The sequence below is a fragment of the Cinclus cinclus genome, chromosome 1, assembly GCF_963662255.1.
Source record: "Cinclus cinclus chromosome 1, bCinCin1.1, whole genome shotgun sequence".
Lineage (NCBI taxonomy): Eukaryota > Metazoa > Chordata > Aves > Passeriformes > Cinclidae > Cinclus > Cinclus cinclus.
The window spans coordinates 2,061,575-2,129,035 of NC_085046.1; the positions used below are offsets into that span (position 1 = coordinate 2,061,575).

Sequence of the window (67,461 nt, forward strand, 5' to 3'; positions counted from 1 at the left end):
GAGCCGTGACTCAGGCCTCAGGTATTCGAGAATTTGGTCACTCCTGAGCTAAGTCACCTTCCCAGCACTGGGAGGGACTTTGGAAACACTCAGTGGAGCACCCGAGTTCCCACCACCCCTGGTTATGGCATGGTTTCCCCTGTCCCAGGCATCCTGGAGTGATGGAGAATCCTGCAAGGGATGACCCCAGTATGTGCCTTGACACCAAGAAGGAGTTTTTTGGTGCTGGGGCCAGGATAGAGAAACCAGACCCACATCTTTCAGGTCCAGCCTGAAAAAGCAGCAGCAACAGCATCTCCTCTAGGGCCAGTCAGATGCTTCTTGGCTGGGGGTGGAAGGCATGAGGTCTTGGGGCTCAGTGTTCATTTCTTCTGGCATGGGGATGGTGTGGGACATGGACACAAGGTCCTGCAGTGAACTCACTGCTCCTCGACGTGCTCCAAAGTTACCCCTTGTGAAAATAATTCAAACCTACATCAATGCCCAGATGCACCCAGCAAAGAGCAGGAGTTTGGCTGAGCTGCCTCAGTTGGGAATTAGATATTTTCTGGAACCCAGGCACCTCTAGACTCCAAACAGTCCAGCTGAGCTGCAGAATCCCATGGAATTCTGTCTCAAACAGGAGCTGGATACAGGCACAGCTACCAAGAGCCTGAAATCTGGGAAGGAGGATCTAAAACTGAGCCTGATGTGAAGGCTCTCCTCTAATTGACAGCAGGTACCACCCAGGTGAGGGACAGCCCACACAGTGAGAGACACTGCCATGGATTCCCAGAGAAGCTGAAGCTGCTCCTGGATCCCTGGAAGTGCCCAAGACCAGGTAGGACAGGGCTTGGAGCAGCCTGGGACATTGGAATATGTCCCTGCCCATGGCAGGGGTGGAACGAGAAGAGCCTTAAGGTCCTTTCCAACCCAAACCATTCTATTCTGAGGTAAACTGAGGCACCAGCTTGTGGGAACGTCCATGCTGGAGGCTCTGCTCACCTGCCACAGAAGGTGTTTCCTACAGACACAACCAGGGCTGGGGGACCACAGCATAAATGTCCCCTTGAATCACTGGGAATAAGAACTTCGATGCCTACATCTATCCCATGAGGTCCAAACACAGATATCCCACGTGGCTGAGGGGATGGGGAATCTGTCAGGGAAGGAGGAGCACACAAAGGTGTTTTCTGCTTTGCTTTGCACCTCTAGCAGGTGAGGACAAGCCAGAAGAGCCACCACAGTGGGCTTGGATGAGAGACCCAAGGATGCCCCTCATCCCTGGAGAAACCCCGACACGTCCATGAAGCGGGAGAGCAGGCTCGGGACAGCAGCAGGGACTGCCCGCTCTGTGTCCATCCATCACCTCCTAATCCCCAACCTCTGACCTCCTGCCTTTGTGCAGCCCGGGGGAAAACGCCCGTGTTAAGGCAACAAGGAAATGACCCCGAGTCTGATCCCCCTGATCCCTGCTCCGGCTCCCGGGATGGGTGATGTCCCCCCGGCAGCCAGACCCTAATCCCCCTGGGCCGGCCAGCTCAGCCAGGGACGGTGCCCTGAGCATCCACCCAGGGCTGGACACCTGGCTGAGTGCTGGAAAAGAGCTGCTCTGCCCCAGACTCCCTTCTGGAAGGCAAGGACGGAGAAAGACGATGAAATAGGAGCAGGGTATTTTTTTGTTCCTTCATGTCTAGGGTCACTGCTCCATCTAGTGTTGGAAATGTCCCTCCAGCAGCCGGGAGGGACAGACGGACAGCCTGGAAAACGCGACACTGAAAACTTTTTGGAGGAGCAAAAAGTCCTGGTAACTTCATTCTGCTTGGTTTCCTTTATTTTTTTTTTCTTTCCCTGTTTTTTTGTTTGTTTGTTTGTTTGTTTTTGTTTAGGTTTTTTGTTTGTACTATTACTATTACTATTACTATTACTATTACTATTACTATTACTATTACTATTACTATTATTATTACTATTACTACGTTTGTTTGTTTGTTTGGTTTGTTTTTGTTGCAGGGGAAGATCGGTCTCTCTTCTTTTACACATCCCAAAATCTTTGCTGGTGAACTCCAAAGATGCCATGGAAGGTGCTGGAGAGTCAGATCAAACCCGAGCACTCGAGTGTGGGCAGTCAGTTCATTGCCAGATCTCAAATGTGACACCTCAACCCCCAAAGGAAGCTTTGGGTTCAGGGGAAATCAGGAAAACCCTCTGGCAAAGGCTGCCAGCACAAAGGGGAAGAACTCATGGTGACACAAAGAAATGCCATCAGCAGGGGTCAGAGTAAACTCTTTCTTGTATTGGGAAGGTAACTGTGCCTCTCTCCAAGGAATTTGAGCAGGAAAGATGATTTGAAACCTCTCTGTAAACCTTGCAGCTATTTTAGTCTGGCCTGAGATCAAAACATTCTCAAGTTTTGGGGGTGAAACAGAGGAAATTGGATCCTTTTTCAGAAACAGCCCAAAATGACCATTTGTGACTCAGCTGGATCTGCCATCCCTGGGTCACCATCCCTGCAAAAAACCCCAGGCTGTGGGAAAGGGAGGAAAGGAGGCCCTTACCCAGCATTTTCAGAGAGCTGGAGGGTTCTGGTCCTGCTCCAGGGGAAGCAGGAGCAGGTCATACCCCTGGGGGAACCCAAACTGCAGAGCTGATGTTGGGAACCACAAGTGCCTTCCCAAATCAGCAGAGTGAGATGGGATCTGTTGGGGCAGCTCTGGGCACAGCTCTGGTTTGAAATCCCTGGAGAAACATGATGCTGTTGGAGCATTTCTAAAAAATAAAGAAAAAAAAAATCCCCAATCTTCCCCACCCCAAATAATTATCTGAAACAGTCATGGTCCCAAAACGAAATGAATATTTTTTTCTTTTTCTAGCATGCAAATAACACTCATTGTTTCCAAATTGTTTTGCTGAAATGTCTGTGACAGCAAAGTGAAATTTTAAAAATGCTGTAGTGGGAGAGAAGTTTGAACTATTTAGGAAGCACCACACATGGATCTGGGTCGATGCCAGAGTAGGACCTTTGGGACATTAACAGAACCTTCTGGTACTGAAAGGAGGCTTATAAAAGAGAGGGACAGAGACTTTTTAAACAGGCAGGTGGTGACAGTGCAAGGGGGAATAGTTTTAAACTAAAAGAGATGAGATTTAGATGGGATATTGGGAAGGAATTGTTCCCTGGGAGGGTGGGAGGCCCTGGCACAGGGTGCCCAGAGCAGCTGTGGCTGTCCCTGGATCCCTGGAAGTGTCCAAGGCCAGGCTGGACAGGGCTTGGAGCAGCCTGGGCCAGTGGAAGGTGTCCCTGCCATGGCAGGAGTGGCACTGGGTGATCTTTGATGTCCTTTCCAATCCAACCCTTTGTGGGATTCTCCTTCAGAGCCTCCAGTGGTGTCCCAGCTGCCAGGACAGACCCAGGAGTGACAGCTCTTGGCTCTGATGAACCCCTCCAGCTATAACAGGACCAAGAAGAGCCTCCAAACTCATGGACAGACGGGATAGGAGCAGGGTTCCCTCATGTCATGTCTGAGGGCTGTAGGATAACTCAGGATAACTCAGGAGGTCTCCAGTGCAACCTCTTGCCCAAAACATGAGGGGCTGGGCCAGACCAAGAGGTGCAGGACATGACCCAGATGTGCCTTGAAGACTCACTGTGCCCTTTGCTTTATTCCTGATGCCGGTGAAGGGAATGTGGATGGAGGAATCGCTCTCACTCGGCAGGTGGTGACCACCCACATCCCGGGGTCAGGAGCGGGGCAGGGATTTTGGGGTCCAGGTGTTTGGCAGTGTTGCATCAGCACTTCTCGCTCCAGAAATGGGGAGAAAGGGAGGAAAGCTGCAGGATCGGGAGCTGGCAGGGAGCGCAAACCCCTCTGTACATCCCGTGTCCCCGTCCAGCCCCGCAAACCTCCTGTCACAGCTGCCCCAGCGCCACCAAGGAGTTTAATCAGATCACACCTTGAAGCCAGGGACGGTCAGGAGGAGCTGAATGCGCTTTTGGCTTTCCCCGCCCCGAATACAATTTCCCAGCAAATGGTTATTTTGAATGGGAGGTTTGCCCAGGACATGAGCTCGCCCAGCCATCGGGTATTTCTCTCGGCATTACACACTCTGAATGCTCCGAGACAAGAAGTTACCCGGAGAACGCCTTTTGTCCGCCAACACAATCTGCTTTTTTGTTCCAAGGAGGCCGAGATAATTGGAGCTGCGAAGCGCTACCTTAACGCTCTTCCACCAGTCATGGACTTAATTCTGGGGAGAATAACTCCCCGCAGTTATTGCCATAAAGCAACGCAGCGATTCAGAGAGCCCTTTTCACTCGCCGGTGCCGGGGGGGGACCACCCAGGCTCGGGCAGGACAAAGCCACCCCGGAGCCAGCTGCGAGGGGCACAGCCGACCTGGGGCCGTGGGGAGGGATGCTCCTGCTCTGGTCCCCACCCGGGCTGGGGTAGGGATGCAGGTCGGAGCCCCGGAGCATCCCGCACGGATGAGGCACGTGCAGAAAGGGATGTCGGGCTCGCTCGCCACGGGGCTTGGCTGGCCCCAGGGCGTGAGCAAACCCCGGGGGCAGAGGGGCAGAGGGATTCGTTTTTTAGGGGTGCACAGAGGCAGCCGCCCCCTCTTTGCCACCTCTTCCCCACCGCTGGGCTCGTGCGTCAGCTGCAGAGGTGGCTGCCAGCTCAGACATGCAAATCGATGCATATAAATACATAGAAATATATGTTAAGGGGGGGAAATAAACCCTTCTTTTACTGCCATTTTCTGGGTTCTGCTTGCATGGAATGGGGCTGGACAGTCTCCCCTTCTCCCATCTTCTTGTACCCTGGAGGGAATCATGCTCAGACATCACCTCCCTGACCCCACAGAGAGCACCTGTCCAGAAATCTAAATTAATTCTGGCAGAAATGAACCTGGAGAAGGGCTGATCCACATCCCTGATCCCATCCCTGATCCCCATCCCTGATCCCATCCCTGATCCCCATCCCTGATCCCCATCCCTGATCCCCATCCCTGATCCCATCCCTGATCCCATCCCTGATCCAAATCCCTGATCCCATCCCTGATCCCATCCCTGATCCCCATCCCTGATCCAAATCCCTGATCCCATCCCTGATCCCCATCCCCAGGGAATGTTCAGCAGGAACACACCAGCATTCCCACCTCTTTATGGAGAGAAAAAGCATCTTCATTTTCTCCATTCTGGGGACCAGAGGCACCTCTGCCACTGCTGCGTGTGGCCTTGGGCACATCACTTGTCCCTGTCACCCTCCCATGTTTACTCCTGGCATGGTCTGGTGGATCCAAGCACGGGCTGCTCCCACTGGGATTTCACTCAGTATTTGGGAAGAGCATTCTCCTTAACTGGGCTGAATTAAATGAGCATATAGGACAGGAATCCTGTGGAGAGGAAACACCAGTGGCATCAGATTCCTCCTTAATTGCAGAAAGTTAGCTAAAAAAAGAATCTGGAAAAGGGGGGAAGTTTCATTAGGAAGCAGGGATTATGAAGAGACTGGCTGAGATTCCCAGAGAAATAAGGATAAAGTGATCAGGTTCTGTCTGTGTTCTTGTCCACTGCAGCTCCAAACCATTCGAGGAGGAGATTTGGCCTCAATATCCAACACCTGGAGGCTGCAGGCATCATTGGAATGAAAATTCAGTGTCTGGGGGAATATCTGCCCAGCAGCCCCCACATCCAACCCCAGCACCAGGAATTTCGGGAGAGGAGGAGCTGCTCAACCCCTCTGTTGGACGCTGGAGAATCCACCCGGGGTGACACACACGAGCAGCTGGGGTTGGATGTTTTGCTGTGGGATGCAGTGGTTGTTGGACCACGGATGTGGAATTCCTCTCCTGAAATCCCTGGTGGAATGCCGGGCTTGGATGCGGTGGCTTCTCCAACTCGCTGCTGCCATCTGCTGCAAGAGACCTCTCTGGGAGCCAAAAATGGGGCTGGAAAACCTTCCCCGAGCCAACCTTGCTGCTGTCACAGCTGGGCAGGTGTCAGTGCCTCAGTTTACCTGCGGGGAGGGTCTATCCTGATAAAAACATGGATCCACAGAGCTGATTGCAGCATCAGCCCCGGCGAGAATGGGCAAACACAGCCAAAATACTGTGTCTTCATTCTTTTTGATACATTCAAATATCATCCACTCCCCCTCCAGGAGGGAATACTGAGATTTTCCAATGGGACAAATCCTTCCCTGCGAGGTTGTAACTCATGGAAAGCAAAAAAAAAGAGAAGAAAAAGGCCACCTTTGATGCTGTTTCTCCCTGGAGAAAAGTGCTCAAAACTTTCCAACTTGGCTTTTTTTTTTTTTAACTGCCCATTTGTTTTACTTCCTCCCCCTCCTTTTTTCCCCCCAATTTTCCACGTTTTCTATTTGATCTCAAGCCAGCTGGGACCAGAATGTGCCCTCTGGCATTGCAAAGAGCTGCCAGTCATTATTATTCGGCCCCAAATTTAAATTTTATCCAGGGTTTTGTTTTTATTTCGGAAGGGAAGGGAAGGGAAGGGAAGGGAAGGGAAGGGAAGGGAAGGGAAGGGAAGGGAAGGGAAGGGAAGGGAAGGGAAGGGAAGGGAAGGGAAGGGAAGGGAAGGGAAGGGAAGGGAAGGGAAGGGAAGGGAAGGGAAGGGAAGGGAAGGGAAGGGAAGGGAAGGGAAGGGAAGGGAAGGAAAGGAAAGGAAAGGAAAGGAAAGGAAAGGAAAGGAAAGGAAAGGAAAGGAAAGGAAAGGAAAGGAAAGGAAAGGAAAGGAAAGGAAAGGAAAGGAAAGGAAAGGAAAGGAAAGGAAAGGAAAGGAAAGGAAAGGAAAGGAAAGGAAAGGAAAGGAAAGGAAAGGAAAGGAAAGGAAAGGAAAGGAAAGGAAAAACAAAAAAAGTAAAAAGAAAACATGAAATCACAAAAAGCTTCTCAGAGAAGGGCAAGTCCTGCTCTGGTTCTCTCTAATGTGAAGAGCAGCTGGGGCTGGACCAAGAACTTAAAAAAACATTCTTGATCTCCTTAAAATGAGGGGAGCAGCCAAAATCATCCCAGCACAGCTTTCAGCTCTCTGCAAACAGGATAGGACCTGATGGGAGCTCAGAATTGCATTTTGGGATCTTTTTGTGGGGTACCAGCAGCAAAATCAGGATGAGGGTTCCTGGTTTAGGAGATGTTCTGGAATTCTGCTTGGACTTCTTGGAGCAGCTGCTGGAGGGATTTCAAGCCAAGGAAAGTCACAGCTGGAGTTTGTTCCCTGGAAAATGAGGATTTGGGCCCAGAGTCCTCCCGGGAGGTGCTGAACTGGAGTCAGTGTGAGCTGGAGCAGGAGCCAGAGGGGTGGAGGAGCTTCCAGGGTGACTCAGACTCCGGAGTTCAGGGATCAGCAGCTGCTCCTGTGATGGCCAGAGGGTTCTTTCCCTCACCAAAAGTCTGCACCCAAGGAGAAAGATCTTTCAGGGAAATAGAGGCTGGGATTGAGCATTTTACAGCTAAAGAAATTCCAGGTGGCACATCCCAAAACTACACTTCCCCTCTGCTGAAGCCACCAAACCAGGAGGAAAACACCCCCACAAGAAAACCTGTCCCCAGCTGAGCTTCTCCTCCATGCAGCTGCCAAGGCAGCCATCCCAAAGCCCCGGCCCCACCACGCTCATGCCATGCCCAGGATACCCAGGATCCACCTGGAATTTGTGTTTTCTTTAACCTGGTTGTAACTGCAGGTTTCACACCTCCAGAAATCCATGGCTTCAGGTTCTGGATGCTGGCTGGCAGTGGTTTAGGAGAGCTGCTGTCCAATTCAGGGCATCAAATCTCCATTTTCCCCCTGTTTTCCCATGCTTGCCTCTCACATATGGATGGGAAGAGGTTTTTGGTCCCCTCCAAGCCTCTCCATCCTACTTCACCAGCACCTAACCCCTGTGGTGAGCTCACATCCATCTCTGCAGAATAAAACTGGGAACCAACCTCTATTTTGGCTCCAGAGACAAGTTTATTGTCACATCCATTTTAATTAGTGACCAGCACGTGCTCCTCAGAGCCTGGTCAGTGGATCAGGGAAAGGTGAAGCTGTTTTGGCAGCTCTGGAATCAGTGACAGCATTTTCTGCTGTGTGCCCAGCTCCCACCAGGGCGAGTTCATTCTTAAAAACCTGATTCATTATATTGCCTTTGTAGCTGCATCGTGGGCTCAGGCTCAAATGTTAATTGCAATGTGTTTCTCAAGGATAAATCCCAGCTGTTTCCCTAGGGATGAGCGTGGCATGAGCCCTGAAAATGTAAAGAAAATTGGTGTTTTTTCAAGGGATGGCAGAAACCCAGGGGACAGATTTTAGGTTTTACCCTGTTTATCTGAAGTGGGAGGAAAAAAGATACCACAACAACAAGGTTGTGCCTTGGCCAGTCCATGCTGACAAATCAAGTCCTTCCACTTTTCCCTGTGGTTTGGGGCAACGAGATGTCCTGGCAGGTGATTCCTGAGCTACAGAGACCTCTCAAGGTCCTCATTTGTGATGTTTGTATGTGCCACATGGAGCTACTGATAAATGTTATGGCCAGCCCATGGCAGATCTCTCATTTTCCCAGGGTTCGAGGGCTTTTTCCTCCTGGGAATTCAGCTGGATCTCTGTGAACTTTCAGCACTGGCAGATTCCACCCTCACCTGCAGTAAATGGGAGGATGCTCAAGCACTGCTGCACCATACAAGCCGTGAGCCTTGGTTATTTCACACCTGAATTTGTATTTGACTTCAGCAGATCTACCAGTGGCCAGAGAAAAAAATTCCTGATCCAACCCATGGGAGCCCAGGAGCAAAATCTGCTGAGCTCCAAGGAGGTGCTGGAGGCTGCTGAGTGAGCCCACCACACCCCTGCCAGCCAGGCAGGTCCTTGGCCTCATGCCCAGGGAAAGAAGGGAAAAATGTCCTCAGCTTCAGGTTTGTGGGAAGGTGCGAGAACTCTGGAACAGAGAGAGGGGTCTCTGCTCCTGAGGGCAGCTCTGAGGCCCCTCAGGTCTCTCCTGAGCTCTGCATCATGGCAAGGAGAGGGCCAGCCCAGGGCCTCTCTCGTCCCTCTGGTCATTCTCTTCCTCCTCCTGGCACAGGGATCTGTAAAAGGAGGATGGAGATGCCCCAGCCCTGGAAACATTCAGGATCATGTTGGCTCTGAGCAGCCTCATCTGGTTGAAGGTGCCCCTGCTCACTGCAGAGCTGGATTAAATGTTCTTTAAAGGCCCCTTCCAACCCAAACTATTCCATTTTTTTACAATAGGGAATGAACTTGTGAGGGGATTGCTCGTAGAGACACAAATTGAGATTGAATGACCCTGTCCCGCTGTGAGCTAGACATTCACCAGGTTTGACCTCCTCTCAGCACCACACCTTTCTCCTACCCTCAAACCCTTCTCCATGACCCTTCCTCCAGCAGCTTCCCCAGCCCAACTCCTTCTGCCTTCCAAACCACCCCTTCCACGCTGGCATTCCTCCCTCCTGCAATGTGCATCCTCAGACTTCCAGAAAATCTACGCTGGCTGAACAAAGCCCTTCAAGGTGACATTTTTCCACCCTGGAAACAGAAGCTGGACCCCAGTCACCACTGTCTGGGTTTGTTTTGTTTTTTTTTTTCTTTTTCTTTCCATCAGGCAGGTGTCCAGGGTGGGGGGCTGTGACCTGACATTGATGTTATAATTAGGCTGGTCTCCATCTCTCCCCCCCAAACAGAACAAACAATTGCTGTCATTCTTGCTGGTGGTCAGAGTTCACCCAGGGCCTGGCATGGCTGTGACATTGATTGGCAGGTCCCAGGGCACCCACCGTCTCCTCCTTGTCAGGTCTGGGCTTATCAATTAGTGGCTGCACAGCTTAATGAGGTTTTGATGACGGAGGGCAGGCGAGATTTCGTTCCCACCCAGGCAAACACCGTGGCAATAACTTCGCTCCCTCTGGTGTGGTTTTCTTCCAGAGCTTTATAGCCGAGCGACTTCTTAGGGAAAGGAGGAGCTTTTGTCTTTTTTTTTACAAGGAATCCTGGCTGGAAAAGTGTCCTGAGTGACAGGATGCAACATTAAGAGTTTCTGAGGTGGCAGCTTTGCTGGGGTTTCAGAGCACTCTGCTGATGGAGGGGAAATATTTCAGCTGAGCTTTAAAAATCCAGGTTTTCTGCCAGTGGCCATTAAAAGCAGGAGGATTAATGCCACAGGAAATCCTATACAGCAGTGTGGTGCCCTGGTGATGGTCAGACAGGAGCTCTGTGAAACTGCTCCCCAAATTGGATTTTCCAATGCTCCCACCTTTTGTTTTAATCCTCCCACCTTTTGTCTTTACACAGAATCTCCCCTCCAGAAAACAACTCCAGCAGTGTCTGATGGGCTGGGGGTAGGACTAGACCAGGGATTTCACTCTGGAATTGCTGCTCTGCCCACCCCAGAGACCAGACTGGTCCCAGAGGCCGGACAAACTCAGCACACCCTACAGGATCATAAATCAAGCACCAAATGGGAGAGGCTGTGGGACATTTGGGTGAATCCCCAGTCGAGGGCATTTCCAACCCCACAGCAGCTCAAGGATTCCAGAGTACAGGAGCAAACATCCTTGTGCATGAGCTTTGGGAATCCCAGGATATCCCTAAGGTCCTGATCCCATCAAACACTTCCACGGGTAATGCCATGGCTCTGCCAGGAAGACCTTGAGGAGTGGCTGGTGTCCTTTGGGGATGGCCAGAGGCAGGGGACAGTGGTGGTTGTCCATCCCCCCACCCCACGTGGATCAGGACAGCTGATGGGGCTGCACTGCCATGTTACCAACAATATTAAAACACAAAAAACCCAAAACTGGAGGAAGTGGGAGGTACCAACCATCAGCCTTGGGCTGCTCAGCAGCCCCCACCCTGGGCTCAAACTCTGACATTATTCCTCACTCCTAAAACATGAGCTCAGGACGTTCAGGACTTACTGCAATTTGCCTCAGCATCTTCCAATACTAGTGAATTCAGCTCATCATCCCCTTGGAGGTGAGGTCTGGCCGTCCAAAAAGGACATGGGTGCTCAGGGCTGTGTTTCTACAGCTGCAGATGGCCCAGATGCTGCCAGCTGTGGTTCTGGCTGATGGTGACCCTTCTGCATCTGAAGTGCTCTGGAAGGAGATGCAGCCAGAGAGTGCTCCTTGACCACAGATGTTTGAGTTACAGGGCAGGCTGAGCAGGTCACAGAGCACATTTCAGGCAAAACATCCAGCCAGAGTATATTTTCCAACCAAAATACTGAGTAAATTAAGCACTTGGGGTCAAAATGACGTGGGAGACACGGCCGATCCATGCCTGTCCCCCCCAGGGGGAACCCCACCAGCTGAGTGTGATCATTTCCCTGGTGATGGAGCCTGCTGGAGGTGATGCCTGGGTGAATCCCTCCTCTTTATCTCCATTGACACCTGAGGGTGGGGAGGACCTGGAAGAGATTTCCCAGAGAAGCTGTGGCTGCCCCTGGAAGTGTCCAGGTTGGACAGGGCTTGGAGCAACCTGGGACAGTGGGAGGTGTCCCCACCCATGGCAGGGGTAGAATGGGGATTATTTAAAGTCCCTTCCAACCCAACCCATTCTGCGATCCTATGACAACAGCACACAAATCAACTTTTCCTGCCCAAGCCACCTTCCCTGGGTACCAAAAGGCATCACCAAGGCTGCCCAAGCAGGGCATCACCCCACTGCTGCTGCAGCTTCCTCCCGAGCTGTCAGCAATCAGCAGTGCTCAACATCTCCTGGCTGCCAGCTTACCCTGCACACCACTGAGTCATGAAGTGCAGCTGCTTCCAAATGAAGGAGGAACAAAAAACGAGGCAGAGAGAGCTGAGGCAGTTTTTCCCAACATCCCTGGGGAGCCGGTGTTGGGAGCACAGAGCTGATCTGCTCCCTTTGCTCTCCAGCCCTCACAGCTGAGGGGCTCTCCAAGGTGCTCCAGATGAGTGGATCCTTCTGCCACCTAAAGCGGCTCTGAGAGGAGAAACCATGGCAAAATAAAAGCTCTGAATGCAAATATTCTGATTTTTCTGCCTCTCCAGGCAGCCGTGTTGAGCTTTTCTTGCTTTTCTCCTCTTTCCACCTTCCCTTCTCTTCCAGGATGGTGAAACATGAGCAGCAACATTAGATCTGTCATCTTTTCAACAGCCCAAACCCATCTGGAGGTGACCCCAGGACTGCAAATTCCAGGAACCATCGCTATTTTTGGTAGGTAACATAGAAAATTGCTGGAGGGGTGGAGGGTGGTGTAATTTCTCAGCTCCTGTGAGTAATTGCAATTCTCACCTCAAGGTGAGAGACTCAGAGGTGAGAAATCCTCAACCTGGCAGGAACCAGGAGCTCCAGGGCAGCGGAAAACGGAGCAGTGATGGGCCCGGGTGTCCTTCAACCCCTTCCACCCTTTTGGAGTGGGTGTCCATCCCAAAATACCCCAAAATTACTTTTCCATCACCACCAGGAGGGATTTAATGGTTGGACATTGCTGACACCTGCTCAGGGGTCTCCCACCACCCCATTTCACCAAACGTTCTCATCAAGATCCTTCTCAATAAAGACAGCTTGAGAAAAGATTATTTTGGGGGACCCTGAAGCCAGAGCAAATCCAACCTCTGGTCTTTTTCTCTCGGGGCAGATGCAGAAGGAAAAGCACAGCTTAGGAAGTGCTTGGTTATTTTGGGTGATATTTTGTTAACCTCAGAAATTGCCTTGCACAAGCACTTTTTTTTTTTTTTTTTTCTCCAAAAGGGCAGTGAGAACAGGGTGTAGTTCAGCTGCAGATTTGTCATCAGAGGCTCCCAGCGGGGAGGAAAACTCTCCAGCTCCAAAGGGGCCATCCAGGAAAAGCCAAGGGGTTTTCTGGGAGCACCCACAAAATGAGCTGAGCTGCCCTGAGGGATCCCTTCTTGTTTTGTCCTTTTCCCACATGGGTTTTTCTTAGGATGGAGAAAGCACGGGGTGCTTCTGCTGCCTCAGCTGAAAAAGAAATCGAGGCCTCTCTCTTCTTTCCACGAATGCCATGCAGTGAGTCACCGGGCAAAGGGCTGCATTTGCATCACAGCAGCCTCAGGAATGAATCAGATGGACACCAGCTCAGCGTCCACTCAGTCTGCACAGGGTGATAATAACGAAATCAGATCTCAGTGGTGATGTGTCATGGGTGATGAGAATGAAATAACCTCCTCCGGCTTGCTCTGCACCTCCAGCAGCTGGATTTTCATCCCGATGGGGTGGTGGGGTTGAGCATCTTCTTCCCTGAGTGAGCGAAAAGGAGGAGATGCTCTGGGTTAAAAATAAAGGGGAAAAAAAAAAAAAAAAGAAAGGGAAAAGGAGAGAAGGGTTATTTTTAACTCAGAGCAGCCCTGATCTGGTTCACCACCCGGGCATGGAGACAGGGCTGTGAAACAAGGGCTGCACAGCTCAGCTGTGGCTAGGAGGGGATGTGGGGATGGGGAGAAATTTGTTTAAGGTTTTGCTGTTGACTTGGAAGCAGCTTCCTGCTATCACGGACACTCAGAGCCTCCCAGCTCAGCTCCTGGCCCAGGGCTCACCCAAAATATCCAGCAAGGACAGAGGCAGATTCTCCCCAGAAGCCCTGAGCAAGTGCAAAGTTTCCTTATTCTCCTTAAATCCCACTTGGTATTTTTGGTTCAAACCAGGTCCTGGAGGCTGCTGTGTCCCAAACAGGTCACAAAGCCAGGGCTGCACCGAAGGGACAGGGACATCTGTGATCCCAGTGGTAGCTCTCCATGCCTGGACATCGAGGTGGGCAACAATCTGTCCCCTGGAACAGTTTTCCTCTTCCTGAAACCCCCCATTTCAGCCAGGTCATCTTCCACAACCCAGGAAAACAGGATTAATTTGATTTCTCAGTGTGTCTTTCCTGTCACTTCCTCAGCCCATCAGTGCTGCTGCTGCTGAGTGACTGTCTGGGGAGATTTAATGCAATTTAGGCACTTTCTAAGCAAAATAATAATAATAATACTAACTTATACCTGCTCCGCATGGGGGTGGTGCCTCCCTGGAAGAAGCACAGGGATGATCTTGCCTCCTGTCCAGGCTCCCTCCTGGCACTTCCCAGCCCTGTTGCTGCCATCTCTCTTGCGTGTGACCCAATTTTTTTTAGGAAAAGAAGCTTTTGGGCTCACGCCCATCTGCCTATCTGCGCTCTCTCTGTAGTGCTGGGTGATTTCAACCCTGTTTGACAGGGGATGGAGGTTTTCGAGGTATTAATTTCCTATGAGCATCAGGGGGAAATCCAGAAATAAGCAGTTTTGCTGGCTTCCTGCTGTGTTTCAAAACTTCTCGTCCTGTCTTTAACAAAGGAAGTATTTAGTATTTAGCCTAGGACAGCACATGACCTCGATTTATCTCAAAGCTAACCCAAAACAGAAAGGAGATAAGCCTAAATTTATTGTGCACAGCTGTTTCTACACCCACCTCTTGAGCTTAGGAACCATGTGAATTATTCTCCTTCTATGTGGAGTTAAGATACAGCTGTGCTGACCTGTTCCTTCTATCCTGTGTGAGGTGAAATGAATTAATATGAGTTTGAATGATGAAAACTAATTGCTTAAATAAAAAAAAAAAAAGTAATTTTTCCTGTATGGGGAAGCTGAAGCACAGAGAGGCTGGAGCAGCACCCAGTTTGTGAGATTGCTGGTTGCTTTGGGAATGGGGAATGGTTCAGGGAAAGGGGGAATGGTGCAGGGAAAGCAGAATGATGTAGAGAAAGGGGAATGATGCAGGGAAAGCAAGGGAGCAGGAGAGAGGGGTAGGGAAGGGGGAAAGAACGATGAAGGGAAGCGGGAACAGAACTGGGACGGGGGAACGATGAAGGGAAGGGAGCTACAGTGCAAGGAGGAGGGAAAGAATGGTGCAGAGAAGGCGAAGGAACGGGGCAGGGAAAAGGGAATGGTGCAGGGAAGTGAGAAGAGCGCAGGAAAAGGAGAATGGTGCAGGGAAAGGGGGAGGGATGCTGCAAGGAAAAGGAAGGAATTGTGGAGAGGAAATGATGGAAGGGGGCAGGGAAGGGGGAAAGGGGCAGGGAAAGGGGGAAGGGGCAGGGGAAGGGGGAATGATACAGGGAAAGGAGAACGGGACAAGGAAGAGGGAATGGCGCAGGGAAAGGGGAACGGGGCAGGGAAGAAGGAATGGTGCAGGGAAGTGAGAAGAGCGCAGGAAAAGGGAAGGACACGGTGCAGCGAAGGGGAGGGCGGGTTGCAGGGAAAGGGAAGCCGTGCCGGAAGGGCAGGCACGGTCCCCACGAGCCCCATTCCATTCCGTTCCGTTCCATGCCATTCCCGCAATCCCGGCGGATCCCGGCCCCGCGCTCGTCGCGCTCCGCCCCCGCCGATGGGCGTGGTCAAGCCGCCGGCCACGCCCCCGCTCCTTCCCGGCGCTGCTGCTCCCACCGTGGTCACGCCCACTCGTGACAGGCCACGCCCCATCCCCGCGGAGCCGCCACTCTTACTTTAGCCACGCCCACTGCGTCTCTACTCCACGCCCCCCGCACATCCCGGCCCTGCTGCAGTCCGCCGTGGCCACGCCCCCTCGCTCAGGCCACGCCCCCCGCTCCCTCCTCGCTTGCCCGTGGTGCCTCGCGCGGGGCGGGCACTGACGTGGCCGCATCGCGCCGCCATCTTGTGCTCCAGGGCGGATCGCGGCCGGGGCGAGCGGGCTCCGAGCGGGACCCTCCGAGCGCAGCCAGACCCACGGCCCGCGCCTCCCGACGACGCCGGTGGGTTTGCCGACATCTTCTTCGTCTCTCCTTTCGAATCTTTTTTGGCCCTCCTCACTCCCGCCGCGCCGCGCCCCCGCCCGCATCCCGCGGCCTTGGCGCTAAGGGGAGGCGGTGGCGGGCGCTGAGGAAGCGGGGCTGGGCTGTTCTTTCCTCCTCATTCCTTTTCATTCCTTCTCACTCTGTCTTATCCCTACTCATTCCTTTTCCTCCACAGAGCCAGAGGCCTCCGTGAGCGGCGCTGCCTCATCCGTCCCCGCTCTCCACGGCTTTGGGGCGGTGGGGGGGTGGGATTCGGGCCTTTCGCTTCCCTGCCTGTGGGTGGGATGGGGTGGGATAGGCAGGGCTGGGAAAGGGAAATCGCTCCAGCTCGCCAGCAGCTGCACAAGGCCCCGCTCCGCTCCCTCTAGCGATGGCATCAGACGGGATGGGCTTGTCCTCCCTTCCCTAAACTCGCTCATTCCGGCCTCTGCCCCGCCCGTGGACGGCTCCGAGGAAGGACAGGCATTTCCTCCTCCTCCTCCTCCTCCTCTCCCCCAGAAAACCCTCGTCTGGCTGGGGAAACGAGGCTCGGATGAAGCTCGTGGGACAGAGGTTGTTTCTGCGTAAGCCCTTGGCTGCTGAGTTGGTGTTTTTTTGCTGGGCTGAGGAGTTGAGCTTTATCCTGGAGCAAACAACTCTTGTTTGCAATCCATCGGCTGGACTTTGGTGGTGTGGGAGATCAGCTTTCCTTGGCGGGGCAGCTCCCGGTGGGAGGATATTGTATTCTGTCTGAAAATACTCCGTCCTGCCTCTGTGAGAGGTGAACGTGATACCTCGGGGCTGATAAACCTCGGTGTGATGAAGTGATAGCCCGGCTGTGCCCCTGCAGAGCGAGACCAAAAACTCTGCGGGGCCATAAAATTGCCCCAAATGTCGTGTTTGACATTGACCTTGTGGCTTTGCCGCTCTGCTCCTGCCAAAACAAATTCCACAGGTTGATTAGAGTCGTGACCAGAGGTCTGGTGTTGAAATTGTAGCTTTGTCAATAACTAAAATTCCAGGTATTTATTTAATACTTCGAGCTTTGCCTCGCGAGGCTTGCAGCACCGCTTTGCAGGGTATTCCATTAACCTTATTTTCCAGGCGGAGAAACCGAAGCAAAGTGGATTTTTCCAAGGTCATTCAGCAATATCTTTATTGCTATTTTTGCTGCTGATTTGGAGCACTTGGGGGGGGGGGGGGATTGAAGGAAGTGTAGCTGAAGTGGAGGATTGCTATTTTGCTTTTATTCCTAAGGTTTTATATTGGAATAAAATTGGAGTATAGCCTTATGGATAAAAGGATTCTCTGAAAGGAAAGTTTTTTTGGTCTTGGTTTGATGCCACTGCTTTTCTGTGCTACAAACGTGTCTGCAGTGCTGGAGAGCCCTGTTGGGCTGCTTTCCCTGTTGGAATAATTGCATTGGGTGAAAGGGTGAGGAAACTCACCTCGATTGAACCTCCACCACGCAAACTCCACGACTTTGCCGATTTTATTGGTGCTTCCTGTGGTGGAGCATCAGGAATGAAAATGGCTCAAGCAGAGCCGCCCTCCCCTCAGAGCAGCTTTGTGTTTGTGATGTAAATCCTGTTACAAGTCAAACCCCTCGGTGTAAATGGTCCGAGGATCTCAGATTGGTTTCTCCGAACATTTCCCAGGTTGTGAAATAGTTGGAATGAGGAAGGGCCTGGCAGGAGCTGTGCTGGTGCAGACTTCCCTGTGAGTGTTAGTCATGCTGACCAAGTGGGGGGAGGACCCGGCACAGCTTTTCAAGGCAAACCAAGCGTGTGTGGGAGTAGGGGCTGGATTCTGCTCCTGGGAATTCACCAAACTGTGCTGCGCTCCAGCTGCTTTAAGCAGGAGCATTTATACAGATAATTATCAGGTGAGCCATTGATGACATGAATTGATGGAAGGAGGAAAAGCTCACAGCCCAGGATCCCAGCTGAAATGGCAGTGGTGAAATTTAAAGAACCACCTTTATATTTATACATCCCAGAGGCTTTAATTTCTAAAACAACCTCTTGTTTTTAAAGATGGGCTTTGAAGCAAGAATTCTTGCGGATTTCAACAGCCTTCCCAAGCATCCAGCTTGCTTTTCAGTGGATAAGTTTGGTGAACGTGAGCTAACTTTATCTGAAAAGGAACAGTTCAGATTCTTTTTTTAGAAATCTCTTGGAAGTTCTGCTCCTGGAATGCTGCAGAGCTTGTGTTAGAGCTGGCACCATCCTCAGCCATTCCCTTTCTTTCACTGATGAGTAAAGAAGCTCAGAATCAGCTTCCTACTACAGCAGCTGTTTTTTTCCTGTGTAATTTCAGCATTTTTTTCTTTCTGCTTGCTAGTATCCGATTTTATTCCTTATTTTATATAACACACACAAACATCAGAGGGGCTGTGGTGGAGCTTCTGCTGATGTTTCAGTTTTAGTAAAACTCTAGTGTCTGACACAGCTCTTGTTCACCACTGCTCTGCTGTCTCACAACTTAGAGGCTCTGCCTTGACATTTCTCCCAAACCAAAAGCCAGTTTCATTGCTGGATGGAGCTCTCCTGTGAGTTCTTGCCATTTCTAGTAGGAGTGTAAATGTTGACTTAGTGCCCAGTTCCAAGGAATGAATAACAGGATATTTGGCTTAAAATTGAGCATTTTGAGCTCAGGAACAATTCAGCCTCAAAAATAATAAAAACCAACTGTGCACCTCTTATCTGAAAAGAAATTCTTTGTACCCACCAGTTCTCACACCGATGTACCCAGTGCTGAACTGGTGAGCAGAAAGTCACAGGCCAGTCTTGTGCTTCACAGCTGCATTATTGGCACCACAGTATTTCCTGAGCAGGGAAGGGCATGGATGCAGCTCCCTGTGTGCTTTTCACCTGTCAGCCTGTCCTTTAAATGAGATATTTTTCAGACCAGAAGCCTGTTTCTCCTCTGGGCTGCTTTGTGTGCTCTCGAGTTATGGCAGTGTATAAATCTTAAAAATAGTTGGAGGTTGGTTTTGTTGTGAAACAGCAGCAGTTTGTTTTCCCTGCTTGAAGGTGAGAATAAGGGAATAATTCTGGTTTGGGATTTGAGTATCAAGTCAGGCTACCCTGATACTGACTCCTTTTATTCTGGACATTATTTTAGGAATGAGTTGTTGTCATGTGTGAGAAATGGGCATGACCCCAAAGGTAATTGTCCCCCTTTGTCCTTGTTTTGATCTTCTAAGTGAAACTATTTTCTGATTTTTGCCACTTCAAGCCCAGTGCTGTCAAGAGAATTTTCCAGTATGTGGGAAATGTCCTGTCTGGGTAAGGTGTGGAGTGTTGAACCTCCTTGGGTTAACCAAAGGTGCTGGACAAGATTTCCTTTCCCCTGGTGCCTCGCCTGTGCTTGGCCTGTCCTCCATGTGCCCTGGACATGCACAGTGCCTTTGGGCCCCTTTTCAGATGAGCCCTGCCAGCCTTTGGTGGTCAAATCCAACAGCTCCTATTTAGATTCCAGCACAGTTATGTATCTTTAACTTGGATTTCAGTGCTTATTTTCCCTCAAATAACCAGGTTATGTTGCTCAGGACACCTTTTCCATCCCACGCTTGGCAGAAGCACCCCCAGTGTGAACTGTGGGGGGAATGGTTGCGGTGGTCAGTGTTGATTTTCACACAGTTAAGACTCCTGCTTCTAATGGTTAAAATAGTAGAGTTAGAGCTTCTTATTATTATTAATGAGGAGCTCTTGGGAAGATGTTGTTGCCATGGTCTTTATTACAGTGCTGTTTGTGCAGGATAATGAATCACCTGGTGAACAAAGGGCCCAGCCTGCCTGTTGGCTGCTCTTACATTTTACACGTAATCCATGCCTGCTGATATTGATATGGTCCAGAGGATCTCAAATCAAAATTACCTGAGTTGAATTTCAGTGTTATGGCCCCAGAGTTAAAGGATTTGGGTTGATAAATTGTCATCTCTCAGTTAGCAGATGTGGAAGGCCAGTAAACAGTTTCTAAAAATAGTTGAATGTAACTGTAGTGGAATAGTGTATTGGGCCACCCTGCTATATATAAAGAGGTGTTTCCAAAATTTCCTGTAAAAAAACACTTTAATCTGTAAAGAAATTATTTCAAGTTCAGGAGAACACATCAGTACTGTTCCTTGCCGAGTGGGGGTGTGGAACACTGAGGCTGTAGATTAATCCTGAATATTAGCAGTGTTCTATTCTTGTTGGATCTCTGCTCACATTCTCCTTTAAATTGCACTTTATATTGTTAAGAACGAGCTGTAGGGTCAGATTTGCACTTGAAATTATTTGCCAGCTGTCCTTGCATGTTACACCAGTAACAGCTGTTGGAGTTGCATGGGTTTTTTAAAAAATGCTTTCTCACCTCTTATTTGCACGTTGGTTTGGTGATCTCGTGTGAATATTTTGCTTCTCTTAATAATTTAATTTAAAACATTCTTGAAGTGTATAAATGAGAAAGAATTGTCCAGACCAAGTAGTGATAACTGTATTTCAAATCGATATTTCTGGTAAATAACAAATTGATCCGTTTTTGTTCCCCTGTGACTGACAGAACCAGTATGTTAATACCAGGTTGGGAATGATGGATCTGGGGGTCTTCTAATTGTTTTAGACATGGAGTTAAAGCTTAGGCCAGCATCAAGTAGATTTTCCTTTAAATGGAGGTGGAATTTTGGTAGTTTTACCAGTTTTACTTGCCAAGGTGCCCAAGCAAATGGAACAAGGTGTAGGAAGGAGCTTTTTGGTAAACCTGCAGCTGTTTTGGGTTTTACCTGTGCTTTAATATTTTGGCTGATTATAGCTGTGCAGCTCAGTGTGCCATCGGTAGTGGTGCCGTGTTTCTCTTTGTCTCTCCTTGAATTAGGCATTTAAAGCAGGATGGGAACATCCCAGGGAGAGGAACAGCTCCCAGAGACAGCAAATGCCCTCTGTACCTCTGTCGAGCTGTGCAGGGGAGGGACTGAGGCTTGACCTTTCCTTGGCTGATCTTATCACAGAACCATAAAATCCTAGAATGGTTTGGGTTGGAAGGGACCTTGAAGCTCCTCTGGTTCCAACCCCCTGCTGTATTCACGGCTGCTGGGATTTTCAGATTGCCAAAATGATGGGCCCTGCAAGCTTCATTGTAACTCTTGCAGAGTTTGGAGCATTATTTCTTCACTGTGGGAGCCTTACGTGGTAAGTGCTGGTTCACAAAAGTGAGATAAATGTATTTCTGTACTGCAGTACAGTGTGACTAAATAATGCATTTGAAATCCTCTGCCTCTCTTTTTGTCTCTGGTATGTTTAAAGAAAGGGTGTAAACCTAAATGAAACACAGCTGCTGTCTCTCTGTGGTCAAAGAGAACTTTTCCAGAGGTGTAAAACTGAGGTCCTGTAGGAATTTGAAGGTGTATAATGCTCTCTTTGATGGCCTGCACACCCTTCTGCTCATACATCCGTGGGGTTGTTAACCAAGATCACCCGAGGAGTTTGGAGGTCAAGCAGCAGATTGGACTCCTCACAACGAGCAGCCTGAATGAAATGACATTCAAATGCATTAATGTACGTTCAAATATAAAATGCTGCAGGATGATTAAGTGTTTAGTACTCTTTGGCCCCGAGATATTCCTCAGAGCTCTTATCCTAACCGCCTACAATTAATAAAAGCAGATTCTGCTTCTTCCTCATGGGCCGTATCACTTTAACAACCACCGGGCTGCTGCTACTGCAGGCACTCATTCATTTTTAACTCCTTACTCCGAGCCTCTGTGCAGAAGGCTGCCTGTTCTGCTAATGGCTTGTATGAATGTAGGGTTTACTAGAAAACAGGCGGCTGAAAATACTTTTGTTTCATGAAACGAAACTGTAACTTCCCCATGGAACGTCAGCGCCGCTGATTACCCATGGCTCGTTATCTCAGGCGAGCCTGCCTGACGGGTTTGTAGTGCTGCTCAGCTGGAGTGCAGGGTGTTCAAGTGCTGTCCGGCTTCCCTGGGCACTGACAGACAGACAGACAGTGCCGGGGTGATCTGGGTCTCATCAGGGGTGCTGAGCTGCCGTCTCCAGAAGTTGGAGTTGTGCTGAGGGAAAATACACAAAATACACACAGAGTTCCACAAAAACAGTCTATGCTGTTTATTCAAATCGTTTCCTTTCATACTCAAATCTTCCCACTTAGCCTGATGCATCCCTCTTTTGAAGATGTGCTCAAACACTACAAGCAGCTCACAAGCCATAGTCTTTTATGTTTTCAGGAATTTTATCCAACTTGTGCTCCTGAAACGATCAGTTGCAATTACTGACAGCGTTTGGGTGGAGGGAAGGAGGAAGTTAAGCTTCAGTAAGGAATACAGATCAGACGTTGGTTAGTCAGGATATAAATTGTGAGGGGTGATGATGCCTGGGAATAACGGGGTTTTGCTTAAATTAATATACGAGGAAATTGAAGACTTTTCAAACTCGTGGTGCCTGTAATGGGCTGGAGTGGGAATTAAAGCTCAGTCCTGGAGTGCTGAGGGAACAGTCCCGTGACCCCTCAGCTGAGCTGTATTAACAGAGGCAGCCAGGGCTGGGACAGCAGCTCGGGCCCATCGAGGCAGTTCCTGTGGCAGTGCCGGCAGAGGAGTGTGGAGTACAAACTATGGAGTGGGAGTTCCTTCCCTGTGGGAAGAGATGAGCGTGAGTAACTTCTGGTGAGGGGATGGTCCCACCCATGGGGAGGACAGGGACCTTGCCCTGGCCCCATCCAGCAAAACCCTGATGGGAACCAAAACCGTTTGTGGGAGTTCTCCTGGTTTCCTTGCTGCATAAAAGAAAAGAATTCAGCTACTTTTTAGTCAACTTGTAAACACACTTTTCTTGCAGGAGTGGGCTGTAAACTAAACCGTGCTGCCTATAAAAATAAATGTGACTTTTTGTAATGCCACCTACCCTGAAGTACCAAATAAAGTTACAGAACCGGTTTGGATGGAGGGATGTGGAAGAGAACAAGAGGGAGATGGAAACCGAGTGCTTAAATGGATCTTAACTTCTTATTCTTCACAAAAAGTAAAAAGAGGGAGGATGGGTGGTATAAAAGCAGCTTCGATGGTGAAGGGCAGGCTTGACCTGGAAATAGCTGCCAGGAAAACAAGGATCTAACGGGATTCACTGCTGTTAGTGCCAAGTACAAGCAACTTGTTCAGCAGCCTGTGACTTCTCCAGTGTGTGGAAAGATGTCGTGGATGTAAATGATAGGATTTTGCTCCTTTACCTGATTACTGTGATCAGTCTGAGCATTTGATAACCTATTATGCTTTGAAATGTGTGCAAACCAAAGAAAGGCATTCTTTGTGCAGGCTTCTGAGGTTCTCCTGCTGCAAAAGTTCTTGCAGTGCCTTTCTGTGAGCTCTGGTAAAAGGTCACAGTTCAGCCCCTACTGCTGCTTTCCAGATGAAGCAGGAGATAGAGGTGGTGTGAGCAGCCAGACAAAGGGAAGCTTTGCAGCCTCCCTGCCCTCCAGCTCGGTGGGAGCTGTGCTGTGGGCTGGGCTGGGATGGGATGGGAGATTTCCTGCTGTGGAGAAGTGGGGACTGCAGCAAAACTGTTTTCTCTGCTGCCTAATTAACCTTCCTGTTTACATACCCTTCGTATATTCCAGTGGGAGTGGAATATCCACGGTCACGCTGCAGAAATACAAAAGGAAATGGTGGAATAATAGTAGTTTTAAACCTCCCCCATGGTTTTAATCCCCAGGCTGCCCGGTCTGGTTTGTAGAGTAGTTCAGTTTTAAAGCTTCAGTCATATAAAATCAATGAATCTCTGGCTGGAGTTGCTTCAGCAAGTTGGTATGTGGGGATTGACGTCCTTCAGGAGCCCTGGAGTGGACTCTGGACTTCCCTGTGGAGCTCTGGGTGCTTAGACACGTGACTTGGGTAATGTTACGGAGTTTAGTTTTTGGGTTCAAAATTGTATCCAGCAAAGCTTCCTGAAGAGGACAGAACTGCTCAGCCCTTAGCCTGCACAGAGTGGGGAAGCCAGGCTTCACACATGACTAGGACATCACTCAGCAGAGAGGGGAAAGGCTTTTGCGTTGTGGTGTGGTTTTTCAATCCAAATCTTGCTTTAATGTCCTTAAATAGATATTCTGTGAAGTCTCTTTCTACGGAGAGTTTTGCCTCATGTACGGCTTCATCGTGAACTACAGAATATTTCCAGAGATGATTCAAACTTCGTGTTATGCTTTGAATTTGATTTGGTTTACTGGAAACTCATGCTTTGAATGTGTTGGTTGTTTGTGCATCTTATTTGAAACTCGAATTGTCAGTTGGGCTCTGTCTCTTCTTAAACTGCCACCTGAGAACTTCTGGAGCCAGCATCAGGGGTGTGAATTGTCCCCATCACCCTGCACTGTGTCTGTGAAGTGTCCAGGCTGCTTTCTCATGCCTTGTATGATCACAGCAATAGTTCTCGTGGGAGTTTCAGTCCTGCTGTAAACTGTGCAGGAGTGAGTTTGGGAAGGGGGGCGATTTGTGCTGGGATGGGTCAGGTCCCAAGGGCACAGGGAAATGTCTGAGGCTGGAGTGCAGAGGCAGCTTCTGCAGCTCCTAAACAGGAAGCTCCTGCTGACGTTAATCACTTTAATCACCCAGGCAGGAGTGTTGGCTGTGAAGGAAGTCTCTGAACCTGCTCTTTTAATGTGGCTGATAATTCTCCACAGTTAAGTTTGATTAAAGGTGGATTTGCTTCCTACAGAAGGTCTCCCTCAGCTGTTAATGAAAGTAACTGCTCTGTGTTTATGTGCTGTTCACACACCATTTCCTCAGGCATGGAGAGGAAGGAAGTTTCTGAGTAGGAGAAGATCCAAGCTGTATTCAGAGTTTCCTTCCCAAAAGAAGGACCAGCTATTGCTGTGCTAAGCAGAAACTTGTTATCTGCAGGTCAATTGGGAGAAGTTTGTTTAATGGTGACACTTTTCTGCAGATAAATTATCCCATGACAGTGGGGATCAAAGTACCTGAAGTGGTCAGCTGCATGAATTTTGCAAGCAAAAGTCTGAGAACAGCAATTAATGCTAAAATCTCGAGAAGAGTATTTGAAGCGTTTCAGGCACTTAAAGCTGAGTCATTTCATGAGCACAGAGTTTTGGCACATTTGTTCATCTTTGTGTTGCTTCAGTGGTGCTGGGGCATCTATAAATTATTCACATTATCTCTTACTTTCGTTTTTGGGGGGTTTTTTTATGTCATGGTCAGAACACAACTGTTGGTAACTCATGAGTGATACTCTGATCTTTTTTCCTTTAGACTTCACTGGCCAGTGAGAACATATCTCAACCATGGGAAATATTTTTGCTAACCTCTTCAAAGGCCTTTTTGGCAAAAAAGAAATGCGTATTCTAATGGTTGGCCTGGATGCTGCAGGAAAGACAACTATCTTGTACAAACTTAAACTTGGTGAAATAGTTACTACTATTCCTACTATAGGTAAGAGTTTTAAGTTTCTCTAACTGATGGCTTTGAGATTTGGGTCTCAGCTGATTTAAGTGGCTTTTCTGTCAGAACAAGCACTTTGCTAAGGCGGCACAGCCAGATGTTCTGCGGTGGGAGGAGATTGTGACTCTTTTCTCACTCCAATCCTCACTCAATCACTTGTGGAATGAGCCTTTGTGGGCCACAGAAAGGCAATTTGTCTTCCAGGCTGTTGTGGCATCATGTCAGTCAGACTGAGCAGCAGAGAGTTCACCTTTATTTGAAGAGATTTGAGATTTGCAGTTCTTAAAACACAGGGGATGTTAGGTTGTTTGTTTGTTTGTTTGTTTGTTGTTTATTGTTTTTCTTTTTAGGCTACATAGTATGTTTTTTGTAACTGCTCAGGTAGCAGTTAAATTTGTTAATTGGGGTGATGGTGGGAGCAGGACAAGCCATGTTTGATTCAAAAGCTTCAGCGCGGGATTCTGCTGGTTTAAAGTAATCCCAATTTTAATGAACTTTTATTTAAATGATGACAGTCTATGAGTGTGACTTGCTAAATACAACAGGCCAGTTACGTTTAAGTGAAATTTGTACCACAATCTCTTTTTTTTTTTTTTTTTAAGGTTTCAATGTGGAAACAGTAGAATACAAGAACATCAGCTTCACGGTGTGGGATGTGGGTGGTCAGGACAAGATCAGACCACTCTGGCGCCACTACTTCCAGAACACACAAGGTGAGTGCACTCACCTGATTCCCAGCTTCCCACAATCTAAGAGAGGTTTTTGTCTGTTTTCACAAAGTTCATTTTGCAAGTTTCTTGGAGGAGAGTGGAAATATGTATTATTATAAAAGGGTGTGTTTGTGTGCTGCTCTGGCTCTTCTCTTAAGCCACTGCAGGTTCAAAGAGGGATGGGAAGAATTCCAGAAACCAGTCTTCCTTGTCCTTGTGACTCAGAGCCAGTTCAGGAGTTTGTTTTTCTTCTGTCAGCATCACAGTTCTGCCCTCACTTCAAAGCAGAGTCTTCACTGAATGCTCTGCAGCCCCATGAACTGAGAGTTTGTCACTTCTGTCACTGCTGGGCCTTTTTCATGTGTGTGTCTTTGAGCCCTGTCACAGCGTTTCAGGAGCTGCTGCTCACTGGAAAATGCCAAGTGGTTATGTAAAAAGAGCACCCAAATTTCAAAAACAGATGCAAACCAACACCAGTTTTCACCAGCTTTCAGCAAGAACAGACTTTCTCTCAGACACGAGAGTTCAAGTTTATGTTTATTCTTGTTTGCTTACTTCTAGGTCTGATTTTTGTGGTTGACAGCAATGACAGAGAACGTGTGAACGAGGCCAGAGAAGAGCTTATGAGAATGTTGGCAGAAGATGAGCTCAGAGATGCTGTTTTATTAGTGTTTGCTAACAAACAGGTATGCCCAAGAAAGGTGTCTGTCTGTCAGAACCCTTGAAAACTTCCAACATCCTTGTGCCAGATCTTGACCTTGATTCTCATGTTTTCAGTGTAGTGATAAATAAACTCAGAGTAAATAGCCATTCAGGTATGTTGAAGGGAGAAAAACATGGATTAAGTTCTCATCTGAAAGGAGCATTCTTCTAAACAGTCTTGGCCAAAAGATTTTCAGTTTCAGTAAAAACCAGTTTGATTTTTAAGGTTGACATGGCTCAATTCCAACAGCTGCCCAAACGTCCTCCAGAGAGGGATGCTGGAATGCCAGAACCTCCCTAAATTTCTCATTTAGGGTGTTAGAGGGCACTGCTGGTGTTGGTGGAAGCACTGGAGTTTAAATGTGCTTGTGTTGACATGTGAGCCGGGCTCTCCCAGGCCTCAGAGTTAGCTGAGAGTTCTGCCTTTTATTGCTCATAGAGTCCTTGGCAGCTTTACCCCAAATGTCAAGGGCCTGAAATGTGACCAGGAAATGCAGAGAGGGAATGACATCCTGCTCCGCTGAATGCACAGCCTCAGCTGGGAAGGGTGAAGGTGCCATAAGTCATGGCCGGGAGCAGCAAAGGTCCAGGAGCAGGAAAGGTGGGCTCTAACGAAGCTGTGCTCAGCAGAGTAGTACTGGGTGATAGAAGTTGATCTTAAATCCTAACTGAAGTCACAGAAAGGATGCTCCTGAGTGGAAACAGACTTGGAATTGTGAGTAGTATCAGCACTGGGGGAATGACTGGATCCAGGCCTCAGCTGTCTCGCTTCCCTATGAAGTATTCCGTAGTGTTGATTGAGATTGGGTTGTTAAACCTTTGAGGCTTTTCTCAGTGTTGGGGAAATAGCTTGAATATCCAAGTAATCCCCTGGGGTTTTCTGAAAGAGAGGTTCTGAGAGCTCCTAACTTAGCTGCAATGCCTCTAAAGCTGGTGATGAAAAGAGTGGGGATTGACTGTTGTTGCTTCCCTCAGGACCTGCCGAACGCCATGAATGCAGCAGAAATCACAGACAAACTTGGACTGCATTCTCTTCGTCACAGGAACTGGTACATCCAGGCAACCTGTGCCACTAGTGGAGACGGTCTCTATGAAGGACTGGACTGGTTGTCCAATCAGCTCCGAAACCAGAAATGAAACCATAAACCTTCCTCTTCCCTCTTTTTCCACCCCTCCCTCTTATTTCCTCCTACTCGCCCTTCGCTTTACTCTAATGTGGCAAACTGTGCTACTTTGTGGTATTGAGTGCCGGAAGCTGTTTTCATTTCTTTTTGTCACAGTATATATTGCGTCATGCTGTAAATGTGGCAAATACAAGCCTGAAAACAGTTAGGTTTCTTATTTAATGTAAATAGTTTTTGTTTCCAATGAGGCAGTTTCTGGTACTCCTATGCAATATTACTCAGCTTTTTTATTGTAAAGAATCGAGTCACTGTTTAGTACCTGGAAGGGAATTAAGTGGGTTAATACCGTAAGGGTTGCCAGTGGTCCTTGTGCAGTAGAGCTGGATTTGATCTTGGTTGGGTTGTGAGATCTGTGAGATCCATTTTGGTGGTTGGTTTTTAACCTGAATTCTGTATTTTTTTAAACAGACAAGGAAAAGTAAAAACACTTAAAACACACAAACGTTTGACATCGCTTCTGCTGCTCCAGCTCTAACGTGGTGACTCTTGATTCTTTTGAAAGGGTGAAGCAATGACTGACACCCAATTAGCTTCATCTGCTTAATGAACAGATCATAAGTAGTAGATCTCTGGCTCTTCCTGTAGCTCGTAGTCTGTGCTCATCTTTGTTCACAACCGTTAAAAGATTTGCTGGGCCTGGTTTAGATGAGCTTTGCAGACTCATGCTAAACATCTGACTTTTGGTTCAGGTGAGATTTCTCGTTTCCATTGAACTTGAATCATTTCCAGAAGTCGACATTTTTAGCCTGTCATATTTGTCAAAAAGTGTTTTGTACTTTTCTTGTGCGTAAACCACTCCAGAAGGCAAAACCTTTCCACAGGAAGCACAGCCTGTCCTAGTCCTAAGCTCTATAGGCAGAAAGTACTGTACTTAACGTAAGAATTGCCATGAGAAACACCAAACATCTATGTATAGTGTCTAGGGGAAAAAAAAACAAAACAAACAAAAACGCATGAGAGTTTGGAGAGTCATTCCACTCTACAAGTATTCAATCCCATTTTGGAACAATCCCATATCTGTATATGTGTGAAAACCCTTGGCATCCCTCATACTGCAAGGTTCAGATTTGCCATCAGAAAAATAAAAAAAAGACCTCTTTACTTTTCTTTTGTATTTTGATAAACACTGAAGAAGCTGGAGCTGTTAAACTTTAACTCGAGGAACTATCAGAACTGGTTTATTTAGTGTTGTTATTGCTTTCAATACACAACTAGTAATCAACTGTTTTGTATACTTGTTTTCAGTTTTCATTTTGACAAACAAGCACTGTAATTAAAGCTATTAGAATAAAATCTCTTAACTATTTCATGTTTTTTATGCCTTGCTGTTCATTCGATCATCTTGGCAGAATCATAATTAAATACTTGTTGAATAAAAAGTTTCATGAAACTTGCACTGGTATGGTGTTGGTTTGTATCATCTTTGTTCACGGGCTCCAGATCCAGGCACTCTTTTGCACGAAAATGGGAGGATATCTCCAGTATTTTCCAAGAAATGTATCATTCCTGGTTGGAACCCTGCAGGTGAAAGGGTGGGTGATGCTTGTCGTGTTCTACTGGAGTCACTTTGTTGCCTCTGGGGCAGCACAGTTTGTGCTTCCTGAGTAGCCCCATCGCTTCCCCCAGCACGTTGTTCCTCCTGCTGATCCCAGTTAATAGCAGGATCTGTTAATTAGCAGTTTTGTGGGGATAAAACAGGAATTTCACCTTCCTAAGTGCTTTGTTTTGAATTTTTTCCTTTCTGCAGTCCCCTCTGGATCCAGGACAGAGCTCCTCCTCCGGGTGCTCCTCCCGCCTTCCCTGTCAGCGGCAGCTTCTCCTCCTCGGTGCTCAGCTCAGGCTGCCCGCCAGCTCCCGCCCGTTTTCCTGACTGGAGCTGCAGCAGGTTCCCCATTTCACAGGCTGGAAAGCTGTAGGATGAAAGGTCTGTCCTGCAGGTTAGAGAGCAAATTCCCTGTGGGGGAACCTGGGACTCTGGGTGGGTAGCAGGAGCTGGGGCTGTAGTAAAGGGTAAAGCACTGGGCAAACCAGGATCACAAACCTCCTTCAAGTCAGGAATCCACCTTGGAATTCCAAGCTCTGAATCAGGATATTTGCATCCCTATAGGGCGGGAGAGCTCTTTATTCCTGTTCTGGGAGGGAATTGAACTTGAAGGGCCAGCTGGGTTAGGATGCTGCTCCTCTGCATACAGAATTTGCTCTGGAAAACAGGCAAGGTGGTGATGTTGTGAGAGCTGTGCTCGGGACAGCACAGGCTTTGCTCTGTTCCAGGCTCTCAGCCTGGAATTTTGGCCACCCAGCAGCTGGGCAGGACGTAGCTCAAGCCCAGGGCCAAGAGTTCTGCCCTGTCCCCAGGAACTTTGCAACAGCTGGACAGGGAGGTTTTGGGGTGAGCAGCCCTGGGATGGGGATGGGGCTGGACTCCTTTACCCCACTCCCCCTCAATTTTGGCTTTCCACGTTTCTCAAACTGCTTTCCTCGGTTCTTGGAGTGTGAAACGGGAAGGGGGGGAGAGCAGGAGAAAGCCCAGGAGAGCTGAAAGGAGCTGGGACAACAGTGTCCCATCCCCTCTGCCACGCTGCTGGGCAGATCAACACCCTCTCCACTTGCTGAGGAGCTGTGGGTGCGGATCAGCCCTGCCACAGCATCCATCCCAAAGCCTGGGAGGTGAGGATGGGAAGAGGGAGCAGGACACTGGTGTTTGTGGTACTCCCGTGTCTCCCTTTTCTACCAGGCACACTCCTGCTCTGGCATGTTCCCAGCAGGCTCCAGCCAGTTCAGATCCCAAAATCCTGTGCAGGTGACCCCGAGCTCAGCCTGGTGAGCACCAGCAGGGGCAGAACCCCCAGGTTTCTGGGGGCCAGGGTGTGCTCAGGGCCCCCCAGCTGTGCCCTGGGGATCCCTGGGATGGATCTGGAGCTGCAGCTGCTCCGAGCACGAGGAACAGCCCTCGTGCCAAGAGGCTGCCAACCCCAAAAATGGTGCTGGGGTAGGGATCACCAAGGGCTGTGACGGCTCTGCAGCATCTCCCACTGCTGGGGCCAAGCACGTTGGGACAGAAGAGCTTTGTGAGCTCCTGAGCACGGTCCCACTGGGCTTTTGTCCACCAAGACACACAAACCCTCCCTGTCTTCAGCTGCATCGCTAATTACACAAATGAGGCCCTTGTGCTTGGCACGGCCACACCACAGCCGGAGCTGCTCGGGACACCCCCTTTCCATTTGGATCAATATTTCTATTTATTGGTGTAAAATTCCCCTCTTTCAATATGCCAGGAACAGAAATAATTGTGTGCTGAGGGTTTAAATCCTGGGTGGGAAGGGAGTTTTCTGCTCCCTGGGGTGGGTGTGGATGTGGCCAGGGCAAAAGCCTATGGAAGACACCTGGTCCCATCCAGTTTCTTCCCCTAAGCTGAGGAATTATTTAGGTGTCCAAGGCCAGGTTGGACTGGGCCTCACCTGGGCCAGGGTACAGTGTCCCCGCCCATGGCAGGGGGACTGGAACTAGATGAGCTTTAAGCTCCCATCCATGCAGCTGATGAACCTAGGGAATTTTTAAAGAAAGAAACTCTTCAGCCACTGCACTGCCAAGCACTCAAGGGCAGGGAAAGAACAAAAAAACCCGTAGTAGTAATAATAATTATATCTTCCAAAGTCTCCATACATAAACACGAGGTATCCACAGCATTTTCAGCACCACAGCCAGAACCACCCCAGCACCGGCCCCCACCCACAGCATCCTCCATGCTCAACCCTGCCTGGATGGACTTTAGGGAGTGAGGAGAAGGGTACCCAGGCCCTGCTGCCCCTGGATGGGCAGGGAAGGGACTGCTGGCACCACAACCTTAATGCCCTTTGCCAGACTCTGCCCCAGCACCCGCAGGGCTGCAGCGTTTTTAATTTAACCACCTTAAAAAATATAAATCTATGGAAGATCTCCCTGAAACAACCCCAGGCTCCCTCTCAGTCCTCCGAGTCGGTGTCGTGGCGCTGCCGGACCCCGCGGGTCGGGGGGGAGCGGGACCTGCTCCTCTTCCTGCTCTTTCGCTGGGGGGACGGGTGGTGGCCGCGACCGTCCCTGCTCCGGCCGTCCCTGCTCTGGCTGCGCCGGTGGGTGGGGCTCCGGCCATCCTTGCTCCGGCTGTCCCTGCTCCGGCTGTCCCTGTTCCGGCCGTCCCTGCTCCGGCTGTCCCTGCTCCGGCCATCCTTGCTCTGGCTGTCCCTGTTCCGGCCGTCCCTGCTCCGGCCGTCCCTGCTCCGGCTGTCCCTGTTCCGGCCGTCCCTGCTCCGGCTGTCCCTGCTCCGGCCATCCTTGCTCCGGCCGTCCCTGCTCCGGCTGTCCCTGTTCCGGCCGTCCCTGCTCCGGCTGTCCCTGCTCCGGCCGTCCCTGTTCCGGCTGTCCCTGTTCCGGCTGTCCCTGCTCCGGCCGTCCCTGCTCCGGCCGTCCCTGCTCCGGCTGTCCCTGCTCCGGCCGTCCCTGCTCCGGTTGTCCCTGCTCCGGCTGTCCCTGTTCCGGCTGTCCCTGCTCCGGCCGTCCCTGTTCCGGCCGCTGCTCACCGAGGATTCCGAGTCCCGCCGCCGCCGGTCCCCGTGCCGCGATGCCTCCTCCGAGTGCTGCTGCGTTTTCCTGCGGTGGTGCCTGCGGGGACGGGGAGGACGCCAACAAGGTGACTGTGGGGGGGAAGGAGGGATTTTGGAAAGCCAGGAGATGCCAATGGGGCATGCTGATGCCATGACTGAGTGGCTCTCCTGAACCCTTCCTCCCGTTTTCCATGATGATGCCCCATCCCAACCCAGTTACCTCTTATCCCGATCTGGGGAAGAATCAGAGGGTGATGGGGCAGCATCCTTCTTGGAATGCTTGTCCTTGTCCTTCTTCTTCTCCTTCTTATGTTTCTTCTTCTTCTTCTTGTTCTTTTTCTCCTTTTTTTTCTCCTTTTTGGGTTTTTTGGTGCTCTCAGGTCTGCAGGGAAGAGATCAAGCAATATGAATCCCTGTACTGTGCATCCCCTCTGGCTCCAAAAACTCATCTCCATCCCTTTTTCCAGGCACATTCCACCACATCCCTCCTTTGCCAAAGAGAAGCCCACAGAGGCTTTTGGGGATGATTCAGAGAGATGCAAAACAAGCCCAGTGCCAAACAGAGCCGTGGAAACATTTTGTAAAAATATTTCGTACAAAATCCAGAGAATTTCTGGTGGTTTTCCACCAAAGTAGGAAAAATCCTCACTGTTTCTCCTCCACCTTCTCCTCCTTTTCCTGCTTCTTCTTGGAGCCAGATGTCTCTGGGCTGCTGGAGACTTTCTGGTGCTAGGGTTGGAGAGGGGGGGAAATACAAAGTGAATCCATGAGCTCACAGCTTGTAATTACAAGACAAAAGAGTTTTTCTCCCTTTAAAAATTAAACTTTAAAAAAAAAAACCCTTTAAATTATGTTTTGGGAAAAATTAGAATACCCTTTGTCTTGGGGTGACTTTATGATGCTTCTATCCCAAATATTTTTCCCCAAACCAGATGAGGAAGGGACTGCTTGAATCTGTTTCCTAGAGGGACCCCATTCAGAGGTTTCCTCCCAAATTTGCCCTAAATCAGGACACCCTTAAGAGCTGCTTCCAAATTAAAGCCCCACAAATGAACTCCGTGCCAACAGGACAGAGGAAACTCCTGCGGATCTCTGTCCCCAGGTGTGGGGCACTGCTTTTTGCCTTTTTTTCCATCTGTTTTTGAATCTTCCAAGGGCAATGTGACTGGCACCATACCGTGAAGACCGAGAGCCCCATCTTGGCTGCCTCTCTGTCCTCCTTGGAGAGCATCACCCGGCCAGCGCTGCCACTGCAGAGAGACCACACAAAAAAAAACCCAGTAAAAACTCTAAAATCAAACAAATCGTTCTGAATTTGGTATGGGATCCTTCCCTCTCCTCACCTGGAGCTGCCCAAACCCACCACCCGATCCACATCCTTCTCATCCCGCTCGGCGCCGTCCCTCTTGCACACCTCAGCCAGGTCCTGTGGGGAGGGGGGACAGTGTCCTGTGTGTGTCCCCAAAATCAGAGCCCAGAGGACACTGGGGGGGGTGACATGTGGTACCCCTGTTTGTTACCTCTTTGCTGAGGCCCGTGGGCTGCCTCTTCAAGTTCTTGTAGCCCCTATTAAAAAAAACAAGAACAGGTGATAGGTGTGGGGACACACACCTCCTGTTTTTTGGGGTTTTTGTGGGGTGTGGACTCACAGTGCTGCCATCATGGCCTCCTGCTCGGCCAGGCGGACAGCAGCCAGCTCTTCCTCCCGGGATAACGGGGGGGCCGTGTCCTTCTTGCCCTTGGCATACCAGGTCAGGTCCTTGCCCTTCTGCCACCGCCCCACCGGTGCCATCAGGGAGTTCCCTGTGGGGAGCCATGACCCCCTCAGCATCGCCACACCCCAAAACCGTGGCAGAGGGGACAGGGAGGGTGGGACAGGGGATTTGAGCAGAATCAGCCCTTACCCAGGTAATTCTCACGCTGTTTGTCTGTCTTGACATCCTCCCAGCTGAACTGGTCCTGGCCCCCCCGGACCCCACCCCGGGAAGAGCCGAACATGGCGTGGCACCCACAGCAGATTTGGGGGGATTCTAGTGACCTGCAAAGAGACCAGCCCTAGGTTTACCCACTTCAGATCCTCCATGCAGCTCTGGGGGGGTTCCTGGAAGTGCAGGGAAACAAATTTGCTCCCCTCAGGGGTGAGTGCAGTAACCAAAGACCTTTATGGTGGTGTTACAGACTGGAACGGGGGGCTTATAACCCAGAGGTGAGAGGGGGGTGCACGGCTTGGGGAGGGTCCCAGCTTGGGGAGAGCTTGCTGGGTGGGGAGGGGGCTTAGGGCAGCCTCGAGGGGGTTCAGAGCCTCAAGGAGGGTTTAGGGCCAGCAGTGGGGCAGTCACAGGTTGGGAGTTCTTGGGAAGGAGCTGTAAAATGAGGGAGATCCGCAGCTTGTGGGGGAGAAATCAGGACTAGAAGTGGGAAGGTTCTAGGTGTGGGAGGAGGTTGCAGGGTTGATGGCAGGGTTTAATGGCCGCATGGGGGTTCCGGGCTTCAAGAGGGAGCGTACAGGGTCTAGGAGGGGTTCATGGCTGGGATGGGATGAGAGCTGAGAGAGGGGATCATGACCTGGGAACGGGCTGGGTGGGGAGGTTGTACAGCCGAGAAAAGGTTGCACGGTCCGGGGCGGGACATTACCTTGGGGGGACTTTTAGGGTCTGGGAAAGGGCTCAGGGCCGGGGGAAGTTGCAGGACCTGGACGCTGCAGGGCCTCGGGTGGAAGTTTGCCCATCCCCGGGGCGTGTGAAAGCAGCTCGGGACGGTTCCCTGCAGCCCGGGCCTCTCCGGGTCGGGGAGTGCGAGGACCAAGCGTGCCGGACCTGCGGGGTGATACCCGGAGCCCCAAATCCCAAAATCCCAATCCCAAATCCCAATCCCGCCCCCGCTCCCCTCACGCACCTCCGGCCGCCGAGCGCGCGCGCGCCCCGCCGCTACCACCGCGGGCACCGCCGGAGGGGGGGACGGGCGAGACGGGCGCTACCACCGCGCCACCCAGCGCGGGGGGGAACCCCGCACCACACACGGCTTTATTTATATGTATTTATGTATTTATTTATCCATTTCTACATTTCTGCTTTCAGCGCTTCACTTCTTCCAGAACTTCTTGTAGGTGTCCAGGTCGATGCTCTCGAAGGCTTCCTCCTCCTTGGCCTTGGGCTTGCTGGCGAACTGCCGGCGCAGACGAGCCTTGCGTTCGGCTTCAGGCAGGGTGCTGCTGTCCAGGGGCAGCTGGGGACAGGGAGAACACGGCATGAGACCGCGGGGACACGGTGTGACACCCCTAGGACACGGCATGAGACCGCGGGGACACGGTGTGACACCCCTAGGACACGGCATGAGACCGCGGGGACACGGTGTGAAATGCCAGGGACACTCTGTGAGCTCCCAGGGACACTCTGTGAGCTCCCAGGGACATGGAGTGACCTCCCAGCACACAGGGTGAGATCCCTGGGACATGGGTTGAGATCCCTGGGACATGGAGTGACCTCCCAGCACACAGGGTGAGATCCCTGGGACATGGGTTGAGATCCCTGGGACATGGGTTGAGATCCCTGGGACATGCCGTGACCTCCCAGCACACATCGCCAGGCCCGGAACAGCACGTAAGATCCCAAGGACACAGCATGAACCCCCAGGGACACACCACGGCCATGCCGTGAAGCCTTGGGACACAGCACGAGGCCGCCAGGCCCCGCTGTCCCCGTACCATGAGGATCCTCTTGGGCTCGCCGTAGCGGAGGCGCACGGTGGAGCCGTCGGTGCTGACCAGCAGCACGGGGTAGCGGCGGCCGTAGAGCTGCCGGTGCAGGTGGCAGATGGCGGCACGGTTGGAGTTGCTGCGGACGCAGGCCACGAGCGGCGGGCGGGACGCGGCCGGGAGGCACAGGGCACTGGGGGAGGAAGGGCAGTGTCACCGGGAGGGCGACGTGAGCTCCACCAGGACACTTCCAGAGGGAATCCTGCTGGGTCACGGGCGCTCCGTGCTCACCTCAGCGCCCGGCTCGCCGCCATCTCAGCCCGGCTGGCACTGACGGCTCCAGCAAACACAGGTGATGCTGCCTGGGGACACGCTGAGGACAAGGAAAGGTTTTGGGGTGGCCGTGGGGAGACACCCCCGTGTCCCCATCACTGCGAAGCTTCCACATCCCCTCTGCAGCACGGAGCAGCCCCGTGACAGCTCCCGCCCTGGTTTGGCTCCATGATGGCTCCCCTCGCCCCGCCATGGTTTAGCCTCACTGTGGGTCCCCCCGTTCCTGCAATGGTTCGGCCCAACACGTGTCTCCCTGCCCGGCCATTGGTCAGTTCTATGATAGCTCCCCCCCTCCTCCCGTCATGGTTCAGCCCACCACCACGTTTCAGTCCCAAAAGGCCTCCCCCCCACACACCCACCTTGGTTCAGCCCTCCCACCTCTTTCCAGCCCCGCTATGGGTCCCGCCATCCCATCGTGGTACGGCCCAACACCGCTCCCCTCCGCCCCGCCATGGCTCAGCCCATGTTGTCCCCTCCGTTCTCCACCAGCTCCCCATCCAAGTCACGGCCCTACCGGTGCTGTCCCCCCCCCACTCGCCATCGTCATGGTTCACCCCCAGGCGCCCCAGCCGCGCTCACGCCCCCACCCCCGCACTGTGCGGCGCGTGGTCCGTCCCGGTGTCCCGCACTCACGTGACCGCGCTCTCCCCGGGGCCCCGCCCCTTCGGTGACGTCAGGGCGCGTGGCGGTGGCGGCGGGCGTGCGCGGGGGCTGCCGGGAGCGCCCCCCCCATCCCCTCATGATCCTCGGGCGGATGCGCGGGGCGGGGATCGCCCGGGCGGGTGAGCGGGGATGGGGACCGGGGCTCACACCCTCACGGGGACCGCAGGCTGAGGGGCACAGCCGGCCACGGGGTGCCTAGACCCTCACAAGGGCCGTGGATAGAGGGGGTCTAACCAGCCGGAAGAGCTCGGTCGCTCACAGGGATCCTCGGCTGAGTGGCCTCGGGGCGTTCAGCCCCTCACAGGGGGTCTGGAATTAGCAGTCCTGGCCGGCATCGGGGTTCTCAGCCCCTCATAAAGGCCCTCGGCTGAAGGGGTCCAACCTGCCCTGGGGTGCCGAGCTCCTCAGGGGGTTCCTCTGCTGAGGGGTCCCGGGGTGCTCAGCCACTCCTGGGGGCCCTGGATTGAGGAGTCCTGGTTACCTTGGGCTGCTCAGCCCCTCACAAAGGCCTGAGAGGGTCCAGCAGGCCCCAAGATAATCAGCTGGTCACAGGGCCCTGGACTGAGGGTCCTCAGCCCATGATGAGAGCCTTGAGCTGAGGGATCCCGGCAGCCCCAGGCTGCTGAGTGCCCCATGGGGGTCCCGGGACACTGAGGTGCCGACCTGGGGGTGCTGGTCCCCCACAGGACCCCCTGGATGAGGGGGCTGACACCGGTTCCCCATCACTGAGCTGCTCCAGGGAGGCTCCAAGATGTTCCTGGTTAGAAAAGCCAGACAGTGATGTGCTGGTGGAATCAGGTGGGGTTTGTGGGCATCGTGGGGTGCAGTGAGGTAAGAGGGGTTTAGGCATAAGCAGTCCTGAGGTATCCTAAAACAAACACCTGTGGGGAAGTGGGTGGTAAAACCACACCTGTGTGAGCTTCGCCTCTGCAGAGGTTTTCCCAGGTGGGTAAACTGGTTTCATCCTACCGGTGGGTTAAACTGGTCTGGGAATAACTGGCTTGGACCTCCCTGATTTCTGCAGCGACCTTGAGCAAGTGGTTTGTGTTACATCTGCAGCATCACTGCCCTCTGCAAGCCAGGAGTGCAGCCAGTGGAGAGGTTAATTAGTGCTTTTTAGCTAATTATTTCCAGGAAGAAGGTGGCTGAGTTCCAGCTCTGTAGCGCTGTGGGAAGCTCTGCTCCTCACAGGATGGGTGAAGTTGGAAGGCTGGAATCTCCCTGCTCCTGTGCTGAAGATAATTCCCTGTCTGTCACAGCACGAGCTGCCTCCCTTTTTGGAACCTGTCCCAAGCCCTAGAAAGGTGGGGGTGGCACCTTTATACCAAACCTGCTAAAAATAGGGGATGGGATTATAATCCTAATCCAGGAGACCTTTCTCAAGGCTCCAGGGAAACTGTGCTTTAATCTTCTTTTCTCCTTCATAAGGGGGCTTTGCCTTCCCTGTAAAGCCTCTCTGCTAATCAGTTTTAATTTGTTTAACTCTTGTGATGTCTGTCCTTTGCTTCCCTGGTTATGTTGCCACCTATGAGGTAAAATCCAGGGTGAATTTAGCAGCACAATCAGACCAGGAACCATTCCTTGCCTCAGGGACATCCTCCTGTGACCACCTTATCTTTTTGCATCCCAGAAGGGTTTATGTGGCTGTTTGTCCTGAGTCCCAGGTGTGGTAGATAATTAATGTTATTAATTAGTTGGGCTGTTCTCTTGCTGATCAACTCTGCAGTGGTTTTGGTGGATTAGGCTGGATCCCAACCCATTTTTAGGGAAGTCTCTCTGCTGGATATTTGCAGGTTGGCTACTCTGAAAATGCCAAAATCTGACAGAAGGTGGGAAAAAAATTGAGCTTCTGCCTAAAATAAATACATCTTTGTGACATTCCTGGTGCAGCCAGCTGGGAAATGTGATGCACCTATGCATTCCTGGAACCAAACAGGAGAGAGCAAGAAGCGCCATATCCACCAGACCTGGGGTTTTGTGGGTTTGTTTGTCCCTTTCCCTGTGGGGTGGGGGGAGGAGCTGTTTGGCAGGAAATGAGGGCAGGGACGTGGTGGGATTGCCCTGGGAAGTTGTGGATGCTCCATCCCTGGAAGTGTCCAAGGTTGGACAGGGTTTGGAGCAGTCTGGGGTAGTGGGAGGTGTCCCTGCCATGGCAGGGAGGGTACAAGATGAGCTTTAAGGTCACTTCCAACCCAACTTTTCTGGAATTCTGTGGAGTTCTCAGTCTGCCATCTTTCCTCCTGTGAGGGCCCAGCCCCATCATCTGGGACTGGAAATGGATTTTGTTCCCTCTCAGTTTTCCTCTGCAGATTTCCAACAAGAGGAGGGATTCACGAGGGAGGCAGGAGGAAGCACCTGCAAGCCTTGAGGTTTATTTTTAGCTTGTTTTGAAAGAAATGAGAGATGATCACAACCCAGGCGTCTTTTCTCTTAGTTAGGAATAAAGGGAGTAAAATAAAGGAGAGGGTCTCACTGTGGAAATGGCTTGGATCTGTGAGCAGGAGAGGGAGTCTTCCTGTCACCTTTGTGGTTGTGGACCTGAGGTGAAGCTGTGTGGTTTTGGTCCAAAGGAAGAGGAATGTTCCTGCAGAATGAAGTGCCTGGAAGTGTTCCAGGTTGGATGGAGCTCAGAGCAGCCTGGTCTGGTGGTGGAAGTTGCCCTTGCCCGTGGCAGGGGTTTGGAATTAGATGGTCTGGGAGGTCCCTTCCAACACAAACCATTCCAGGATTCCACACAGACAAAATCCCTGTGCCTTCGGTGACTGCAGGGACAGGGACAGCTTTGCTGTTTTCCATAATCCCAGACCAGCAAGGGCTGGCACCCCTCAGCCTTTTGGCCTTTGAGGGTGTTGGATGCAGCTTTACCAGCCGGGAGAGAAGGAAGTGGAGGAGGAACCGCGAGGGGAGATTAAAGCTCAGCAGGATTGTTCTCATTGGCCATCTTCACATTGCAGCTCGTTAATGAAGGCTTTAGGAGCTCACAAATAGCCCGGCTCTGTCCCCAGGAGCCCGTGCTGCTGCCAGGGGCTGCACTGCTTCCCTTGGCTGGAAGGGAGCATAAGGAAAAGGTAAGGATGTGTTGGAGCCTGCTCGAGCCCATTCCTCTGCCCCCCTTCGCACTTTGTCTGGGGTTGAATGAAATGGTTGGAAATGATTTGGGCAGCTTTTCATTTCTACTGGTGCTTGCTGAGGGACCGAGGAAATTTGGTGGGAGGAGAGGGGAAAGCTCTTTTCCTTCTGGCTGGAATCTGGGACTGCGATTTGTGCATCCAGCACAGTTGGATCCCAGAAGGGAATCTGGAGCACCTGGAAATGCACGCTGGCATCCCAGTGTCACTTGTGGGATTTTTGGGGTGCTGGTGTGTGATGAAGAAACGTTGTTTGGGGGCAGATGTGTTGTGAAGCACAGTGGGATGTTTGAAGGGGATGAATTTGTGCGGAGAGTTTTCCAAGGAATGCTTAGGGCTCACCTGATGGAATTACGTGGGAGAGAAGAACTGTGAGGGACAGGAGAGAGGGGAATGCTTTGGAAAACTCCTCTGCTCCCTTGCTGCAAGCACTGAGTACCATTGCCCTGGTGCTTTCTTCTGGCATTGAACATTTAGGCAAAACCTATGGGTTTTGGAAATTACAGAAGTTAAGGACCAAGGGATTAGGGAATGGTAGGAAGGTCCCCAGAGGACTTACTAGAGTTTGTTCAGCCTTCTGTTTTGGGGATGATGGGACCTAATCTGGCAATGTGGTGATGAGATTGGTCCTCCCAAGGTTTTATCTGTTGGATCTCTGAGGCTGCAGCAAAACGGAATTTCCTTATGGATGATTATTGCCCGTGGGTATTTTCACCTCCTTAGCCTCTGTGAATGAATGTCCCGGCCCTTCTCGCAGCCGGGGATGGGCTGCGGTCAGGACAACTATCCTCAGGGAGCGGAGGGAAATGTTGTGTAATTCTCCGGCTGCCGTGCTGCCCGTGGGAGGAGGGATTTAGGGAGGAGGGATTTAGGGCTAAGGAGGGTCCCGCTCACGCACGCGGGGTCAGGGAGAGGGAGCCCGGCGCGATTAGCCCGCGGCTGCTCTGGTGAGACAGCGTTTGGTTTAAGGCTCTTTGAAAAGTGATGTCTAAGGTCAGGGTGACATTGCTATGAGCTAATTTAAAATGAAAGGCATTATCTGCTTCTTGGCTGGTGCCTCCCCAGGCCACACCCAGCCCGGGAGGCTAAAAATACACTTTTCCTGGGATTTTACTGCTTGCTGAAAGTGGCTGTATTTAAATAGGAAGAACTTGTTTGACTTGTCCCACTCTCATCATCACTTCTGGTTTGGAAGCTGCTGATGGCTGAGGGTCCCCTGCACCTTTACACAGCATTTCTTCTTTTCCCCGTGTGGATAATTAACCTTTCTTCCTCTCTAGAGATACAGGAACATGAAACCACATTTTTTTTCTTTCTTTCTGGCTGAAGAAACAACCGCAGCAAGTTCTGTGTGGCCCCAGGCTGCCTTTTTTTCACCTGTACCAGGACCTGATTTCTGGAATCTCTTTCTTGCCCTGGAACACCTGCAGATGGAGTTGGTGCTTCAGGAAATATGGGGATAAACCCCTGAGAATGTTGATGGCAGTGATTGCACCCGAGTTCAGGTGCTGCTCCAAGGGTTTGGGGGTTGGTGATGCAAAGTCTTAGCTGCAAACTCTCCTTGAAGCTCCTTTCTCCCTCTGAGAGGGAAAGGGCTGGGACTGCACCTCTGGCCCATGATTCCAAATGCCACCAGGCACAAATAGGATTTTGTTTCTTTTAGAGAGGGTTTTCCTTTGTATTTTGGTCCCAGTGAGACCCAGCTGTGATGAAAAACAGCTGGCTTGACTCATCCCAGTTTAGTGGCAGCTAAATCCCAGTTTCCTCCTCCTTTGGGTTACATCCTATGAGTTTAACCTCAGTCTCTTGAGAAGTGTTTCTGCATTCCCAGTACTTTTTATTGGCTCTAGGCTTGTGATTTTGCACAATTTCAGATTTTCCTGCAGGAATTTGTACCCAAGGGCAAAAATTTTGAGGGGCTGAGCACTCCTGGGAATCCACAGCTGTGTTTCCGAGGGTGTTTCTAACCAGACACATTTTTTTCTGTCTCTCCCCAGTCATGCAGGGACCAAGGCCAGTGGTGCTGAGTGGCCCATCAGGTGCAGGGAAAAGCACTTTGTTAAAGAAATTGTTCAAGGATTATGAGAACGTCTTCGGCTTCAGTGTCTCCCGTGAGTATCCAGGGATGGGCTGTGGAGGAGCTTGGGAGTGCCAGCTCAGAGCCTACCTCTATTTATACCCCAAATAGTGGTTTTTCATGGTTTGTCAGTGTCCCAGGCTGTCTGTGGGCTCATGGGGATTTAGTTTAAATAATTCAGGGCACCTTTTACTCCTGGTATTGAGTGGTGTGTCTAAGCTTGGTCTGGAGTAGCACCTTTCCAGGTCTGGTGACTCCCTTCATCTCTAAACACAACTCAGAGAGGAAACAAAAGCCTTCTGAGAGATTCTTGATTCTGAAAGTAACAAAATCCCCCTACACTTCTGCTTCAAAAAGCCATTTGATTTTTCCACTGAGCTTTGTAAGGTGTGTTTAGGTCCATTACCAAAAGGTTTATTAATGTCCTGACACTTTGCATGCTGCAAGTAAAAATCTGTGCTTTGACATTTGGATTCACTTCACCATGAAAGAGCAAATCCTGGATGTTTAAAAATTTAATCCTATAGGAAGAGAAAAAACTAAATTATCTAAATTATTTTGTGGGTCTGTGTGTGTCATCCCATGTTCCTGATTCAACTGAATCTCTCATCTCACTCCAAACTAAACCTTATTTTTCCCAAATTGCCTCTTGGTAGAGATTTTTTTTTTTCCTAGAGACCCATGTGCCATTTAGACCTTGGCATTTCTTTGATCCTGCAACACCTGTGGGTGATGTACAGAATTTACAAGGCTGTTTTTTTTTATTTGTTTGTTTGTTTGTTTGTTTTTTCCCTGCAGATACCACAAGGCAGCCAAGACCTGGAGAAGTGAATGGCAAAGGTGAGCCTGTTGCAGTCATGTCTGTCTCATTGGACTCTCCAAAGAATTCAGGTTTTCAAAGCTGGGCTCTCATTTTAGGTACTTTGCTCTGTACTTGGAGGTTGATTTTCCAAAGTTCCAGGTAGTTCTGGGGAGATATCTCCAATGGCCACTGCTTTGGGAAGTGCAGCTGCTTCATGAGATGGTTTTAGCTGTATTAATAGCTCGTGCCCAGCTGTTTTCTCATGTATTTGCATATTTAAGAAACAGTGAAATGAGGTTTGTTCTTCATTTCCAATGACAGTTTTCCCTCTGAAGTTGAAAGGAAGTAATTTCAACAGAAGATAGAGAAATAATCCTTTTGAGTTAGCTTGGTTTTGATGTTCCCTTTTATCTCCCTCTCTCTCATCCCATTCTGGTCTTTAATTAGAAATCCTTTCAAATGAAAGGCCCTGACATTCCTGCTGTAATGTGTCCCACACCTGTAGACAAGGAGGGAGAAGTTCCCACTGCACCAGGAATGGGAAAGGATATGAAAAATGGGGTGGAGCAGCATTTTTGGCCACACAGAAAACTCCAGAATGTCTTGAGCAGGTGTTTGGACCACTGCTGTGGAAGCAGGAAGTGAATCTCTGCAGTCTGCCAGCATTGTCTGAAGCAGATTTTAAGTGTCTTCTCCCCCAAAAACCCATGGGTGTCATTTTCACCATAAACTTTACCTTCAGAATGTTAATTTCTGTCCATTTTTTCCCATTTTCCCTTCTCCAGATTATCACTTTGTGACCAGAGAGGAAATGCAGAAAGAAATTGATGCCGGTGAATTTATCGAGCACGCGGAATTCTCTGGGAATATGTATGGGACAAGGTGGGTCAGGTGTCCCTGCCTGTGCCAGAGGGGCTGGACTTAGATGGTCTTGAAGATCCTTTGCAATCCAAACTAGTCTAGGATTCTAGAAAATAAATACAGAATCTCTCCAAGCCCCTTCGGATGTTGCTGCTCTGATGTGGGATAAAATGGAGAGTTCCTCATGCTTAGCAGAAGAGTTGAAATTCTCACCAGTCCTTTCTGCTCCCTAAGCCTCATCAGTGAATAATAATAATAAATCATTAAAAAGCTTGAGGCAAATCCCCATGTTGGGGAAGAGAAATCGATTTTACAGCATTTAAAAGCCACCACTTCAAAAATTAAGTGGAGAATTAAATGCATCTTGTGACCAGATGCAGCGTCCTTCAGGAGAGCGTGTGGAGTCCATGGATCTCTGAAGGGGAGTTCTCAGTGGCTCTGCTCTTTGGTGAAAGCTGTATCCATGTTTGTCGCAGAATCCCAGGATGCTTTGGGTTGGAAGGGGCCTTTAAGACGGAGTTCCAACCTCCTGCCGCGAGCAGAGGACTCCCCTCTAGCTGGTGAAGCTCTGCCAAGGCAGGAGTTCGTGGCCATCCCACCCATCCCGTGGGATGGTCACACGTGATCCATTCCCACACCTTCCAGCCTGGCTTTGCCGGCCTCTCTAGCGGGACACAGAGCCCCCCGCTGCACCCGGAGCAGTGGCACTTGGAGAAGCTCTCTCTCAAGAGCAGAGCAGGCTCTGTCCTCTCCTGCCACAGTCTGGGCACAAGGGAGCCCTGCGAGGTTCCCGTGCTGCTGGAGGGGGCCACCCCAAGACCCCCGGGCGCTCTGAGCCCTTCCCTGTGTGCTGTGTCCCCAGTAAAGGAGCTGTGCAGGCCGTGCAGGCCCAGAACCAGATCTGCGTCCTCGACATCGACATCCAGGGCGTGAAGAACATCAAGAAGACCGAGCTGAACCCCATCTACATCTCGGTGCAGCCGCCGTCCATTGAGATCCTGGTGAGCGCCCGCCTTGCTTTGCCGTTAGCAGTTAGAGGTAATCAGCTCTACAGCCATGGGGCTCCCCTTCCCTCGGCCACCTCCATGATCCTCAGGGCCCTGTGCTAGCTGGGGAGGACATTCCCAAGCCTATCTCTGCCCGGCCCAGCTCCCCAGCCTCTGGCTCTCAGGGATAAATGTTCCTGGTGTTTTTTTTTGTTTTTGAATCCTTCCTCAGTGTTTCCCACACCTTAGTTATGGACTCCGTTGCGGCATGGCCGGTCTTTAAATGCATTAGTTGTGTTTTGTGCTGTGCTGAGTTTTGCCTTCACAGTCAAAATTAAACCCAGGGAGGCTGGTTCTGTGCAGCACCATAAATTCTGCACCCCTCTGGTCTTACCCTATGTAAGTGATTGCAGTGGGACTCTTGGGGAAGTAGAATCACTGTCATGGTTCAGAAGGGGATGAGGACACGTGAGGACAGCTCCTGACTCTCCCCTCTTGCTCTCAGTACATCAGGCAGGCTCTGTTTCTCGTTGAGTTTGTGGAGGAGGAAGCCAGCAGCACCAGATGCCAGAGCCCACCAGAGAGATCTCATTTCCAGCAGTACCTGGAAAAATAAATAAATGAGAGGGAGGTAAAAGAAACCTGGGACCCTGAACTCTGGGTAGGAGATCTCAAGCCCAGTTTGGCCACTGGTTTGCACTGGGCTGTAATTGAGGCCCCTCACCCTTTGCAGGGTGTTCTCACGTGCCCGTGGTCACAGCCAGCAGCGGCCTGGGGATGGGGATGGTTTCTGCCTGCAGCTTTCAGAACACTCACTGCTTTAATGTCTTTGTCCTTGGGTTTAGGAGAAACGACTACGGGACCGAAAGACTGAGACAGAGGAGAGTTTACAGAAGCGTTTGACTGCAGCCCGTGTGGACCTGGAGCTCAGTGAGTCCTTGGAGTGCTGCGTGCAGGGATGCCTGGGTGATTTGGGAGCTGGGTTTTTTTGGGAACATCTGATCTGTGCTCTCCTGCAGCGCTGGCAGGGCTTGCCATGGGCTGAGTTGGATCACTGCTGCGTTTTTCCACTGCAGTTCCTTGGGGGTGGTTGGCAGAGCAGTTCATTAGCAGCAGCTGAAATAACAGTAACGCTAAAAAATAATATTAAAATGCCACAGGACTTTGTGCACGAGAGCTGACACAGGGAAGAAAAATTCTCCTCTTAAGTTTGTCCTCCTCTCTTTCCCTAGGTAAAGAGCCTGGACTATTTGACCTGGTCATCATTAATGATGATTTAGAAAAGGCCTATTCTGAACTGAAGGAGGTGCTCCTGGAGGTGAGTCCTTGGGGATTTTTTTTTCTGCCTCATATTCCTGGGCCAGGCAGGTGAGGTTCTGTCCTCAGGCAGCCACAGAAACCTCACCTCATCCCACTCCTGGTCTGCTTTGAGCTGCTGAGGGACAGATTGAGTACAAGTGATGATGGAACAGTGCCCCAAGAGTGGGAAATGAATCCAACACAATCCTGAGTTGGGGCAAAATAAGCATTCATCCCTGTGTAGCAGAGAAGGGGATTCCTGTTTCTGGAGCTTCCAAGTCAAACCTTGCCTTGTCCCTAAAGGTGAACCCAGGGCTTGGTCCTGTGATGTTCTGGAACTGGTCTGAGCTGTTGGTCGCTCCTGGTGTCCTGTCACTCCTGAAACCAGGAGTTGTTTCCCAAAGAGTGGCAGATCCTCAGTCTCTTTCCTGATCTTGCAGGAAATCAAGAAGACCGAAGAATCCAGGAAGTCCTGAGCTGACCCTGCTTGGGAGTTTCAATTTTGCACATCATTCCCGAAGCGTCACACCGTTTTATTCCAAAAGACATTCCCTTTAGGCTGCTCCTACCCCCAATTTACCCCAGGATGTTTGTATTAAAAGGAAAGAAAAGAAAACCTGGTCATGCTTATGCTTCTGTTCACTGCATGCTCAGCACGTGCTCCCCCAGGTTTGTACCTGCAGATTCTTTGGGAGCTGAGCCCTTCTGGAAGGCTGTGGAGAAGCTGTTGGGCTGATGTGCTTGAAGGCAGCAATAAATTCCCCCTTTTCCTAGGGGGAATCCACTGATCCAGTAACTGTTGCCTGTACAGGTCTCTGTTCTGAGGCCTAGAGACCTTCACACCTCATATCCCAAGTTTTGTTTAGCCTTAACATCGATGTTTTCATGAAACTTCCAAGCCTTTCCATGTCCTCCAGCAGGGCATATCCTGAGTCCTTGGGCTGGTTTCTCACACTGTGAAAACTGTGGAGAGCTGGGAATGTTCCCCTGGAGAGGAGAAGGCTCCAGGGAGAGCTCCGAGCCCCTGGCAGGGCCTGAAGGGGCTCCAGGAGAGCTGGAGAGGGACTGGGGACAAGGGATGGAGGGACAGGACACAGGGAATGGCTTCACTGCCAGAGGGCAGGGATGGGTGGGATACTGGGATGGAATTCCTGGCTGGGAGGGTGGGGAGGGGCTGGGATGGAATTCCCAGAGAAACTGTGGCTGCCCCTGGATCGCTGGAAGTGTCCAAGGCCAGGCTGGGCACTTGGAGCAGCCTGGGACAGTGGGAGGTGTCCCTGCCCATGGCAGGGGATTGGAACTGGATGGGTTTTCAGGTTCCTTGCACCCCAAACTGTTCTGTGATTGCATTCCATGGAATGACCAGCTGTCACAGCTGCTTTCCCCCCGAACCACAGCCCACAAACAGCTGGGCCCTGCTGTGCCAGGCTAGGATATTTTCTCACCCAAACCATCTTACCAGACCAGGTATGTACCTAAACACTCCATTTTTGGGTTTCATCCTCTTCACATCCCATCCTTCCGGTTTATCCAGCTGCTCTGCTGTCCCTCTTGGTCCAGGTCATCTCTAAATCTCCATCCTCCCACCTTATGGAGACAACAAGCAGAAACCCCCCTTGGGCCACCCTATTAGTACCTTGCATTCACAGCCATGATTTGATGATTATTTTGATAATTTACCTTTCTTGGGCTAGTTTGATACCTCTTTCCTAAATTTCTTAGAAAATATCAGTTCCTGTTGTCGTGGGTTTTCCACTGCTTGGTACTGGAATTGGCTAAACAAGAAGGAAAATCCCGCGTGGGTTCATGGTGTCAATCACTGCATCCAGGCTCTTCCTGCGCCATCAAGTGCTGGGCTCTGATTATTTTTTCCTTCTGAATCCTGGGATTTTGTTACAATTCGAGGGCCGCGTTTGCAATGGGAAAAGGTCCCCTCTAGATGGCAGGAACGGCAGCGGGAAGGCGCTGGAGCGGCGGAGCAGGAGGTGCAGGACACGGCGCCCGCCTCAGTCCGGGGCTCTGCGGCCACCGCGTGGCACCTGCGGGGCTGTCCCCAGATGGAAGTGCCCAGCTGCTGGCTGAGGATCCCTCCTGCCAGCGCCCCCAGCCCGGCCTCGGCTCATCCCTGCGGGACAGGTGAGCTCACCGGGGAACGGCAGCGATGCTCCTCCAGCCGCGTGGCAGCACTTAGGAAACGGGGAAAACAAATCCTTCGCTTGTGTCCCCTGCTGAAGGGGAGGGAGAGGGAAGTCCGAAATGTCCCGCCCTGGTGGGGTGCCCTGCTGTAGCTGCTGTGTGTGATGGAGCAGACAGAGGACGCCTGGAATGCTGAGGTGATGGGATGGCGGGGGGGAGCAGAGGGAGGGGGAGTGGGTGGTGGAGCCAGGGTGGTCCCCAGGCAGGTGACACGGCTGTGGAGCATCTCCAGGGAGTCATTTTGGGTGCTGCCAACAGTGCCCCTCTCCAGGTTTGGTGTTTCGGAAGGGCCGTGCCATGCATCAAATCCCAAAGCTGGCACTTGTTGAAGTGGGTTAAATTCCTGCACCCTCAAAAATGGCATGTCTGTTTTGTCAATTGTGTTTGCAGCTTTAAATGCCTTTCTAGATCTGTGCATTTGGTCCTGGCTCGTTGGGGTATTCCATTCCCACATCCCTGGGGCAGGCTGAGCATGGCAGGTGTCAAATGCTGGGCTCTCCACAACTGCAAACATCTGCTCCCAGTGCTCTATGTGGGGCTGGGATTGATAGATCAGACTGGAAAACGGAGGATCCTGGAGCCTTCCAGCCCAGGGGATGTCTGTGATTAAAGATGCTCCTCCTGGAGGACCATTTTCCCACCTAGACCTTCCAGGCAGGAAGGTGCTGTTTCCATCTCAGGCTACACCCAAGCGAAGGAACAGGCCTGTTCCTGGTTTGCTTCCAGAAATGTCAGAAATAGGGATTTTATATAACTATATATTCACTGCTCTGTCAGACTGGGATAAATTTGGACAGACTTCAGCTTTTTTCAGCTGACATGCTTTGGGGAACGTGGCAGCACCTACATCCCTGCAGGAGAAGGATGCTGGGGGAGGAAGAGAAGTGCAGGGGACGGTAAAAGCTGGGATAAAACCTGCCCTGGGAGCTCTCCTGTCTGAGCATGAGGATATTTTGGAGCCGATGCCAAGAAAATAACAACCCCCTGTAGCACTTTTGCTTCAAAGCTGTTGCTTTGCAGTCATCGCATTGTTTTTTTTTTTGCTGAATCCAGGCTGACATGCTGCTTTTGGGGTAGAAGCTGATTATTTTCCCCCCCCATTTTTCAATTTTCCTGCCAACCCAAGCTCTTTGGCAATAGAAATTCTCCTTCAAGAAGTGAACGCAGGGTTTGGACTCAGAGGTCATGACCCAGCAGCACCCAGACCCTGCCTGGGAAGGATGTTGTGCAGGGATGCAGGAGGATGGGCAGTTCCCAAAACCCAAATCATCCAAGAAAAGCTGGAACTACACTCCAGGACACCTTGAAGCAACCAGCATTAGCCCAAAGCCCATTTGCCCCCATCCTGATGAGCCCACAGTCCGGAGACTTGTCCTTGCTGTGGTTTCCCTTGGCACCTCGGTGCTGTTGGAGGCAGCTCTGATTTTCAGGCTTCCTTCCATGCCACTGCAGAAAGGCACCGCGGGGCAGAGCCAGCCTGGGAAATAATTGGGCAGCCGGCGTAGAAAATGAGCAATGAGGGGAAGAAGGAGCAGGAATAATCCTGATTTTCCGGCTTGTCCATCAGTGTCCGGCTCCCTCTGTGCACGTTTCCCACGGCAGAGCTGGGATTGAGCATCCCAGGTATGGAAGTGTCAGGGGATGTGCTTGTGTTGGGGCATGGGGCGGGTGGGGCATGGGTGTCCTGAGTGCTGCCAGAAGTTTTCCTGTGAGGAAAAACTCCTGGGATCTTCTGGAGAGTCTGTTCAGTGGGCGAGGCCACTAATTGCCAACTTTTTTTTGGCAAAGACAGCTTTCTTGCTCTATCCATGATGGAAACATCTTCTAGGAAATCCTCTAGCAGCCTACAGGGCTGCAAGCAGGAGAGCAGGGAATTGGGGATCTCATCCCTGCACAGAGGAGTCACCTGCCCATGTTCCCCAATCTGTCAGGATGCAAAAACCTCTGTCAGCTCCAAAGTGGACAAAGAGAGCAGTGGCACCGGTGGGAGCAGGGTGAGATGGGCTTGGGATGGATTTCCCCAGCCATGTGGATCCTGGGCTTCTTTTTCCAGGAGGTTGCAGCTGGGCTGGATGGTGTGATCCATGCTGGGGTATCCTGATGTCCCTTGTGCTCTCCCACAGGACAAGGAGGTGACCACCACGCTCCAGCTGCTGCTGCCTCACGCTGAGACTGACCAGCACCACCAACACTGACCACAGGTAGGCCCCATTATCCCACACCACCTTCCCTGGGATAACTGATCCATGTGGGACTCAAACAGATCCATGCCAGCATCTCTTGGCCAAAGCACTGCTCCCCCAGGGCTCTTCTCTGCCTGAGCTGCTGCTGGAAAGGAAGTTGAGTGGGGAGGATGGAATTTTCTGCCCGGCATCCCATGGCTCTGGATGTTCCAGGGTGCTCATAGGAGCTCCTGAGAGTGCAGCTGGCTCAGGGGCCAGGCTGTGCCTGCCTTGCTGGGTGCTGTATTTGGGTCAGCCACATCGACTGGGTGTGCAACTGTGTCATCCCTGGAGAGTGCGGGACACCGATCCATAACCACGGCCGGCTCCGGCCGGGATGGCACGCACCCTCTCCCTGCTCTTCCCTGCTCTTCCCTGCTCTTCCCTGCTCTTCCCTGCTCTTCCCTGCTCTTCCCTGCTCTTCCCTGCTCTTCCCTGCTCTTCCCTGCTCTTCCCTGCTCTTCCCTGCTCTTCCCTGCTCTTCCCTGCTCTTCCCTGCTCTTCCCTGCTCTTCCCTGCTCTTCCCTGCTCTTCCCTGCTCTTCCCTGCTCTTCCCTGCTCTTCCCTGCTCTTCCCTGCTCTTCCCTGCTCTTCCCTGCTCTTCCCTGCTCTTCCCTGCTCTTCCCTGCTCTTCCCTGCTCTTCCCTGCTCTTCCCTGCTCTTCCCTGCTCTTCCCTGCCTCCAAAACTCAGGAATCCAGTACAGGCTGGACTTTTCCCAACAGCAGCAGCTGTGACTCTGCTTGTCCCGGACATGACTCCAGCCCTGTAAATAACCAGTAGCCATCTGCAATTCCCATTGTGCCGTGGCAACTGGTACGGCCACCGGAACAACCGGATGCTTGTGGAATCAGGGGTGCATCCCACCTCCTGATGCCTGATTCCTCTCTGTCCTGCCACAAAAAGGAGGGAGAACAGGATGTTTTTCTGGATTTTACTTTCCCTATCTCTGGAGATGCAAAGAGGGGACAAAAAGAAGGGAGGCAGAAAAAGCAAAATTCTAATATCCAGGTGGAGCTGGGCAAATATAGATATATATTCCTCAATTTCCACATAGAGGGGTTTATTTTATTGAAGGCATGTGGGAATAAGACCCCTGGGAGCTGGATTCAATAGGCATGGGGAAGGTGCCCAAGTCATCAGCCCAGCATTAATTTGCAGATACTCCCTGAAGAATCAGGGGTTGCTGCTCCTGTTTGTATCAAGTCTTGATGGAAAACAAAGTGTCTGTGTGGTGGGCATTGAACTTTAGGGATGGCCTCGCTCCCTAATATGGAGTCAGCATGGAGGTGATGGAAAAAAACTCAAAAAGCAAGAGCAATGCTCCAGTCACCACCAATGTGCTTACCTGGATGTGCTGGGTATAGGATGAGAAAATAGAGGAGACTTATCATTTTTCCTAGCTGGAAGTGCAGGATACGTGAGCTGCATCCCTTGCTTTGAGCGTGGCTGAAATCCTGTGATGCCTGCTGGATGTGGGGGCGTGGACTGGAGGGAGAAAACAGCACAAGCAGCCCTCCAGCTTTGGGTGGAGAGGGGAAACTGGTGCCACAGCCCAGGGCAGAGGTGGTGTCCGTGGGGTGAGTGTCTGTCAGGCTGTCCCCTGTCCCTTCCATCCACCTGGGGTCTGACTGCTCCTTCCTGCTGCAGCCCCCACCCATCCCAGCCTCCCACCTGGGAACATCCCTCTGCTCCCTCCTCCAGGGGCTGCCTGCACTCCCTGCCCCTGCCAGCATCCCCAGGAGCAGCCTGGCTCCAGCACAGCAGCACTTCTATGTTTAATATGCCTTTTCATTTTTTTTTTGATACATAATGTTTTATTTGCCCTGTCTGCCTTCCCAAGCAAAGATGCTGCTGTTCCTTGGGGTCATCCCACTGCAGCTTCACCCCACAGCATTTCTGGTGGCATCTCTGGGATCTTTACTGTTTGTTTTTTTTTCTGAACTCCAGCCTGATCCCCTTTGTCCTATAGGGAAGACATTTCACTGGTGTTCTTGCAGCAGCTCTGGTGTTTCCAAAGGCAGGCAGGATCTTCCCTTGTGCGTTCTCACCACAGATGTGCTGCCTCTCTGGGCCTTGGGTGCCTCTGAGAATATTTTGGCTCTGTTTTCTCACCACTTTCCCATTTAAGAGTTGTATTTATCAGTGAAGTCTCCCTGCTGTGCCTCTCCTTGTGCACCCCATCCTCCAGCCCTGACCATGCTCCCAGAGAAGCTGTGGCTGCCCTTGGATCCCTGGAAATGTCTAAGGCCAGACTGGATGGGGTTTAGAACACCCTGGGGTAGTGGAAGGTGTCCCTGCCATGGGTTAACTTGAAGGTTACTTCCAAGCCAAACCATTCTGGGATTCTAAGATTTCTCCAGCTCCTCAGCATGCTTTTCCCCTGGAAGCAGCATCCAGAGGCAAACTCCTGCAGGGATCCCAACAAAATCCTGCTGGGAGCATCCCTCTTTTTTATCACTGAGCTGTGAACTCCCATTCTCAACCCAATCCACCCCTCTTTGCACCTCCAATTTATTTCACACAAGATCCCATTTCCTTCCTCTCCTGGAGAAACCTCTCCTTGAAACAAAGCCTCTTGCTCCTCTCCCACGGTGGAATAAAAACTTTTAGTCTCTCCCTGAGGAGCAGAAGCTTTTCCCTGTGCCACCAGCCGCAGGAGCTGTGGCAGGGGAGGGGACAATGGTGCCATTGAGGGGGACAGTGCCACACTGCCGTATTGTGCCTGGCAGAGAGATGCCCGGGGATCATCACCTCCTCCTCCTCCTCCTTGGCTTTGTTGCAGGGCTGTGCTGGTGCTGCTGCAGGGTTTCTCCCCACCCAGGGCTCTGGTTATGCGGTGAAGATCCGCAGCTCCACGGGCACCTTTTTTCCTGGCTGTGAAAGGTAAGGCTCCATCTTCACCTCCTAACTTTTTTTTTTTTTTTTTTTTGGGGGGGGGGTGGCATTGTGGATTTGGGACTAAAACTTTGCTCCTCACCCCAGGAGGCCATGTCACTGTTTAATTGATCCTTATATATTGTGTGTTTATTATATTTTGTATATTACATATATAAAGGCAGCATTGAGAACCGTGAAAACTGTAATTTCTTCCTAAGCCTGCAAAATGTTTTGCATTTAATATTTCCATAAGATACAGAAATCCAACTCTGCTTGGGGTTTGGACAATCCCTTAAAATTTGGATTCAGGATTTTGCTTGGAATTGTTTCATACAAGGCTGAATGAGAGTTTGCTCTGAGTCTGATCCAGAAGAGGGCTGAGATTTTCTAGGAGCAAATTTAAGGCTGTTTTGCATGACTACAAAAAAGGATTTCCCTACACATTTTCTGGTGAGGGTGTTTTCCTTGCCCAAAAATTCCTTGAAATCCTTGGATTTGGGCTGAACTTTTGGGTTCATGACTGTGCCAAGGGTGGCAGCAGCTGCAGGAGCAAGTGCTGTGGTGATGCCTCTCCTCTCCTCTCCCTCCTCCTCCATCCCTGGAGCATCCTAGGAGCTGATTTCCTCTGGAAAACTCCTTCTGGGAACACATAACCCCTGCACAGTCAACCAGGCTGTTCCCAGCTTGTTCCTCCTCTAAAACAGCTGGAGAGCAAAAACACACTTCAGAAATTAAATTAGAGGATGAAAACCTGGCTGCCCTATCCCAGCTGTTCTGAGGAGCAAGGACATCTCTTAAAATTTCCTTCAAACCGGGAAAAACAAGATATTTGGAGGAGTTTCACATGGTGGGAGCTGCTTAAGGTCATGTGTGTTTAAGAGATGAGTAGCCACCAGATTTTAAAGGTTTTGGGCCTTCTTCATACCAAATTTATTCAGTTTTGGGGTTTTCTTTAATTTCAGCGAGGAAAACCTCACTGATTTGGACTCCTGGAAGCCAAATCTCCCCTCACAACACGGGGCCTTTAAGGAAAACATCAATTTTTGTGAGGTCAGCCATAAAATCATGCGAGTTGGCAATGGGAAGGAACAGATGACCACGTGCCAAAGGTTGTGGCCTCTGGATGGGGCAATTATTTAGTCCCTGTTTGTGGGTTTGAGTTGGGGGCAGCATCCCTCAGTCCTGCAGTAGGGATGTGCACGGGGGGAAAATCCCTCTGGCAGAGAGCAGGAGGGGTTGGGCGAGGAGGAAAATGTCCCTCTGTCCCCTTCCAGCTGTTTTCCAATCCAGCTGTTCTCCACAGAGCAGGGAGATGCTTCCAGCTGTTCCCCCTGCCCTGCAAAATGGGATTGGGAAGGAGAAAGGCTGGGATAGGATGAAGAAGGGCTGGGATAGGAGCCTCTGGTCAACATAAAACGTTAAAACACAAAATTTCAGCACCACACACTGCTCTGGGCATAAAAACTGGGGGGGGGGGAAATGGAGTATTTTTGGTGGTGCTGCATTGTTTCACTATAGCTGCAAGGACAGGGAGAGTTTGCAGCCAACTTTCCACCAGGTTTGGAGCAGAAAGGAAAAGAAATCCCAAACAAGAAGGAAAGATTTCTTATCCTGTTGCAGCACCTCTGCTTCCTGCTTCCCTCTCCTGCCCCACGGAGCTCTTTCTGCTATTTTTAGCCCTAAACCCTTCGACTATTTGAATTATTATTATTTTTTTTCTATAAGCACCACTCTTGGCTCTGGAGCTCCTCATCTCACTCTCCTTTTTTTATGGCGTTTTCTTATGCGTGCTGAGAAGGAAAGTCCAAAAAAAAAAAAAAAGAAAAAAAAGGGAAACCAAAAAGAATCCTTGCAGTCCCAGGGAACGCTGGGGTTGCAGATTCACAGGAGTTTTCCCGTGTCCACGTCAGAGGCTTTGGCGGGGAGGGCGGGAGGAGATCGGCGCAGGGAGCGGCTCCGGACGGGGATCCAGGAATCCACAGCTGGCCAAGATGGGACAATTTTGGGAAGGACTGAGCCCAGCGCTTCTCTGTATGTGACTTTCGTGTTTGTTTTGTTATTTTTTTTTTTTTTTGTTGTTCTCCCTCCTCCCCGTGTTGATGCTTTGCCGGTGGTTTTTAGCTTGGCTGGTTCCCAGCACTTTGCAGATCCCCTCCCCGTGCTGCAAACCCCTCTCTGCTCCCACCCTGCTCTTCATTTTCTGCCCTTTCCCAATTCTTTGGGTGGGAAATGCGTCTGCTGAGGTTGAATGTTCATGTGGTGCCTTTCCTGCCGGGGTAAGAGACACAACATCCCTATTTGGCATCAGTTTGTGCACACTTTGGTGCCATGAATCATCCCCCAGCAGTGCAAAGCCGTGTCCAGGGAGTTTGGGATTAAACCAGCGGTGGTTTTGCTTTTTCCTCCTGGAAAAAGGAAGGAATTCTTCCTTGTGAAGGTGCTGAGGCCCTGGCACGGGGTGCCCAGAGAAGCTGGGGCTGCCCCTGGATCCCTGGAAGTGTCCAAGGGCAGGCTGGACAGGGCTTGGAGCAGCCTGGGATAGTGGGAGTGGAATGGCAGGGGTGGAATGAGGTGATCTTTAAGGTCTTTTCCAACCCAGTCCATTCTGGGATTCTGTGAAACCCCTCTGTGCTCTGGGACCTCCTGACCAGTCCCTGTCCCAAACCTCCTCTTATCTCAGACCACCCAAGCTGGCGGGAGGAATACCAGATTCTGATTTTCCTGCTGGTCCTGTGTTACATTCCCAAGGTTTCTGCAAATTTTGGGATCTGAATCCTCGTGGCCTTAGGATCATCAGCTCAGAGCCCCCTGCTCCTGCATCACGAACTGGGCTTTGGGGCCAGGCACAGCTGGACCCATCGGGGCTCATCCCAGCAGAGATGAGGATTTGCAGCTGGTGTCTGTAATCCATGAGAAGTTTATCTTCTCTGTAGGGTGCTTTTGGCTTGTTTCTAAAATGAGACTCAAGGCTGTGAGCACACTTTCCATCTTCACATCCCAAACACCTTGCAAAGGCCGTGTTCCCTCCTGTGCAGGTGGGGAAACTGAGGCACGGGGAGCTTGTGGCTCAGCAGCATCACCACCAGTGCGAGCTGAACCTGCTCCTCATCGTCTTCTTGGCCAACCTTTCTTGAGACAAAACTCTCCTTTGGCTCCCAGAAACCCAGGATGCTCCTCTGGGGTGGGGTTTCCAACTTGGGTCCCTCATCCCCACCTCAAGGTCCTGACATGAACCTCAGGTGGAGATGCTGTTGCATTTCCACAGCTTTTAATTTTCCCACCCTTTAAAATCCTAAAGATCTTCCCTGTGGCTGATGGATGACCCTGAGTTATGTCCCTTCTACTTCCAAACCTCTGCAGATTTAGTTGCAAACAGTATTTGTCCAAAGGATTTCCTGGAGAGGAGGGGCTGGAAGGAGCTCCTGATCCTCCTGGGAGGGAATTCCTCTCTCCATCTCCTCCCATCCCAAAAAGCCCTTCCCATCTCTCCCCCAAGCACAGGAGCTTGGATTAATGAATTTCTTTAAGCTCTGCTTGATGTCAGAGAGCTGTGTCCCCTCCTGAGCAAACATTCCCGTACCCCCACAGGGAAACTGAGTCCCTTAAATCCCTTCTCCTTTCACCCAAATTTCCTTGGAATGCCGCAGGAGGGCAACCTGCCCTGTGTCCAGAGCTTCCTTAGAAAGTCAGAGGGAGGAAATCCCAACAACACCCAGCTCCAGACAATGGGAACGGAAAAAGGGCCATGAGGCAGATGGGGGATCTGCACCTCCTGCTCCTCCTGCGAGCTGGGAGAGCCATTTCTGAGACAATCCTTGGGTCTTGTCCAAGACCAAAATACCAGGAGAGGTTTTTTTTTGTTGTTGTTTTCTTTGTGTGTGTGTGTCATAAGAAAACTCCTCCTTCCCCAGCAACCTGAGATGGTGTGCACCATATTCCTGAATGATCCCAGTGCTGAGGAGAGCTCTCTTCTCCTGTAATCCATGGCCTGGTTGGAGTTCTTCTACCCAGTCTTCATCCCAGGGTCAGTTTTAAGGCTGCACAGCTCCCTTTGACCCGGTCTGCCCCTACAGACTGTGGTGACCAGCCACGAAAATCCTCGTGGTTTCTTCTCCTCGCTGCCAGGGAAGGGAAAATAAAGGAGTTTTTGTGGGATTTCTGCATGTCATTGTTGCAACCTGGGGCTGTAGCAGAAGGAGACAGGGAAAATGGGTAGAAAAGGAGGAGCACCATCCTATAAATTAATTAAGGCACATGAGAATAAACTTTGCTGGAGCAATTAGTTTCTCTCCCTTCCTCTCCCATTTTTTTGGTGCTGTGGATTGTCCTACTGTTCCCATGTCCCACCCTCAGATGTCCTGAGCTGTCCCCAAGGAGTGAAATGACTTTATAAGGACAAGCCCAGCCCTTGAGCAGGTCAGAATTGCTCCTCTAAGAGCTGCACACTCTCTTCTGCAATTTGACTTTTTGCTCATTCTCCATCCTCTGGGGGGTTGATGCCAACTTCTCCTGCCTGCCAGTGGGGGTGGAGGTGTGGGAAGTGCTGGGCAAGGTGGGGATCTGAGGGTTCTGGGGATCTGCAATCACAGGCCAGCAGAGGCTGAAGGTCCCTCAGGAGCTGCATGTGCCACCAGTGTTTGTCAGGGAGATTTTTATTTCCTACCCAGCTGAAATTCTTCTGGCTGACTCTTGTCCTTCCATGGCGCATTTTTGGGATGTCTGTGAGGACCCCTGACTCCCAACCCCCCCCAAATTCGGTCCCATCACCCTGATCTTTAATAACACTCCACAGCCTCGTCCCCACTCGTCATCCCTGGGAGATGCCACCACCAGCTGGGACCTGTCAGAACCAGGGGCAGGAACCAGGAGGGTGCTGAGGTCACGACACCCCATTTTCTGAGGGGTTTAGACCCTCCCCATTTCCCCAGAGATCAGCTCTGTGTTGGCAGAGCAAGGATGGAGAGAGCTCGGCACTTCCCGAGGCTGCGTTTCTGCTTTGTGTTGTTATTTCTGACCCTTTCTTTAAACTGGAGCTGTGCAAGTCTGCCTTTCAAACACAGGGCAGGGGCCAGCGGGGCGCCGAGTGGGATGGAAATGGTCAAAATCATGGGAAAGCAGCACGGAAATGGGACTTGTATCCCACTGGGGCGAGGCATCGCTTCCAGCCCAGCCCTGAGCATCTTTGGGTGCTTCCATCCCTCCTCTGTGTCACCCTCTGGATCAAGGCAGAGTTAATCCACCCCACGACCCCAAACACCGTTCCCTCCCGGTTCCAGCCCCAGAGAACACCCCCCGTGCATCAGGAAGCCTTTGCTTCGGAAACCTGAAGCCGGTTCAAACACGAAGCTGAGACAAATTCCTCCAGGCACGTTTTTATCATAATTTTTTTTTTTTAATTTTTATTTTTTGCCTGCCAGTGACAACGGATTTGCTCAGGGCTCTGCTCAGCCCTCTCCTCTGTGTTACCACACGGAAATAGTTAACCAGGCTGGCTAAGAAATGAATGTCCTCTTTTCCTTTCCCCTGGCCGGGCAGGAGCCGCTCTGCGGAGCCGTGATGCCAGGGCAGGCGATGTCTGTGTGACCCGCTGGCCTGGCAGCCCTGCCGGGTGCCCGGGGCGCTTTGTGCAGCCCGGGAGCAGCGCTGTGCTGGGAACAAACACCTCGGTGCTCCGGGGGGAGATGGAGCCAGCGCCGGCTCTGCAGCTCCCGGTCACAGCACATCAGGCTGATGGGGAAAAGCGCTGCTGGGGAAAAGGAGGGGAGCAGAGAGAGAGAGAGAGAAAGCAAAAACGATGATGCCACGGGGTTGCAAAGCAATCCCTGCTGTATCAAACCTCGTTGGATAGCCTGGCTTCTCCTGGGAATTGTGGTTGGAGACCACAGGGCCAGGACCCGGGGCTGACCTCAGTTCCCACGGGCTGTGTCAGGGCTGGTTGGGGCAGGTGGTTTAGGGTCATCCCAGATGCCACAAGCTGTTCCTTGTGTCGGGGCTACGGGGAGGGCTGATGGCTCCTGGGATGCTCCAGCTGCCAGAGCAGCGCTCAGGAAGAGCTTCTCTTCTCTTCTCTTCTCTTCTCTTCTCTTCTCTTCTCTTCTCTTCTCTTCTCTTCTCTTCTCTTCTCTTCTCTTCTCTTCTCTTCTCTTCTCTTCTCTTCTCTTCCTCTTCTCTTCCTCTTCTCTTCCTCTTCTCTTCCTCTTCTCTTCTCTTCCTCTTCTCTTCCTCTTCTCTTCTCTTCCAGAGGAAGGCTGCCTCTCACGGGGTTTTGTTGCATGCTTGGCTTGGCTTGGTGGGAGGTGGTCGCTCTCGGGCTTGCAGAATCCCCGGACAAAGCATTTTCCACGCTGCGGGGCCGCAGGGAGAAGGGTGAGATCAGCCGTAGCTTCAGCGCCTGCTTGGATGGAGCCGGAGGTTTGCAGAGGCTGGAGGAGGAGGAGGAGGTGTGTGCTGGGCAGCGCTGGCCTGGTGGAGCATGAGACATCCCTGCCCAGGGCATGGAGACCTGCCCGGCATCCAGCCCGCTGTGAGCGCGGAGGTGAGAGCTCCAGCCGGGAATGCCGGGAGACGGACTGTCGGGATTTTGGGAGAAGGGAGGACTTCTGTGTCCTCTCCTTCAGTCCAAGCCTGGGGGATGACCTGGGGCTGGTGTTTCGGCAGGTGGCGAAATGAGCAGAGCCGGAGCTGGTCCCTGCCTGGGGGCTGCTCCAGACCTGCTCCTGCTCGGTTTGAAGGGCCGCTGTAGGGTTCGGCCAAGGCTGTTCCTGCCTGGAAATTGGGGAAAACTGCTGGCAAATGTAGGGTTTGACCTCCAGTGCCCGTCCTCAAGGTCAGCGTGAGCTGTAGGGGCTCCTGAAGCTGCTGTGTGGGATCACCTCACTCCTGGTTGTTACAGCACAGAGGGACACCCTGGAAAACAGGAGAGGGACGTGGCCAGCTCAGAGGTTTAGCTTTCTGCGAGAAATTCTGTGTCTAAGGGCAAACACATGCGAGGTTTTGTGCGCTGGCCAGGACACGTGTGGGCGTGGAGCTCCTTTATTTATTCCTCCATGAGCAGAGCTCTCCCAGAGATGCCAGGGTGGGAGGATGAGGAGGAGGAAGCTCAGCTCCGGGCAGCTGCTTTCTCGCAAGCTCTCGCCCTGCTTGCCTCCCGCATCTCGTGGCTGCAGAACCTCCTGGCAGCCCACGGCACTTTTTTATTTTTTTTTTTTTTTTTAGCCATTCCAGAGAATTTGAATAGTTCTAGCAAGGCCGAGCTCTGATTTATAGGGAGCGTTTTTATGGTGTTTATGTTGGCAGGCTGGAGTTTATGTACGCTTTGAAATGTTCGCTGAAGCCTTTTATCGCCGGAGCTGAAAAACAACAGAGCGCCGGTGAAAAAAGTCCTGTGCTAATTGGAGAGGGGTTGATTTAGGGCTGGGGCTGCAAAATGCCTGCCTCCTGCTTGGCTTGCCCGCAGTCCCCGTGGGGAAGAGGAGATGATTTCATCCATCAGCAGGGTGGGATCCATCCAGGTTGAGCCGTTTTGCCCGTGAAGGTCACATCTGGCACTGAGAGGGACAGATCGTGGTGCCTCGGGTTCCTGTCCCTGCTCACAGCCTGACAGAACAAGATGATCAGCAGATGTAAGAGGCTTCAGCTTGGGAAAAAAGCAGCTGCTTACATGTGGGGGTTTTTTAATAACCCAGACCACAGTCAGGTATGGGGCAACACCTTGTGCTGGTGTTGGAAACGCAGCTCATTTCCCTCTTTGTTGGATCTCAGTGTCCCAGCTCAGGTTTTAGTGAAATCAGTGTCCTGGTGAGATCCCATCATCACCTGTGGGATTTGGAGTGATTGAACCTCACGAGCCCCTTGCAAGAAACAACCTCCTGCTCTTCCTTTTCCTCTGGATTACCCCTCTCCCATTAGTCTTGCAGCATTAGTCTGAGATTAGGAAACTTTTTCAGGTGCCAGCAATGGGTCATTTTGGAGCAAGGGAAGGATTTTATCCATCTGCCATAAGAAACCTACTTTAAAATCAGCTCCTGATCTCTCATGTTCACCTTCCCTTCTCCACCATCACAGGTGCCAAGAAGTGGGTGATCCATGGGGTGTGAGCAGCACCTTGGTGTGGGATGGGGATCTCTTAGGGGCAGTTTAAAATGTAAAACAGCAAGAAAGAGTTGCAGGGGGATGCCACATCTTGGGCAGGGTGTGCTTGAGGTCTCCTGGTTCCTGAGAGCAGGTGGTGAAGTCTAGAGGGATGGAGAAGAAGAGCTGGAAACTGAGATGAGTCCCAGACCAGTCCTTGGTTGTCAGGCAGGTCACAGAGTCCCAGGATGGTTCAGGTTGGAAGGGCCCTTGTTGTTCCAACCCCCTGCCATGGGCAGGGACCCCTTCCACTATCCCAGGCTGCTCCCAGCCCCATCCAGCCTGGCCTTGGACACTGCCAGGGATGGAGCAGCCACAGCCTCTCTGGGTAACTTGTGATCAGCTCCAGGGAGGGTTGCCCACCCAAATTCAGACAATGAAATCCCACCCAAGTACCTTAAAACCAGTCTTGGAGCATGCCACAGAGATTTTGTCCTTTTGAGGCACCATGGCACATGGTCCTGCCCCCACAATTGCTCCATACCCCTGCAACCCTTTTCCCAGAAACATCTACTGGGACTCCCCTGCCAGGCAAAAGGGCACTTTGTTCCAGGTCAATTGTTTAGGAAAGGTCCTGGCTGGCAGTTGTTGCCTCAGTAGATGTGTCCTGCTGGATGGATCCTAATAAGAAGGGAGGGAAAGAAAGGCACAGCATTACAAGCACATCTACGTGCCTCTAGTCTAGTCGGACATAAAAGAAAATTTAAGGAATTCAGTTCAGAGTGTTTTAGTGAAGCAGAGACCCTTCTATTTTAAGAGATTTCTGATATCTCTCAGCCTGCACTGAACCACACAGATTATAAAAGAGAAAAAAAAAAAAAGACACAAAACCAACAAATCCCCCACTTCTGCTACTGGCAATAAAATCTTGGCTGACACATGTGAGCCTCTATTAACCCATAGCCCTGTGAACGTGCTGCTCAGGGACAAACCTTACAGTAGGAGAGTCCATCCTGCTGTTATTCCTTGTAATGGGAAGCTTCCCAAAAAACAGCCAAAACAAATATTTGGAGGAAAGGCAGGGGCTGCCTGGAGGGAGCGACTGGGGCAGGAATGCTCCTGCCACTGGCAGGAGGTGACATCATCCAGATTCCTTCACTGAGGAATGCAGGATTTGGTCTTGCCTGCCAGTAATTGCTTTTCAAAAACAGACCTGCCCATGGAAGCAGATTTCACCCAGCCCCTTCCATTGCACGGCAAAGAGGCTCCATGTTCCCAAATCCCTTTCTTGTCCCTGTTTTAACAGAGAGGCTCCATGTTCCCAAATCCCTTTCTTGTCCCTGTTTTAACAGAGAGGCTCCATGTTCCCAAATCCCTTTCTTGTCCCTGTTTTAACAGAGAGGCTCCATGTTCCCAAATCCCTTTCTTGTCCCTGTTTTAACAGAGAGGCTCCATGTTCCCAAATCCCTTTCTTGTCCCTGTTTTAACAGAGAGGCTCCATGTTCCCAAATCCCTTTCTTGTCCCTGTTTTAACAGAGAAGCTCCATGTTCCCAAATCCCCTTCTTGTCCCTAACTTAACAAGGATATTGTATGGACAGGCAGGGTGAAATTGGTCATCTCCTAAAGTGCAATTCAAAGCACCCAAAATTCCAAAAGTGGGAGCTGGACAGAAATCTGAGCAGGGAGAGCTGGTGGGGCAGCAGTGACTTCTTGGGGCTGGCCAGGATGGGGCAGGTGGTGGGCTGGGTGTGTGTATGTGCACTTCTGTGCTGGGCAGACTTTGCTGAGAGCTGCAGGAAGAGCCCACGGTGACCTCTGTGGTGACCTCCAGGGTCACCCCATTTCTCAGTCCTATGAAGCCCAATGACCACATCAGGTGTTTTTGGATGTAGAACTTCAGTGGTGACTGGAGAGTGTTGGATTTGATGGCCCTTTTAGATCCCTCCCAGTTTGGATGTTCTCTGGCTGGAATAGGTGCTGATGTGCAGAGCATTCTCACCAGCCAGCTGACACCTGGCTTGATCCAGAGCATGATTTGTCCCCGTGTGCTGGCACTGCTGGGACGCCTTGAATTCTGTGACCATGTTTGGGCTCTTCATGACAAGAAGGACATTGAGGGTCTGGAGCACCAGGAGGGGCTGAGGGAGCTGGAAAGGGGCTCAGCCTGGAGAAAAGGGGGATCAGGGGGGATCCTGTGGCTCTGCCTGTTCCTGACAGGAGGGGGCAGCCGGGGGGATTTGGGATCTGCTCCCAGGGAACAGGGACAGGAAGAGAGGGAATGACCAGGGGAGGTGTAGGTTGGATATTAGGGAACATTTCTTCCCTGAAAGGCTGGTCAGGCACTGGAAGGGGCTGCTCAGGGCAGTGGCAGAGTCACCATCCCTGGAAGTGCTCAAATCCACATTGATGTGGCACCTGGGGACATGGTTTGAGGTGAACACGGCAGTGCTGACTAAATGGTTGGACTTCATGATCTTAGAGCTCATTTCCAACCTTAATGATTAATCTAGTGGGGTTAATTCAGCAAGGCCACCCCTCCACGAAGTTTTTGGCTTCTCCTTTGGGTTGAACATCCCACATTCCATCTCCAGCCCCTTGAGCTTGCAGCCCTCCTCCCCTGGCTGTGCACTGGCTCCAGGCTCCACAAATACCTCTGGAAATGGATGTCAGGGGCACTTCCAGCAGCACCAGAGGGGTCAGTTCCTGTGGGATGGAGGCTGCTGCCGTCATTTCAATAGGTGGAACTAGGTGTAGTTCAGCTGCCCCCGTTGTGAGTCCAGCAGGGTGATTTAGTGCCTGGAAAGGCCAGAAATATTTTGCTCCCAGTGCCTGACAGAGGATGGCTGGCAGGAAACGAGCTCCAAGGCAGGGCAGGTTTTGCTGGTTCTCTAATTTTCCGCCAGGTTTTGGAAATTCTTGGCAATTAAATGGAGAGCAGCAAAGAAGGGCTTTGGCCAAAGGAGAAATCCCACTTGGTCAGCGGGATTTTTTGGGAAGGGTGGAGTGAAGAGCTCTGAATGAGCAGCAGCAGGACAAGGGCTGGATCTGCTCTGCTGAGGTTGCTGGGATGTCAGGTGTGCTTACCTGGATGTCAGGTGTGTGCCAGCAGAAGGCCCGCTCACTTTTGGGGCCAGCAGCACAAGTGAAAACAATGGGGATGGACACAAAGAGGGTCTGGGACCATGGCAGGATGATGGTATGGAATTTTGTCACGGCAGAAGAGGCACATCCATGCAGGAGGTAATGGTGCAGTTTGTTGGTTTGGGGTCCCACGTGGGACAGGGAAGAAATCTTCTGTGGACATCCTGGGCTTGGTTTGGATATTGTTCCCCATCTCAGCCACCCTCCATCCCAGGGTTGTGGCTGGTGCTGGCAGCCCTGGTTGGGCAGGACTCTCACAGCTCACGAGAAGACAAAACCAATATTTCCCTTGTTCCCTTTGGGAGAGGGGGAAATCACAGAATCCTGTGCCATGGGTTGGAAGGGATGTTAAAGATCTCCTGGCTCCCAAAAGGAGAATGCAGGCACCAATCCCATTAGCTCCACGTGCTGAGCAAGCACTCCAGCACTGGAGCTAATCCCCTGTGTGACACAGGGAATAAAGGGTATGAAACAGAGTTCTCCTGCTCATTTCTGCCTGGAGTCACCCTAGAGGCAGCACAGAGCTGGCCAAGCAGCAATGACATGAGCTCCAGAGGATTCAAGTGGAGGCTCCAAGGCTTTGAGGTCAGTAAGGACAGCTGGGAAGGCAGCCGGGAAAAAAAAATGATAGTGGATGCAGATCTGCTTTTAAAGGACACAAGGAACCTCAGAGGCTCTGTATTTATCAGAGCTCAGTGAGTCAGGTGCCACCAGTCAGGTGTGGGACTGCTCCTCTGGCTCCAGGCCCCTCCAGCAGGACATGATCTGGGGGTCTGGTTCATGTTGTTTCTTCAAGCTTCTCAGAAACACAGATGGTGGTGTGGTTTCTTAATTATTTGTGTCTGGAGCTGAAGGGAGGATAACTTGGAGAGGAAGGGAGGGAAAGAACCAGAGATGGAAAGAGTGAATTTTCAAGAAGAGCCTCCCACCACTTCATCTCCTTTCCTCAGCTTCTGGTCAGGGTCAGTGATTGCAGCTTTCCCCTCCAGAAAATTCTCAGGGGGTTTCCTGGAATATTGAAATGTGGTGGGCTGGGTGCCCAGCCAGTGACCACCACAGCGAAGAGGATGGACCTCAGCTGAGCAGCAACAAATTGAGACACATCCCAAAAGCTTCCTGGAGGTCAGAGACTCTGACTTGGCATTTTAAAAGTCTATTTATCAACAAGTGAAGGAGAATCGGTTTTGTTTGTTTGTTTGTTTGTTTTAATACCCTCTTTCCACAGCATTTTCTGGGCTGTTTGCCTCTTTAAACTCAGCAGAGGAGGCTGAAAAGCGGAAGAGGAGGCAGAAAGCGTGGAAGAAATGTGAGCAACAGACTGGGAGCCTGGGAAGGGGCTCGCTGCATGTCATGGAGGGATTTTAGTATTATTGTGAATTAAACCATGACTGCAGCATCCTGTGTCCCATCCCCAGCCTCACAGTGGAGCTTCAGCCATCCCTGCCTGGGAACCAGATAAATTCACCAGGGGTTCCTGCCCTGGCAGCAGCAGCTCCCCCCTTGCCAGGGGTGGTGGAGGGTTTGGTGTGAGCAGGGCAGGGCTCACCTGAGCTGGTCATTTCTCCAGCAAAACCTGCACCCACGGGCCTGGTGCTGCCTTGGGAAGGTGTCTGCATTCAGGACCAAGCTGAACACAAAGACAGGAGCCTCATCTCACTGCCCCTTGTCTCAGGCTGTGGATCAGCCCTGAGCACTGCAGCGCTGCTGGCTCAGCCCCCCAGCCTCGTGTAATAGGCATGGAAGGGCTGTCCACCTCCTCCTCTTCCTCTTCCTCCATCTTTCTGCCTTCCCCTTCCACCTCAATGTGCTCATTCATGAAAATTTCCCAGCTGGATGGACGTGGGGAGAGGAATTGATGTTGGCACGTTTTTTCCCGCACGCCGGCCAAGGGAGGTCGTAGGCTCAGAGGGGTTTAATCTTTGTTTTCGCAGCTGGGTTCCGTATTATCCTGTCTTTTCCATATTATCCTTTCTTCTCTCCAGCTTTTTACTGCTGCTTATTCCCCCGAACAACCTATTGGGAAGCAGAGTGTGTGCTCACGTGGAGTACAACCTGCGGGGTGCTGTCCCTCCAGGACTGGTTACCTCCCCAGGGGTGCCCAGGACAGGATGAGGAGCAATGGCCTTCAACAAAACCACAACGAGTTCCACCTCAACGTGAGGAAAAACTTCTTCCCGTGGGGCTTAGCAGAGCTCTGGAACAGCTGCCCAGGGAGGGAGTGGAGTTTTCCTCTCTGGAGATATCCCAAACCCAAACTGGATGAGTTCCTGTGTCACCTGCTCCAGGTGACCCTGCCTTGTCAGGGGAGTTGCACTGGGGGATCTCCAGAGGTCCCTTCCAGCCACAACAATCCTAGGATTCTGTGATTCCATGACCTGCACAGCCCCGTGGTGTTCACTAAGGATTGAGGCTGAAGGAATAATGTGCTCCAGCAGTGGGGCCATGTGGTGGATCCTGTCTGGGGAGGGAGGAAGGTGCCATCCCATAATGGTCCCCTGACTGCAGACCAGATCTCCTGGTTCCTTTTATCCTGGCAAGGTGTGGGATGAAGGCAGCTGGGCAGCAGGAACCAGCCTCGTTCATCCTTTGGTAGGACAGGGCAGGGAGCAGGGCTGAGAACATCTGCCTTGGCCTGGAGCATGATGGGATCAGGAAAACCCTTGGGATCATGGTCCCAGCCTGGGCACACCATGAGTTTAGGGACTGCTCTAGGGTTTGGTGAAGGTGGGGTATGGATTAGTGGCAGGGTGTAGGGTTTGGTG

At 51.3% G+C, this 67,461-nt stretch overlaps 4 protein-coding genes across 12 annotated transcripts; 2 read left to right on the plus strand and 2 right to left on the minus strand.

The window, feature by feature from the left end:
- Positions 1–15,584: 15,584 nt before the first annotated feature.
- On the plus strand, positions 15,585–29,163 carry ARF1 (ADP ribosylation factor 1). 4 transcript variants are annotated; one of them, XM_062505802.1, is made up of 5 exons: positions 15,585–15,699; positions 24,983–25,162; positions 25,774–25,884; positions 26,443–26,567; positions 27,559–29,163. In XM_062505802.1, exons 2-5 carry the CDS (start codon positions 25,015–25,017, stop codon positions 27,718–27,720), a joined length of 546 nt encoding a protein of 181 aa, XP_062361786.1. In that variant the 5' UTR covers positions 15,585–15,699; positions 24,983–25,014; the 3' UTR covers positions 27,721–29,163. The 4 variants fall into 4 exon arrangements, with proteins under 4 accessions (XP_062361786.1, XP_062361811.1, XP_062361794.1 ...); XM_062505810.1 differs by lacking the exon at positions 15,585–15,699 and adding an exon at positions 20,985–21,260; XM_062505827.1 differs by lacking the exon at positions 24,983–25,162 and having other exon boundaries at positions 15,596–15,699.
- C1H1orf35 (chromosome 1 C1orf35 homolog) lies at positions 22,120–35,140 on the minus strand. Of its 5 annotated transcripts, none has more exons than XM_062505762.1 (10): positions 34,982–35,140; positions 34,252–34,385; positions 33,997–34,150; positions 33,868–33,913; positions 33,691–33,773; positions 33,525–33,597; positions 32,997–33,076; positions 32,568–32,729; positions 32,324–32,405; positions 22,120–22,358 (listed from the first exon to the last, which is right to left on the minus strand). In XM_062505762.1, the coding sequence occupies exons 2-10, from the start codon at positions 34,343–34,345 to the stop codon at positions 22,248–22,250; spliced, it is 885 nt and encodes a 294-aa protein (XP_062361746.1). In that variant the 5' UTR covers positions 34,346–34,385; positions 34,982–35,140; the 3' UTR covers positions 22,120–22,247. The 5 variants fall into 5 exon arrangements, with proteins under 5 accessions (XP_062361746.1, XP_062361765.1, XP_062361756.1 ...); XM_062505781.1 differs by having other exon boundaries at positions 22,228–22,358; positions 32,324–32,437; XM_062505772.1 differs by lacking the exon at positions 22,120–22,358 and adding an exon at positions 29,343–29,693.
- Positions 35,141–35,397: 257 nt separating this feature from the next.
- MRPL55 (mitochondrial ribosomal protein L55) lies at positions 35,398–37,025 on the minus strand. 2 transcript variants are annotated; one of them, XM_062493230.1, is made up of 4 exons: positions 37,008–37,025; positions 36,333–36,414; positions 36,051–36,234; positions 35,398–35,572 (listed from the first exon to the last, which is right to left on the minus strand). In XM_062493230.1, exons 2-4 carry the CDS (start codon positions 36,353–36,355, stop codon positions 35,429–35,431), a joined length of 351 nt encoding a protein of 116 aa, XP_062349214.1. In that variant the 5' UTR covers positions 36,356–36,414; positions 37,008–37,025; the 3' UTR covers positions 35,398–35,428. The 2 variants fall into 2 exon arrangements, with proteins under 2 accessions (XP_062349214.1, XP_062349207.1); XM_062493223.1 differs by lacking the exon at positions 37,008–37,025 and adding an exon at positions 36,962–37,002.
- Positions 37,026–42,162: 5,137 nt separating this feature from the next.
- On the plus strand, positions 42,163–46,765 carry GUK1 (guanylate kinase 1). Its single transcript, XM_062493240.1, has 7 exons — positions 42,163–42,276; positions 43,041–43,082; positions 43,830–43,926; positions 44,768–44,906; positions 45,737–45,821; positions 46,124–46,209; positions 46,631–46,765. Exons 1-7 carry the CDS (start codon positions 42,165–42,167, stop codon positions 46,664–46,666), a joined length of 597 nt encoding a protein of 198 aa, XP_062349224.1. The 5' UTR covers positions 42,163–42,164; the 3' UTR covers positions 46,667–46,765.
- Positions 46,766–67,461: the final 20,696 nt, after the last annotated feature.

Excerpts from the sequence above, each read along its gene's own strand:
- C1H1orf35 (XM_062505754.1), bottom strand. The coding sequence starts at position 34,345 with ATGTTCGGCTCTTCCCGGGGTGGGGTCCGGGGGGGCCAGGACCAGTTC. Across the intron at positions 34,151-34,251 it reads ACAGCGTGAGAATTACCTGG|GGAACTCCCTGATGGCACCG; the intron begins GTAAGGGCTGAT and ends GGCTCCCCACAG. Across the intron at positions 31,900-32,310 it reads ATCCTCGGTGAGCAGCGGCC|AGGATGGCCGGAGCCCCACC; the intron begins GGAACAGGGACG and ends ACAGCCGGAGCA.
- MRPL55 (XM_062493230.1), bottom strand. The coding sequence starts at position 36,355 with ATGGCGGCGAGCCGGGCGCTGAG. Across the intron at positions 36,235-36,332 it reads GCGGCGAGCCGGGCGCTGAG|TGCCCTGTGCCTCCCGGCCG; the intron begins GTGAGCACGGAG and ends TTCCTCCCCCAG. Across the intron at positions 35,573-36,050 it reads AGCCCAAGAGGATCCTCATG|CTGCCCCTGGACAGCAGCAC; the intron begins GTACGGGGACAG and ends CCCTGTCCCCAG.
- GUK1 (XM_062493240.1), top strand. The coding sequence starts at position 42,165 with ATGCAGGGACCAAGGCCAGTGGTGCTGAGTGGCCCATCAGGTGCAGGG. Across the intron at positions 43,083-43,829 it reads TGGAGAAGTGAATGGCAAAG|ATTATCACTTTGTGACCAGA; the intron begins GTGAGCCTGTTG and ends TCCCTTCTCCAG. Across the intron at positions 44,907-45,736 it reads CGCCGTCCATTGAGATCCTG|GAGAAACGACTACGGGACCG; the intron begins GTGAGCGCCCGC and ends CCTTGGGTTTAG.
- ARF1 (XM_062505802.1), top strand. The coding sequence starts at position 25,015 with ATGGGAAATATTTTTGCTAACCTCTTCAAAGGCCTTTTTGGCAAAAAA. Across the intron at positions 25,163-25,773 it reads TACTACTATTCCTACTATAG|GTTTCAATGTGGAAACAGTA; the intron begins GTAAGAGTTTTA and ends TTTTTTTTTAAG. Across the intron at positions 25,885-26,442 it reads CTACTTCCAGAACACACAAG|GTCTGATTTTTGTGGTTGAC; the intron begins GTGAGTGCACTC and ends GCTTACTTCTAG.